General features: G+C 32.7%; 7 protein-coding genes across 13 annotated transcripts; 6 read left to right on the top strand and 1 right to left on the bottom strand.

The window, feature by feature from the left end:
* The first annotated feature begins 4,694 nt into the window (after window positions 1-4,694).
* LOC129883030 (protein XRI1) lies at window positions 4,695-9,047 on the top strand. The gene is made up of 9 exons (XM_055957573.1): window positions 4,695-4,986; window positions 5,886-5,938; window positions 6,026-6,136; window positions 7,228-7,367; window positions 7,754-7,817; window positions 7,904-8,006; window positions 8,099-8,130; window positions 8,247-8,330; window positions 8,467-9,047. The coding sequence occupies exons 1-9, from the start codon at window positions 4,967-4,969 to the stop codon at window positions 8,739-8,741; spliced, it is 882 nt and encodes a 293-aa protein (XP_055813548.1). The 5' UTR covers window positions 4,695-4,966; the 3' UTR covers window positions 8,742-9,047.
* An 8,644-nt stretch (window positions 9,048-17,691) lies between these two features.
* LOC129883029 (serine/threonine-protein kinase STY13-like) lies at window positions 17,692-23,032 on the top strand. 5 transcript variants are annotated; one of them, XM_055957571.1, is made up of 8 exons: window positions 17,692-17,799; window positions 18,236-18,639; window positions 20,348-20,469; window positions 20,649-20,854; window positions 20,929-21,103; window positions 21,329-21,463; window positions 22,246-22,441; window positions 22,695-23,032. In XM_055957571.1, exons 2-8 carry the CDS (start codon window positions 18,306-18,308, stop codon window positions 22,910-22,912), a joined length of 1,386 nt encoding a protein of 461 aa, XP_055813546.1. In that variant the 5' UTR covers window positions 17,692-17,799; window positions 18,236-18,305; the 3' UTR covers window positions 22,913-23,032. The 5 variants fall into 5 exon arrangements, with proteins under 5 accessions (XP_055813546.1, XP_055813544.1, XP_055813543.1 ...); XM_055957569.1 differs by having other exon boundaries at window positions 17,692-17,803; XM_055957568.1 differs by lacking the exon at window positions 17,692-17,799 and adding an exon at window positions 17,874-18,016.
* Window positions 23,033-27,256: 4,224 nt separating this feature from the next.
* LOC129881828 (homocysteine S-methyltransferase 2-like) lies at window positions 27,257-33,522 on the top strand. Of its 2 annotated transcripts, XM_055955934.1 has the most exons (8): window positions 27,257-27,355; window positions 28,322-28,511; window positions 31,500-31,556; window positions 31,846-32,075; window positions 32,166-32,295; window positions 32,406-32,609; window positions 32,736-32,807; window positions 33,135-33,522. In XM_055955934.1, the coding sequence occupies exons 2-8, from the start codon at window positions 28,341-28,343 to the stop codon at window positions 33,285-33,287; spliced, it is 1,017 nt and encodes a 338-aa protein (XP_055811909.1). In that variant the 5' UTR covers window positions 27,257-27,355; window positions 28,322-28,340; the 3' UTR covers window positions 33,288-33,522. The 2 variants fall into 2 exon arrangements, with proteins under 2 accessions (XP_055811909.1, XP_055811910.1); XM_055955935.1 differs by lacking the exon at window positions 27,257-27,355 and having other exon boundaries at window positions 28,172-28,511.
* A 532-nt stretch (window positions 33,523-34,054) lies between these two features.
* On the top strand, window positions 34,055-36,879 carry LOC129883028 (pentatricopeptide repeat-containing protein At3g22690). Its single transcript, XM_055957567.1, has one exon. It carries the CDS (start codon window positions 34,145-34,147, stop codon window positions 36,656-36,658), a length of 2,514 nt encoding a protein of 837 aa, XP_055813542.1. The 5' UTR covers window positions 34,055-34,144; the 3' UTR covers window positions 36,659-36,879.
* A 3,598-nt stretch (window positions 36,880-40,477) lies between these two features.
* On the top strand, window positions 40,478-42,193 carry LOC129883697 (pentatricopeptide repeat-containing protein At1g71490-like). The gene is made up of 5 exons (XM_055958308.1): window positions 40,478-40,656; window positions 40,707-41,063; window positions 41,164-41,212; window positions 41,406-41,468; window positions 42,122-42,193. Exons 1-5 carry the CDS (start codon window positions 40,478-40,480, stop codon window positions 42,191-42,193), a joined length of 720 nt encoding a protein of 239 aa, XP_055814283.1.
* Window positions 42,194-46,212: 4,019 nt separating this feature from the next.
* Window positions 46,213-49,069, top strand: LOC129883026 (pentatricopeptide repeat-containing protein At3g22670, mitochondrial). Its single transcript, XM_055957563.1, has 2 exons — window positions 46,213-46,231; window positions 47,071-49,069. The coding sequence occupies exon 2, from the start codon at window positions 47,081-47,083 to the stop codon at window positions 48,803-48,805; it is 1,725 nt and encodes a 574-aa protein (XP_055813538.1). The 5' UTR covers window positions 46,213-46,231; window positions 47,071-47,080; the 3' UTR covers window positions 48,806-49,069.
* An 80-nt stretch (window positions 49,070-49,149) lies between these two features.
* On the bottom strand, window positions 49,150-65,896 carry LOC129883027 (ATP-dependent RNA helicase SUV3, mitochondrial). 2 transcript variants are annotated; one of them, XM_055957565.1, is made up of 16 exons: window positions 65,630-65,896; window positions 63,968-64,091; window positions 63,671-63,792; window positions 63,371-63,561; window positions 60,824-60,964; window positions 59,169-59,291; window positions 58,340-58,417; window positions 57,790-57,958; window positions 51,952-52,064; window positions 51,705-51,785; window positions 51,375-51,440; window positions 51,150-51,214; window positions 50,932-50,977; window positions 50,734-50,850; window positions 49,626-49,717; window positions 49,150-49,544 (listed from the first exon to the last, which is right to left on the bottom strand). In XM_055957565.1, exons 1-16 carry the CDS (start codon window positions 65,694-65,696, stop codon window positions 49,430-49,432), a joined length of 1,710 nt encoding a protein of 569 aa, XP_055813540.1. In that variant the 5' UTR covers window positions 65,697-65,896; the 3' UTR covers window positions 49,150-49,429. The 2 variants fall into 2 exon arrangements, with proteins under 2 accessions (XP_055813540.1, XP_055813541.1); XM_055957566.1 differs by having other exon boundaries at window positions 65,648-65,896.
* Window positions 65,897-71,307: the final 5,411 nt, after the last annotated feature.

Genomic DNA, 71,307 nt, shown 5'->3' with positions numbered 1-71,307 from the left:
AGTATATATAAAGTTAAAATTTTTATCAGTTGAACCCATAAATTTAAATTTTGGATCCAGCTTCGCACTAGGTGCAGCCTTATTACTAATTGATTACCATCGTGATGCATGTAGTAGAATCTTGGAAAGTTGGATGAATTCAGACGTGTAGTTGTACTTTCTATTAGTATAGTATACAGTATATATTAGTATAGTATATGATATGTTGAGGTCCAATTGTGTATTATTTATTACTGAGCTGTATCTTCATTTCAATGACTTTTTTGGTAAAAGTTCAATTATTAAAATTTTATTAATAGTTGACTAATTGAATAAGAATCTAAACTTTAGGCTTAGATTTGAATATTTGATCCAAGTACAAGTTGCGATAGTCAAATTAATAGGGTAAAGTTTACTAGTAATACAAAAAATAAAGATTAGTTTAGTGCAAGGTTCTAGGGTGTGGTTTACTCCAAAACAAGCAAGGACAATTTATTGACATATTTTTTTTTTGATCCTATTGACAAGGATTGGAAAATGGGTTTTTTTGTCTGGCTTTTGTTCTTCAATGTGAAGTGGGGCTCAGAAACATTTATTTTTGAGAAAGTTTATAATGTCCAAATAGAAGAAGATATCACCACCCAATTTTGTCCAGCATCTAAACTCTTTCATTTGTCTAATAACAAGATTTTATACTTACCTGTTTTTTGTTTGTTTGTTATTGATTACATGCATGATTGTAAACGAATTTACTTAAATCGTTTACTGAAATTGTAATTCAGCTAGAGGGTCTTTAATAAATAACATCGACTATTAGAAAATATGGAATTAGCTAAGGAATTTTTCGATAATCCGTAGTTAAATAACTCTCAGCTAATTTGATTTTCTTATAATCTGATCCTAATCCATAACTTAATGGGATTAACATAATTTTTTTATTGTTTAGCTATGTAATTTTATTTGTCGCTAATTTCTTGTTTTCTAATAATAAGGTATATGTATGCTTTACCCTCTCATATCCCACTTATGAAACTGTACCGTCAAGGATTTGTTTAGTATTTTAATAGGCTAGGTTACTCTCGTACGCGGACTTTTAAATTAGTAATTGTAACGATTATCTAGATAAAGATTTTAAAAAAAAATTGGTTTCATTGTATTTTCTTCATATGGACAATAATCATATTTTATAGCATCCTTATTTTTTTCATGGGAAGAGGTCCAATTATACCCTTTTAACACTTGTGATTTATCTTATTTTTAATTATCTCTTTATTTAGCTTTCGATTCGTGAAAGTTGAATACATTATTATCTTTGGCCTTAAATATGCCTCGTCCATTAATGATCAGGAGCGATTATGAATTTAAACTTAATATATATTAAATCATTTAATCTATATTATATACTTATATAAATTAAAGTTACTACTACTATACTGAACCATTGTAATTTTGACATTATGAATTCATGATTACTCCACAATTATTAATATTCTATATTATATGTATTTTTATGTTCTATATTAAAAATAATTGATTGAATTAATCCTATTGAACCAATGTTCTTGGAAATCCTATCCTCTTGAGTCTTGGATAGGGTTAGCTAGAATTCTTTTTGCTCCTTTGTCCCTCATGATCTCACCTCTCTGGACCCAAACTTCTTTTCCTTTTACAAAAAAGTTTTGGGGTTTTGGCCATTTCTGTCAGATTTGTGCTTATTATAGGTAGAAAAATATTAGTATTAATTGTTCTTTACATGCAATATCACAATTAATTAAGTATAAAGTCTGTGTATAAAATATTATTTCATGAATGCAGTGAGCACTTTAATTTGTTCACAAGAGATCACATTGCTCCAAATCTCATACTTTCATAAAGGAATCATGAGATATTCTGATAGTATCATAATTTCATCCATATAGTAATTATATTTGGTTTTGAAAGCCATTCGTTTATTGTTGTTCCTCCCAAATACATGGCTTACATACCCGACTCAACATTCAGGAAAGGGACAATAGAGGAGGAAGGAAAGAGAAATAAATAAAATCAATGTTATTGAAGACTACATTTACCATAAGGGGTGTAATTTGGATGGGCAAGATTTATTTATCTTTAACTATAGATCTACGGTTTGAATTTTAAGAATGGAGAAATATTTAATTATGAAGTATAAAAATAGACTTTGAACATAATACAACTATTTGTATCCTTACGCCTGACAATTAGAGCGTGTACTAGATAATATGAGAGTGCAAACAGGAATCGAGTGTGTTTGACTTTAATATCATTATTAGCAAATGCATCTTGTACCTAATAAAATTTTAAAAGCTAGATTAAGAAGTGAGTATATTGCCCAAAATCATAAAAGGAGACAGATTGTCAATTCACCCATTGATGTAGGAGTAGGAGTGTAGGACTATTAATATTTCCTTTTTAATGGATCTTACGTGGTGAAAATCTGAATTAATCGGGATAGTAGATATCACGTCGGAGTGATTGTAAAAAAGAATGAAGAAGTAGATGGCATTTAAAGTTGCTTATCTAGCTTGCACCTTGAAGGGTGTAAGGCCCATTTGTGGTTATGTTAGGTAAGGAGCCACTCTATTGTTGTTTTTAGCTTTGCCAAACAATGCCAATTCATAAGCTACACTCTGGAGTTGTTTATAGCACATTAGATTGGATAAATAAAATCATGAAAAATGTGTATGTGGGGTTGGGGGTGTGAAGAAAAACATTGACTAAGGTTCCATCCACTCACTTTAAGTCCACCAAAGATTAAGGGACTGTTGAGAGAGTCAAAATATTTCTTAATAATTAATGGCACAAATTTCTTAAAATTAAATAAAAAAGAAAGACCAAAAAATAATAAGTGTGGGAAATGTTAGGCAACTTACTTCCAACTTTCTTATATAAAGACCACAAAAGTTACAGGTAGGTATATGAATGTGAATCCAATAATTTCTATGGATGATATTTCATTTTAATTTTGGGGTCCCTTTTTTTGTTGAGATATTTCACAATGTGGGGAAGATCAAACTCAATATTCCACCAACAAATACCTACCTTTAGTTTGTTTTGAAATTTAAGCCACACTGATCCTAGTATATAAGTTTTATATAATGTATAGCATGAATTTATAACAATTCATGCATTATTTAAATCTACATATCAATCCTCATATTGTTTATATCCCACATTCCTGCCATATTATTACTTCCTGCAAAAATATTTTTTACATTGCAAATCTCAATATAACTAATCCATCAATTGCTTGATTCCATAAAAATAATCTTTGCATTGCAATCTTAATATAATAAATCCATCAATTGTAGCAACCTTGATAATTTAATTAAGCTTAACGGCAGTAAATACTAAAATTTTTATAGGACTTTACAAGACTTGTTTAATTCCAAGCCTTAAAAAGTGATCATATATGTAATATCAAGGACAAGTTAATGAAATAGGGAAACACGGTTAACAAGTTAGAATGAATAGGATTCCAACGTTAGCAAAGATGATGGACACACTAAATGTCTATCCTTAACGCTATCAAATTGGCAGAGTAAGCCTGAAATCCTTAATCTGGACAGGTCAAAATGAATTGAGTTAAAATAAACGGGATCCGTTCAAAAATTATTTGAGTTGAAATGAATTAAAATACGGGTTAGAACCTAACTCGCCTAATTTTTACTATAAGTGTTGATTGCTTTATTTGTTCTTTTACAATTTTTAGTACCTAATAAACTTGTTTTTCTTTTTATGACTTTAACATATCAAATTAAATATTATTTAAAAAAAAATATTTTGACATCATTTTTTGTGAGTCAGTTTAGAGTACATATTAGTCCATTTTTTATGAACTGAACTAATAAATGAATGAGTCAATGACTTGTCCAATTTTGAATAAATTATATTTTTTCGGGCTCATTTTTCCAACCCAAACCATCATATTTCAATACATAGTATAGTAGGTTAATTTATTTATTTTGAAAGCTGATGCTACATTTGGGAGAATATATTAGTGCTTAAACTACTTAGATCCCTCAGAATAAGAACTAGTATTTGAAACCATTTATTTATTGTAATAATAAAACTAACTATAAGAGGAACTTTTATATGTCCATAGATCAACTTTGCACTAAATCAAAACATGGTAGAATTTTTCTTTCTACCATGTTGTATTGGTTGCATCGATGCACCATCTGTTATTCAATATTTTTTTGCACTTATCTCATTTATTTTAGTCTCAATTCAATAGTTCCCTAGGCGAATAGAAATTTAGTTGGATTTCAATATGTATATTGAATGAGTAATTAAAAAAAAAAACTTGAGATTTTTTATTAATTATTATTATACCTATTATGGTTGGTTCATTTGCACTTTCACCCCTATTTTATTCTGGTTTCTTAACTCTTATAACAAATACTTTTGTTTTGCAAAATATATATTTATATTTTTGTAATGTAATATTTTATTTAACTTATGACTCATTAAGTATAAGTTCAATTATTAAAGAATAAAGCGAGTTTACATCTATGATGTTTTTCTTATGTTTGGGTTATGAAACTGACATATCACAGATGACACAGTGAGAAACTTTTTCAGGCCCATAAACCCGATCCGACCCGACCCGATATCTGTACACCCCACACTCCACCCACTAACATCCGGTTTCTTTTACACGTAGTCATAGCGTTTTTTTTTTCGCTTTTTAATGTTCTGCCAAAACTGCTAGTGTTTTTATTGCTAGTTTCCATGGATAGTGCATAAAGGGAAAAAAAAAAAAAAAGAAGAAGAAGAAAGAAGACAATTTTATTTTATTACAGTATGATCTGTATTTAACGGCTATTCTCTATGGTCTAAAAGTATAAAAAGAAAGAGAGATATGAAGCCAAAGGGCTAGATTTTCGACCAGTCAAACCATTTTCTGCTGCCCCTTTTTCCTTTTTTTTAGTATCAGTTAAAACTAACATACCCCATATCTGAGAAAATGAATTTCAATCCTGAAAGGTGAATTCTTTTTACTTGTTTTCTCATGGGTTGGTTTGTTCTTGGATTGTTTTTGCTGTTTTTTTTGGGCTTTTTTGATGGTTGATTAGGATATTTGGACACCCATTTTGGTAGGGTTTGATTTTTTTGGACAGAAATGGTGAAATGGGAGATGGGTTTTGGTTTTCTTGGTCTAAATGAGAGTGAATCAGTTTGGGGGAATGATTGGAGTTTGTTTCCTTTTGGTCTATATGTTTTTTTGCAATCTGTTTATTTTTTCCTGTTTTGTTACTGTATATGGATGGTATAGATACATTTCTCAGTATTTTGAATGACAGGACATTGATTTTGGGTGCTTAATGTTTATTTTTGAAGTTCTTTACAGTGAAGAACATCATGTTGATCCTGTCCCCAATTATTTGTGTGTAGTTTCTATAGGTGTATGTGATGTTGTTGCTTTTACTGTGTTTCTAGAATTGGCTTTACTTGTTTAGATTGCGATACGGATCAGTAGATCTGATGCTGTAGTGCTACATTTGCTCGATACAATAACAACAATGTACCCAGTATAATCAGACCAGTCACATGAGTGGGGTCTGGGGAGGGTAGAATGTACGTAGATAGATTGTTTCCTATTAGACCCTCGGCTCAAAGTACTGTTGTTCTATATTCTTTGCTGACTATTTACTGTTTCATTTCCTAAATTCATTAAGGTCATTTCTTGGTGACCCTGGTTTGTGCATTTCTGTGCATATCGATAGATGTTGGGTTCTGCTTTGCTCTTATTAACGATTAGCTAATTAATGAGTATAATGTGGCATATCCCTCGTGGACTTTCCAACACTTGTGAGGCTACTTTGGTTTACATTATTTCGTAGAAATAAATGCACTGAATAGATTCCTTGTTTGGTTGTATACAGTGACATGTGGAAATGGCGTGACAGTTACTCTCTTGGAGATGATCCCGATGTTGGTAAGATCCGTTTTCCTTGCTCTGATCAGCAAAGAATAATACCATGTCCAACTTACTGATGACGAATGTGTTTGGCCATGTGAATAGATATATCAGATTGCTTGTTGAGCAAAGGTGAAGACATTTCCTTTATGTTTGATGATGAAAGAACTCCAGTTAAGTCCTGTGGAGAGTTGACTTACCATGGTAGCATCTATGGTAAGATGATAACACATCCTCGCTCTCATAAAGTACTTGCAGCTTCTCTTTTGAAGTTCTATTCAGCATTTTACTACCACTTTCATGAACTATGCTTATTTGATAATTGATTTGGCCAAACTTATATTCTTCAATCCAGAATCATATCAATTAATCTGCATTTGCCTATCTAAAAACCAGGTTATATTAGATGTCTGTGTTAAAGAATCAATGTTGCTTACGGGATAAACATGCACCTACATATAGTTTGTTCCGTATTAGACTTGGTTTTATTTGGGAGTGCATAATATGATGGCTTCTTGGTTAATCTTCATTTCAATTGGGGAGGAAGTGACAAGCTAAGTTGCTCGGACTCTTCACTTTTGGTGTCGCACCCGTGTCGACACGTCATGGTTGTGGGTGTGGGATCCGTACATGATCTGGTCAACCGATTATGGGTACTTTGACCAGAATCGACGAAGAAATTCTGAACAGATTCAATAATTTTTGTAATCAAAACAAGAGCTAAGGTAAATTTGAAGAAAATGGAATACCTTGTTATATATAGAAATTTCTATGTCACTCCTTTTTGTTTTTATGTCCTTCGAGGATTCTCCGCTTGATCAACCCTAAGGTTTCCACATACTATTTCATAATTTAGGTTTTGTAACTCTTTCTTTTTTTAGATATTTGAATTATTTTTAGCCGAATCCCCGCATCCGTATCCATAGCTGGACCTGTATCCCCGAATCTTAAAATTTAGATCATGTAGTGATCTCTAGATCCGCAGCTGTATCGGACACCCACATCCGAGTCCGAGCAACATAGGTGACAAGGCACTTTGTGCCCAAACTCTTAAGCAAACTAAGGCCTATTTATGCCTTAATCAAGAGATTCTAGTGCACTTTTTATGGTGTTGAAAACTGAAATTGAGAGATGATAATGACAAGGAATTTTGATTCGCTTTACATGAATTACATAAAATATTTCTGGCTCGAGGATACTTTAATTCCCTATATATCCAGATCTTGAATTTGGGTGCTTGATGACGTTGTTACTATATCTTTATTTACAGTTATAATATTTTCCGTATCTCACTTTTGTACTTACAGAAAACAATGACAAGGAAACCCAGAGATACAATGAGTCATCCTCACAAGTGAAAAGGCGCAGAATGCTACAGTTTGAATCAGAAGCATCAGATGCACCACTTATCACCGAGGAACTATCATCATCATTTTTAAATTCGCAGGTAGGCTCCCATGTACTGTCACATCTTTGGGTTGCGCCACTTGATATATTCTTATTTGTCTTGATCTCTCGTGTTATAACGTAGACCTATTCTGGTTACAATCCCTTTTGGGGTTCACTCAGCTCATAATCGAGTTTTTATTTCTCACTGTAGGTTTGTCCTATCATGTTAAGAAACAACAGATTTCAGAATTAGTATCCTTGATTGTTTGCTGATTGCTAAATTAATTACAATGTATCTGATTTGTTACTTAAGATTCCTCCAATTTAAAGTCCTTGTAAAATTTGTAAAAACTTTGAACATGTTGATTGATTTGGGACTTTGTCATTCCAAATCCTGCACCTTTTTAACAATTAAATGATCTTTGTACTTGTTCCATGTTTTAGGAGACCGATACTTCTGTTGAAGAATTCATCTCTGAAATGTCACAGTGGGTTTCGGGATTTTCAGGTTTGTTCCCTGTTCATTTTTGCTCTTCAACGGATACCAACCAATTGCATCTATAAGCTCACAGATAATGATTTATTTTTGTTCAGAGAACATGTCTTCGTCTGGTAATGGGGGGCTGGATCAGTCTTCGGAAGGATGGGTTGCTAGTTGTTTGAACGATTCTCAGATGCATGTGAGCCCTGAGGATATGTATGTTATAAGCTTTTGCATAAGAACTTCTATCTTTTTTGGAAAGTAAAAAGAAAAACACTTCAATCTGACAAAATATTTTTTGGAAACAGCTCGGCCTCTGATATTCAGCTTGATATTTCAGGTTCGTGACACATCTTTGCTAGAATTTAGTAGCTTATTTTCCTTATTGATTTGTGCCACGAGGTGCTCATTATCATCATCTCTATTTCTTTCTCAACTTTCTGTTTCTCTATGCAGAGATTTGCAACACCCCGCCTGAATGTGAATCTAATGTGGTTCAAGAGCGCCCTGTACAGACTCGTAAAAATGTTGTTTTCAAAGGTATTTTTCTTCCTGTTTTGTCATGGATGATATTTTATCACAGAATATTGCCTTAGTATTAGATACCACCGTAGAGAACTCTCTGAGCCTTGTCTCATATGTGAGCTAAACTTGTTTCCTTCTTCACCCTCACAAGGTAGGAAATCATATATGCGAGCTCCTACAAAAGCTGCCTCCTCTGTTGTCTATCCATTTGCTTTTGTTAAACCATGTGGTGTCCATGGAGATGTGACTCTGAAAGACATAAACCAGCGGATACGCACCCCAAAATTGAAGACACCACAGAATAGCGAAGATCCTTCAGTTGCATACCCAAAGTCTGCTTTCTCTGGTAAGCCTGTCGTTGGAAAGACCACAATTCCAACAGAAGGAGGAAAAGGCAGCATTACCATAATGAGGACAAAGGGATAATTATTTAAGCAATTAGTGGCTTTTGTTTTGAGGTTTTGCTCCATTTCTTTTGGAGACCGATATCCTCAGTTTTCCAGGGGCCTTGCGGTATACATGCTTTCCGGTTGACATCATCCTTGTAGCTCATACCGTGATGTCACTTATGCATACTCGAGTGCCCCTTGTTGCCGCATACTATGCTTTAGACATGGTACGGTCAACGTAGTAGTTGTAGTATTGTAGTTTATTGGAGATCCTCTTATAATATGACTGTACAAAACCTTCATTACCTTTGCTAGTTTATTAATTTGAAAAAACCTTTTGTTACTGCCATCTTATAAACTATTCAATGAACATTTATCTTGCAGGAGTTCTCTTTAATGTGTGCAAATTGCTACTATGATTTATGTAGCATGATTTTGATATCTAGCACCTAATGGCAACTATTTGGTTCTTTTGAGTGATAATAATGTACAACTCTTCTGATGTTTTTTTTGGGTCTGGTCACATAAATCAGCCAAAACAGCTTTCTTGTTCCTTTACAGAATTTCGAGTTAGTGGTAAAAAGATGCACCTAACTATAATTTTTTCGGGAATTTCATATCTTAACCATCCATTTTTTTCCTTTACCTGCCTAAATTATCACTCCATTTGTATTAAAATACACCTCGATGTTGTGTTGGCCAAATATTTGGTCCCAGTCGACAATAGACACGTGTAGGCAACTCATTATTGATGTGTTTTTTAATACAAAAGGAGTGATAGTTTAAATAGGTTAATGACACAATGAATAAATGAGGTGTGAAATTCGCTAAAATCAGATGTGCTTTTTATTATTAATTCTAGAAGTTTATGCATTGTGGACTTTTTTTTTTTTTGGTGGTGGGGGGTAAGTGCATTGTGGACCTTTGTAACCTTAGAATTTTTATTTTTGGTCCTTTCACCTTCGATATATTGCTTCATTTTTATGCTATTAATACTTCTATGCTAATTGAGACCAAATGCAAGCCAAAAGAGTGTGTGTGTTGTTGGTTGCAATATCGAAGAAGAGATTATAAAGAGGATACTATTTCACCAATCGAGTCACAGGTATCTAACATATTCATACCTAACTATTTTCCACAAAGTGGTGACGAAACTAGCTTACCTCTTCCAGTTCCTTAAGCTTTTGTTGAATAAAGTTATCCCTATTTGTGCAGGTAGAAGATAGTGAGTAGACTATGAAATAGTTGAAAAGCGCGAGAGTTTAAGTAGCTTAGTTGAGGTGTGCAAAAATTAATTTGATGTTACATTCCTTGAAAAAGGGGATAAATATTGTTACTACTTTTCATTTTACAATAAACTACTTTTTGTGTTCTTTTTAACACTACTAATAATCGAATCACTTAGCATACATATTTTATATGAAAAAAAACCATTGTTGCCCTTCCATGTTTCCCTGAAAATCCACAACCTACCTTGCAAATTAAATTTAATATTAGCCCCTCATAACCGTTAGAGACGAGCTCAAATTCCAAAATACTTTGTTGCATTTGTCTCCAACATGCTCTTTTTGTTATTTTAGTTGTCATGTTGTGCTTTTCGAAAATTAATTTAATTAATTTTTAGAGTTAAATTAGATTATATTAATTTAATATTTTAAAATAAAAATTTAGATATTCAAAAACTACATGGAAAATACTATAAATTACAATTTTTTATATTAACATGATGAAAAAATATATCTTAAAATATTAGTCAAAATTTATATTATTTGTTTCTCAAAAAGAAAACTGTGACAACTAAAAAGGAACGAAGTAATATGTTAGTTCATTGTGATTGCCTTTTCATCTATTTATATATTGATGACAACTAATATAAAATCATTAAGTAAATATTAAATAATGAAAAGTAAAAGTTTGTGGAATTTAGATTCTTTCTATTGAACTGATCGGACCTATTTTTGATAACCCTAGATACCCATATTATTTTGTGCCTTTGAGGAATTGATTGGGATTTTTATTTTTGGTTGTTGTTTCAAAGGCAATCCATCTCCATCACAAAGAAATATGAGATTAACCAATATGAGATTTTAACATGCTATTGCCTCACAATTCTCCTAAATTTGTGTCTCTGATTGAGTGAACAAATGAGAAAAAAACAGCCTACTTATGTAAGTCTCAAGCATATGGAAGCATTTATCCATAATGGAGAACTTAATAAGTTACGAGCATTTTTTTAATATAAAATTTGGTATATATGTTACAGTATCACTTTGTAAATTGAATCAAGCTTATTCTACATATCTCTAAAATCTGACATAGAAAAAAAATAAAGTCATATAGATTATAAAATCGTGTTGTTGATTGCCACAAATTACTTCAATAAATTCGATGATGTTGAAGAAACAATGATACGCGTAACATCCATTCCATATTAGAAGGTAACATGATTAAGAATTTATGGTAAATTTTAGAGTTATTTGACAGAAATATTATAAAAGTGGGAGACTGATTATTTCAGACAATGCCTCAATATGCAAAACTTCAAATTGTGGAAAACCAATACTCCATTTTAAATATTCTTAATTTGGGCAATTTCTTGATTGAAAGTTCTTAAGCTTTACAAGTTCAACCACAAGCGTCGTTGCCACATGATTTAATGTTGATAATATTTTAATGATAGAATTGGATAAAAAAGGAGGGATTAAGTTTATTTAGAATCTCGTATAATAACTTTTATCATTTTGGACTAACTTATGGGAATACATGTATTCTTTGATTTTACGCTTTAAGTTTGATAAAGATTTATCACTCCCAATCTTTCCAATATTATCTATCTAATTTATTATTATTTTTACTTCTAATTCACTTACCTAAAGTAATTTTTTTATAAAAGGCATATGTTTTTATTTTTTTCTTTACGTAATTTATAATTTATTGTACAATATACTTATAACCACATAGTCTTTTATTCTACATAATATTATCATTATTATTTATATTAGTAAAAGATAATTCAAGTTAATAAGATACTATCCAGATATTTTTTTTTTGGTAATTAAGTATTGTTTATTAATCACCAAAATAGGGAATTACATATCAATAGCTTGTTACAACTCATCAAGCTATATCTCAAAATAAGAAAATACAATTACGAGCTACCTAAGACTATTTTTACTGGAAATACATAGCTATGAATGACAGACTGCAGTTGGATTGGAGCTCTAATACATACCACATATACAATCTCCTTTGCTATTGCTTCGTGTGTGTGGCTCTTCTTCTCAAATATTCTACTATTCCTTTCCTTACTTCCATATTGCATGTATAACTTCCGGGTATACCATTTTGAACAATTGAGCTTGAGGAGTCTTGCCTTTGGATAGTTTAATAACCCATTGCAAATGATGTTCTCAATTGATCAAATCATATTGCGTTATTTGCATACATTTCAACACTTTATCCCACACAGCTTTAGTGAAAGAGCACTGAACAAACAAATGTTCTCTAGTCTCATTATGTAGTTGACATAGGCTGCACTTTTCATCTATCTCTAGCCCCCATTTCAGGAGCGTGTCAACCGTTAATAGCTTTCCTTGTAATTGTAACCATGTAGTAAATCTTGTCTGTGATTTTGCTTGGTTGGAATACATTAAATCTTTCCATACTACATTCGGGTGATCTTCAAGTAGGTGATAGTATACATCCTTATAGTACCTTTAACTTTTCCAACTTCTTGTACTTGTGTAGCATAAGCTCTTGCTTTTATGATCCTCCTAATCATCCAGCAGGCTTGCTAAGCAACTGCACATTGCTTATTTGCTGATCTTTTATGTAATAAGTGTGTACCCATCTAATCCACATTTTGTCTGCGTTATGTTCCAAGTCCCAATATTGTTTTACTATTGCAGCTTTGTTCCATATGTTATGTTGGTAATATTAAGCCCTCCCATATATTTTGGAGTACATACTTTCTCCCAAGCAATTAATGTTTTCCTTGTAATGGTGTTATTGGCAGACCACAGAAAACTTCTACAATGTGCTTCAATTAGCTTTAGTACTTTGAAGGTAGCATGAATAGTTGTGCCCAATATGCTTGAATCCCAAAGATGACAGGTTGTATGAGTAGCGCCCTTTCTGCATAAGATAGAGTCTTTGTTGTCCATGAAGTAATCTTGTGTGTGATTTTGTCGATGAGTGGTTTCCATTGGGTAAAGGTTATTTTCTGAGTAGATAGAGGAACTCCTAAATATTTGAAAGGAAATTCTCCTAAAGAGTATCCCAGGTGAGTAATAATCTTGTTCTGCATTGCTTGAGACACTCCTCCAAAATAAACTGAACTTTTGCCGAGATTAGCTTGTAGCCCTAAAGCTTTTGAAAATTTGTCAAAAGCCTGCTGTAGACACTTAACAGCTTTCAGCTTATCTGCAGAGAATAATAATAAGTCATCTGCAAAGCACAAATGACTTATATTCAGCTTACTACATCTTGAGTGGTATTGGAAGTCCTTCATGTTTTTCAGCATGTTAAGCTGCCTGCTAAGGTATTCCATAGCTATTGCAAATAGATATGGAGAGATCGGATCTCCTTGTCTCAGTCCTCTAGCAGCTGCAAAATGAGGAAGTGGTTCCCCATTTAGTATCACACTGTAAGTCACTGACTTAACACATTCCATGATCCAGCCAATGAATGTTGTTGGAAAGCCCAACTTAACCAGAACTTGCTCCAGGTATGGCCACTCCAATGAATCATAGGCCTTCTGTATATCAATCTTGATTAGACATCTAGGAGATATAGTCTTTCTTGAGTATCCTTTGATCAATTCATGAGCTAGAATGATGTTGTCCACTATTCTTCTGTCTGGTATAAAACCAGCTTGAGATCCAGATGTTTATAATACTATCTTTTGGATGTTGTATAAAATTTTATTTTACTAATATAAAAACTATAGTAGTTTTATTCAAAAATTTTAAATAGTTGTACTATAAAAGGAACTAATTTTTTTTTTCATAAATATTTTTACTCCCCCCGTACAAATTTCAATATTATCTAAGCAGAACTAAAATAGATTAAAATTTTTAGATTAACTTGACTTCAAAGTTCGATGTTTACCTGAAAAAGATTTGTTTGAAAAAATTATTTGTGAGTTGGAATCATTTGAGTTATTGATTTGAAATATCTAGTGGTTAGCAAATTTAAAATTGCTTCCTCCTAGCGTCTAGCTCTCTTCTTCAATTTTTTTCCTTTTTATTAAAATAATTTTTGCATTACCGTGATTAAATTTTATATTTGAATACCACTATTGTTTTCCTCCATTCAAATAGATTTTTTTTTGGTCCTAACTTTAAAAAATATAAGCCTAAAATCACAAGCAATTTCTTAAAATTTTCTTCATCTTTCAATTTCAAAAGTTATTTATATTAGTTATTTTTCGCTGATATAACATGGGTATAATATACATAAAATCAGTGCATGAAGGATGTCTTTTTTTGCCAATTTTTTTTCTTAAAAAGAAGTCTTTTTCTTTATTCTTTTTTTTTTGCCACCATTTTCTCCATCATCCAATCGACGTTGTCACCCATACCATTAGATGTCGCCACCACCACCGCAATGATCACTATCACCACCATCTCCTCCTCTTTTTTCTTTAAATAATCGAGTGTTAAATGAGCGGATTGAGCTGAATTTGTGCAGTTGGGTGCATTAATTTTGGCTACATATTAGTTTAATTTTTTAATGGGGCTTCTTACGAAATTTATCATCGACCAAAATTATTTTCAGCTAAAATGACCGCATGTATATGTAATATTATTTTACTCGAAACAATTCATGTTGACGGTGTGTCAAATTTTAAATTTTGAACTTCAAAGCTTTTCAATGACGGATTTCAACGGACATTAACTCAATCTTCCTCTAAACAACTCAAATTTTAAATATGAACCCCTCTCAAAATCTCAATTCTTTTAATATTTTTACTCAAAATGATTTACATTTGCGAAAGTTCGAATTTTTAAAATTTAAGCTTTGAAGCTCCACAGTGGCGAATTTCTAATCATTTCATATTTTTCATGAAACTTAATTGATATTCTCCTCAAAATATTTTTGACAGATTTTTTCTGTCACAAATCTAAAACTCAAAAGTTTCATGTCCACAATTAACCAAATAGAATGCAAATATAATAAACGTAGAAAAAAAAATGAGAAGAAGAAATTTCGTTTGAGGGGAAGGCCGAGAGGAAGACCAAATCGATTTAAAAAATGGACATTTAATTTGGATTGATTTGATTTGATTTAAAGTTTTAAAAATTGAGAGTATTTAATTTACTAAAAAAGTAAAAAAAATAAAACCAAAATTTTGTCAAAAAGTGTATAATAGATACATTTTTTTTTAATTATAAATGTTCAAGAGGAATAATTTTTCATAAGACTTGTCAAAGTAAAAAATACATGCAACGTACAAGTTTGGAGGACTGCTTTTGACTTTAGCCAAAATAGATTAAAAAATGATTTGTCCCTTCCCTCCTTCCAAAAACCAAAAAATAAAAAAATAAAAATGAGATATACAAAAGAAAAACTCAAAATCCATTTGACAAATCAATTATGCAAGAAGGATAAAATAATTAACAAATTATATAAAGTGTACATTATTTACGGTCCACTCATTGAAAACAAGTCAATGAGCTTTAATAATTTTTTTATCTTCAAATGATATAATAATTAAATTATATCGAGCATAAATCACACAAAATTTCATCAATACAGAACATTCGATAATGATTCACGTCATCTCCCAATTATAAAAGTTAATAATCTCCTCCATTTTTTCCCTTTCATCTCATGGTATTTTATAGATATAATACAATTAAACCTTTTTGTAGCATTGTTTGTTTAGACTCTACGATAAGGTGATGTTGTATGTGGATATTGACATTTGCCGTTCAAATTTTAATAACTGTTATACAAATTCTTATGTACCAAGAAGAAGAAATATATTTGTTAATCATTTTTACCAAAATAATAGAAAGAGTATGACTATAAAAAAAATTATTTCATTAATTTTTTCTCGTGAAGTTGTGGCCATAACCGATGGATAACATTTAAATCATTTTTTTTTTACTTTTATATATTCGTACATGAATTTTTTACTATTTGCATGACATTAGTGATGATTGTCATAAATATTTTAATATTTTATATTATATATACATAATATATTTTCTTACGAAAATATAATATTATTATATATTATTTGAGTAAGGTTATTATATAAGGATAATTTTATCTAGAGCTTACCACTATAATAAATATCGTTATTGTTATAGGTAGAATACTGTTATAGAGAAGTAAAATATAACATGAAAAATCTGTTATGAAAAAAATCAGATTATTATAATAAAAAATTATTATAACGAATGACCATTATAGAAAGATTTGCCTATATTTCATCCATATATAGAAGGAAGATCTTATCATATCATATAAAGAAAATTAATAATTTTTATTTAATACTCATTGAATATAAAATATAACTTTTTTTGAAACAATTCTAAGGCAATCTTGTTGAATTATTCTTTTTATTATGCTACGTGTATAAGGGGAATCGAATCTATTATGTTATTGACGGGAAGATATATAATATATTACTTCGAATCAATAATTATTAGGAATACGTTTTAATTTAGAAAAAAACCCAAGGATGATCGAAAATATAAAACTATTTTTATTAGATAATTTCCCACTCCAAAAGTTAAAGGAAAAAACAAATGTGTAACCAATTTGGAGTAATTTAATAGAGGGAATCTGATTTTCCAATAGAGAACTATATAACACATCTAGATTAATTTGAAACATAGTCGAGGCAATCCATTCAAAAAATAGAAAAAGACAAATCAAATATAGACGAAGCAACAAAAAACAAAATTGAGAACCACTTATTTTCTCACTCACAATAAAAGAAAAAGTAAAATAATATCACTTTTAAACTTTAAAATATTTTAATTTCAATATCCACATTAATTACATTATCAGTGGTAAAATCAGAATTTTCATAAAGGGGATTCAAAATCTGAAAAAGTAAGCACTCGAACTAGTCGAATTCGACATCTACTATATATATACAAAAATAATAATTTTAATCATATATAAATAGTATAATTTTTCACCGAATTACACTTTGATACATTAAACACATATTTTATTTAAGATAATAAAATTTAAAATTAATTCATATTTTATTTAAGATCATAATATTTAAAATTTACCTTTTACTTTTTAAAATTTTGAGTCCAGTCAATTTTTTTTCCATATTTGATTGCTCAAAATTCTTGAAAACTTTTCTCTATTAAAAAAAAGTTCCTTAGATTGAGGATTTTTTTTATATTAGAAATAGGAAAAATAAATTTCACAAATAACATTTTACATTGATTAAGTGTGGGAAATAAAAATCTTATTACAAGTGGAAAAAAGAAATTCAACCAATTACATTTCGCATTGATTATAGATTATATATAAATATTTTTATAATAATATTTTTTTTTTCACATAACAAAGCAAGTAAAAAATCACTTATTTACCGGCAAAATATTTTTTTTCCTTCCTACCCCACACACCCATTAAAGTAAATTAGAGGGGAGTAAAATATATTTATAAAAATAAATAAATAAATAAATTATATTGCTCCAAAAGATATATACCAACCCTAAAAGAGGTAAAAACCAAGAAGGAAAATTTGGTCAATTCATGATGTTTGTATATAGCTGGAGGAATTTATGTTTTACAGGTAATTTATTTGGAAGGATTTGCACGGAAAATAAGTACAATTATTCTCTTTATTTGGTAGAGAGTATCTTATGCTTTTATGACGAAAAAAATACATTTTTAATGGTAAATAAAAAGAATTGAATCTTTTTTCTAGGCGTATTTTTCTCCTCCCATTAACTTTTTTTCCCCTCTCATAAACCCACAAAATTTCCTTTTTTTCTCTGACTTTTTCTCGAAAAAAAAATCAAAGCAGAAAAAGAGGGTTGGTCAAACTTTGCGTCTCTTGTGTTTTATGGCTACATCTTCTTTTTCTGCATATGGGTTTTTGATTTCAGATTGTGGGTATTCTTCTTTTTCCCTTAAAAATCAGTTCTTGATTTTTAATATTTAATTTTTTTTTCTTGTATTATTCTTTTTGGTCTCTGTCTGGGGAATTAAAGGTCATTTTCTTAGGGTTTACTTTTTTTTTCTTTTTAATTTAATTGGTTGTCATTTATGAATAAATGGAATGGTTGGTGATGAGAAAAAGGTTGCGTCTTTGAAGAGACTCTAAAAGTCAGTTCTTTTTTATTTGCTTTGAATTGTTCTTGCCTCTTTTTAGTAATTTATATTATTTATTTGTCAAATTTGGAAAAAGGAATCACAATTGGAATTGAAATTTGGGTTTTGTGGAGGTGTTTTTCTTTTTTAAGAATTTTATATTTTTTCATGTTCATTGTCTTACCCTTATTTTGTGTTGATCTATTTTCTGATATCAACTTCTTTTTTTTTCAGATCAGAAATTTGCTAAAAGTTTGAAGCTTTGTGGGTATTGTTGGTTGAATTATTGGAGTTTTATTCAAAGATGGATTTGAATAGTAAGGAGAAAGTTGAAGAAGTGTCCAAATTGGAGGGGATAGGTGGAGTTAGTAATAACAATATGGAATCGAAGAGTCTTCGAAGCATTAGTAGCAAAGATATGATATTCAGGGCTGACAAAATTGATCTGAAAAGCTTGGATGTTCAATTGGAAAAGCATTTGAGTCGCGTTTGGTCGAGCAATTTAGAGAAACAAAATCAACAAAGGCCTAAGGAAGTATGGGAGATTGATCCTTTAAAGTTGGAAATAAAGTATCTTGTAGCTAAGGGAACCTATGGTACCGTTTATCGTGGTACCTATGACAATCAAGATGTTGCAGGTAAGATTTGTTTTTATGATCTTGGTTGCTACATGTTATATTGAGAATTTAGGACTCCTTTTCAGTACAGGAGAATCTAGGATTTCTAGAAAATGAATGCACCACTAAGAAAAAGAAGGTAAAAAATGTAATAAACGGGAATTGATCCCTCGTCGTCTAGGTAAATAACTCAACATTCAATCGAGTGCACCATTTAACCTTCTTGTAGCATAGGTCTCAGCAGATGATATTATACCAATTAGAAAATATATACATGAAGTGCATAGTTTTACAGAAAGACCACGGTTCACATGCCCCATATTTTAGCCTATAAATTCGCCCTTGCTTTTTAGTTTTATGTAGATAACTAGATACTGTTGTTTTATATTTGATACCCATTCATTCCCTTTAATACAACAAGTAAAAGAAACTAGAAATAAGATTCATTGTGATCGTCGATGAAATAAGTTTAGCTGGATATCCATTGTAATTGGACTGTAGTGGTAGTGATTCCTGTGAACTTTGACATGGCTATTGATAATAACCATTTTTAATCTTTACGTAACAAATTCGGATGTCTAGAAAACTAAGTCCAAGTCCACTAAACTATTAAATGGCCTTCACAAGTAATACCGTAAAAAAACCATTTTTTTGTGGATAATCTGTTGACTTTTACTTTTGGCTGCCTGATTAACTTCTTGTTTGAAATGAATTTATTGATATTCACTACCAGGATTTGAAGCACTGAACTTGTTGGCATTGCAGTTTGCATTAAATGATTATTGCCTTATATTATAATTACCTAAAACACTATTTTCTGATAAGATATATATGGTTGAAAATGAAAATTCCTTTTATTCTCTTCTCAACAATAAAAGAAAGGTTCTTTTTATTCTCTTTTCTTATGTGGTCGGTTCAGGGTGCTTGGATAAAATTACTGAAAAAAGTAGCGCAACTTGGTGATTTTATGTTCCTTGTTCACATCATGCATAAACATTTAATAGTGGGAAAAAAAAGGCACATATAAGTCGCACCCAAGGGTGTGGCCTAGTGGTCAATAAAGTGGGTTGAGAATATGGGGTCTCATGTTCAAATCCAACGGAGACAAAAAAATTCTAGGTGATTTTTTCCCATCTGTCCTTGTCCTAGCTTTGGTGGACAAAGTTACCTGGTACATGTTGCTGGTGGGAGGTGACAGCCTAACAGGTATCCCGTGGAATTAGTCGAGGTACGAGAAAGTTGGCCCTGACCATACGGTTTTCATAAAAAAAAGACAGAAGTAAAACTCTTATTTCATTCCAGAATGGTCTGCTGAAAGGCCTATACCTCAAGGTCAAATTTCTTCACTAAAGTCCAGGCTGAAAATATACACATAAATAGTGGTTTAATGGAAGGACTGATGTTCCTGCTAAAAGTTTTAAAAATGCATCAATATTCTAGGATTTTGTCAGGGAACATTATTTATCAATTAAGCTATTTAGGCAGTAATATTTTGGGACTGAGGCTTAGTTGTTGTTATTGTAAGCTATTTACATCATTCACTTCAAAGGGTCATGATTAGACTAACTTGAGCCAATGAACTCCACAAAATTTGTAATGGTATGTTGGATAAGTATATATGAAAAAGAAATGCTGCCAATTAATGAAAATAATCAACAGTATTCTTGAAGTTTTCCAGGAATTTTACCAACCACCAGTAAGAGTTTCTTATGGAATGTTATTTGTGTAGTGAAACTGTTGGACTGGGGAGAGGATGGCATGGCCACAGCTGCTGAAACTGCTGCTCTGCGGGCATCATTTCGGCAGGAGGTTGCTGTTTGGCACAAACTTGACAATCCAAATGTTACAAAAGTACTTAATCTTTTTCCTAAATTGGTTCCTCACTTTTCAGCTTTTAATTATGAGTACTTCTATTAAGGTGTTGCCATGCAGCTTAAAGCAAGCTTTGGCCATTTTACATTTCGTATGTAGGATCCAATTAAATAACTCAATGTGCTGAATTTCCATTTGATTATTTTTGTTTCTTTCAGTTCGTTGGTGCTTCTATGGGTACTTCAAATCTTAAGATTCCTTCGAAGAATCCTTCTGAAGATTACACCACCCTTCCTTCTCGGGCTTGTTGTGTTCTTGTGGAATTTCTCCATGGTGGAACATTGAAAAACTACTTGTACAAAAACAGGAAAAAGAAACTTGCCTTTAAGATTGTCCATCAGCTTGCTCTTGATTTGGCCAGAGGGTAAGTCTTTTTCCAACATTGTTTTCTTGATAATTATATCCAATGGTGCTTATTTTCTTCTTGCAATTGTTCAGGCTGAGCTATCTGCACTCAAAAAAAATTGTACATCGTGATGTAAAAGCTGAAAACATGTTGTTAGACACTAGTAGAAATTTAAAAATTGCTGATTTTGGAGTTGCTCGTGTTGAAGCACAAAATCCCAAAGACATGACCGGGGAAACTGGAACCCTTGGGTACATGGCCCCAGAGGTATTCCCACTTTTATGAGAATTGTTGGGTTGGCTTTGCTCTTCTAAGATAATATTATATCAGCATGATATCGTCACTTGTCTACCCTCTCCCGATCTCACTTACAGTGTCTGATATCTTTCAAGAAAATCCTTCTCATTTTTATGTTAAATGTAATTTCTACGTCACTTCAAATCTACTTTTTCGCTATCATGTACAAAGGATTGAATCACATGCATTGTGTAGGTACTTGATGGCAAGCCCTACAACAGAAAATGTGATGTATATAGCTTTGGTATTTGCTTATGGGAAATTTATTGCTGTGATCTCCCATATCCAGATCTTAGCTTTGCTGAAGTTTCTTCTGCCGTTGTTAGACAGGTTTGTCCTCTGAGTTACTAGTAAAAACGTAATCTTCATATATGTTAGATCTGGTCACTTCTTCCCTTTTCTGTGGATATATAATTTTTTTCATAGCATTACAAGAATATCGAGGTAGCTTCTTCTCTTATACATCCATTTACTAAGGATAGAAATCAGGAATAAGTTCCCTTGTACGTACAAGGACGTAGTTTTTCCATACCTACCATCCTTTGCTAGGGACAACTGTGCATATTCTCGCGCTTGTTTTGTACTCCATTAATTTTTCTGACGCTCATTAAAACCAGTTTCTTATTGACTCTGCTTTTTAATAAACGTGTTATTATGTATGCTTGTGAGATAGTATTTAATTTGCTTGTAATCAAGTATGCATTCACTGATTTCACGTGTAAAATAATCTGAGTAGCAAATAGATGTTCCAAAGCCTAGCTCTTTTCTGATGCATATCAATCTTATGGAGTTCTACAGGCAACACTATATCTTATCTTATGTTGCTCGGACTCTCCAACATTGTTGCCCATGTCATTCACCAAAATACCTTTGAGTGCTCATGCACTTCAGTACTAGAGCGCATGCTTACCCTTCTCGATTCATTGCTCATAAGTTATGTTGCTCGGACTTCCAAATTGTTGCCACACCCGTCGACATATTTGAAGAGTCCGAGCAACATAATCATAAGTCATATCATGAGTTAATACTACTCTGTTATCTTCCTGTCTTTTTTTGTGTGTGAATAAGACACTTGATGCTTAGATTATTCACATGTTATAACCATCTTCCAGAATTTGCGACCAGAAGTCCCCAAATGTTGTCCAAGCTCTCTATCACATATCATGAAGAAATGCTGGGATGCAAATCCAGACAAACGACCTGAAATGGATGAGGTAGTGAAATTGTTGGAAGCCATTGACACAAGCAAAGGAGGAGGAATGTTACCCGAAGACCAAGTTATAAAAGGCTGTTTCTGCCTTGTTCGTAGTAAGGGTCCATAGTCTTTGTTCCTTTACTTTTTAATCCTATTTGTCAAGTTGATGATATTGTACTGTTAATTCATTGGGTTGCTTGAACGTTTCTAGCATGAATGCTGGAAAATCTTCTTCAATTGTTGTAAACGAGTATAGCTGGTGAAAAGTTCAAGATTTTTAAGTTTGATCTTTTCACATACATTCATCCTCTTTTTTCTTTTCTACGATTCATATTGATATATCTGTTATATTTCGTTCATGTATAGTCTGCAAGAATCTATTGACAAGAACCTCTCGTTCTCCTCCCTTGATATGGATGTACTGCTCAGGCTTCGCTATTTTTCACCAGATTGCAATTGTTTCTGCCTTTTCATTTCAGGAAAACTCCGATGTTTTTAATCCACTGGCCCGACTAACCCAGATTGTGCCAGACAAACCCACTATGGGGATTCTAGCGCTTTCTATCGAAGAAGATTTCATTTAAGGGCAATTCTACAAGTATTTAGTTGGCTAAAGATTCTGTTATGCTATATGGTAATGGCAAGACTAGACTCTTTTGGTTTACTGTTAAAGTTGAACATGAGATTTCAGTCATTGTTGCTAATACTATGACCATTTTGCCCTTTGATTCTCACAAAAAGAATAGTACAATTCATGGTTCTTCTTGTTTCATATTTGACTATTTGCTCTGAAAAAAGGTCAAGAATCCAATCTAAAGTTCTAAGCTTTTGGCTTTTGTGTCCCATTTGGAGTCATGATAATATGCAAAGATTTTCTTACCATGAGTGGGATTTTCCCAACCTGATCATAAAACATTTGAGTTTTTGTTTTGACTTAGGATCATGGTTAAGTGGATTCCAACACACAAAACCATTGGGAATTTGTCTGAGACAATGACAATTGACTAGCTTCCCAACTTTTCCTTTTTTGTTCTTTTGCTTGGTCTTGTCCTCTTTCCTTTCTAGACATGACACAATTCCTTAATTCCTCAAGATATGATGTGCATGACCACCTCTTCTTCTTTGTGTTTGCTATACATACTTGTCGTTTGTTACGCTTTACGAGAGTCAAGGGTTGCGTACACACCACCCCTAGACTCCACTTCTGCATTACATTTAGTTTGTTGTTGATGATGTGCATGATTCCTCTTGCTCCCACATTTCCCATAGAGGATGGTCTACCCACATCTATACTAGACTAGAAATTGCTTTCAACGTTAGATATCAATATAATTTCACTAGGAAAATTCTCTTTGTTAGTATCAAGGTGAATAACCAGTATTTCATATCGAAAGGGTGTAAAAGACACTCATAAAAGTAAAACAAAAATAATTGCATTCAAAGATACGACTAGGGTTGACAATTGGGCGTGCTGGGTTAAATTTGGACTGGTCATAATGTGTCAAGATCCAATCCGATCTAACTCAAATTTGCTTGGGTCAAAACGGGTTGGGTAATGAGTTATAGAACGGGGGCGAGACCCAGCCCAACCAACCCTATTTTTACTAAGTTTTACTTAGTTTATTTGTTCTTTTGCAATATTTTAGTACCTAATAAAATTATTTTTGTCTTTATTATTTCTCTATATAATATATCAATTTTTTAAAAATATTTTGATAAGATTTCTCTCGAGCCAATTTAAGTTACATATCAACCCAATTTTTAATGAGTTGAACTAATAACTGCGCGGACAAACTTAAACAAGTTTGATGGATTGAATTTGATTTTTTCACTCTTAAATATGATCTACTAATCAATAAAGTGTGATGAAAGTCATGACAAATCAGTTTTGAGTCCCACTTGAAACAATAAAGGAGCGATAAATAATTTCCTTTCATCCGCCTAATTTTCAGCGAAAAAAAGTTAATTGACACGTAATAATGTCGGGCAGTAATAAACATTCCAATTAATTTTTTTTTTATTATTATATTCTGCATAAATGCGAAATGCTTTGTCTACTAGGGTTGGTTGCTTTCCGCTTTCATTTTCTTTGTCATTCTACCCTGTCATACAGAAGGATTATACTATAGGATTCGTGCACGCAATATCTCGTTTTGTTATGCCAAGTATTAATTCCTTTCAAATTTCTAATTAAAAGTAATTAAATTGACCTTTATCTGATAAATCTTAAGATATCAATTCCATTTTTATAGTAGTTGAGGTTTATTCAATTGCAATCGTCCTACTTCAATTTCTAATCCTTAAATTCTGCCTTATTTTTAGGGCGGAGCTAAAATTTTAATGAAGATAAGATTTAATAGCTTTGATAAAGAAAATCTATATTTACATTTACTGAATCTATATAAGTATAAACAATATATCCATAATTCAATGAATTATCTTTCTAAAATTTAGAATTTAGGAATTCAGAATTTTTGATCTATTTCTACTGAGATACGTTTACATTCTGTTATCCTTTGAGGATTGATAATACTATTCTCTTCGTTTAAAAAATAAGTATCATTTTAATAATAATAAAAAAAATGTCTTAAGGTAATTGTCTCTTTAAGACCTGCATTTGGACATGCAATTTCATATTATGATTTGAAATCAATGTTTGGACATGCAATATGAAATTGTGATTTTATATCCTAAATTCTCCACAAAAAAAATAATCAGATTTGAGATTTCAAATCATGATTTCAATTTTTTTTTAAATGTATAATTTGATCCATAAGTTTATATTTTATAAAAAATAGATGCACCATTTAATTTTGCAAAAAAGACACGATCTCAGTGTGAAGAGACTAATATAAATATAGGTAGATATTTGATGAATTTCCTAATACAAATATATTATTTGAACAAAAGTTATTGAGTTCGACAAAAATCATATCTAGATTTCTACTTTCACTCCAGGTAAAAAATGCTTTCCCTTTTTATGGATCTTATACAACCTGATCCACATTAAACGAAATACAAAAACGAATATGAAACAACAGATGAAAAAAATGTTTTTTTTTGGCCATTGTCTTAGGGGAAGGGTAGGTTTTGAAAGTTGTATACAACAAAGGAAAATGTAGCCATGAGCAGTCCATCACCCAAAATTTTTGTTGTGATAAGCATGCAGGGGTGGAGCTCAGTGGGGTTCGAACGAATTCAATACTTTTTTCGTAGATTCTGTATTTGTATTAGAAAATTAAATAAATATATAACTATATTAACTTGTGAATCACCTAACAAAATTGACCGATGACTTAGTGGTTAGGAAGGGGCCATGAAAATGCTTTTCCACACTAGAGTTGTGCGTTTGAACCCACTATCATCAACATATTCTCTTCCTTTTAAAAAGAAAGCATGCTCTGCAATATTTTTCTCTTCTTTAGAACCTCCAAACTCCTAATCTGGATATAGGGTGTGTTTAGACGAAGGAAAATATTTTTTAATTTTTACATGTTTGGTCGATCAATTTTGTGAGTCTTAAAAGATAGATTAGCTTAGGTAATTATATACACACATTGTATAGTTTGTTTGTTAGAATTGTTTAGTCGGTTAGAAGTTTGTTAAAGGTAGTTATAGGATAGATTAGTTGGTTACAACTGGACTCCACTTTACCTGTACATATATATACCTCATATCTGAAATAGAATACATAATTTTTCATTTCCCAAATTGGTTCTCTGAATAATAGAGCCAATTACTCTTTCTCATCTCTCTTAGGAGTGAATCAGCTCATCCATTGAAGCTCATTATCGAGCTTGGTTGAAGTTTGATTGGGAGAACAAGGAATGGCTTTTTTAGTGAAAACAAGAAAAATAAGACATTTCATATTAATTGTGTCCTATTCACCATCCAAAACACCTGATCATGAAAAAACATTTCCTGGGTTCACCCCCACCACCCATAACACAATATTTGTCTTAGATTACCCACACACAAAAAAATTAGGATAATCTTTTTTTTAATCTTTTTTTTAACGTACAAACATAAAAAAATAAGTAAAAAACCGACATATTCCTAAAGAATATTTTCCAAATTTTTTCTTCATGAAAACAATTTTCCCTACATGCAGAACACTCCCACAGAATATGCTTTAATTAAACAGTTGTTAATACCCAAAATATTTGGGTGATTAGATATAAAACGTGGTACTTAAAAAAGAATTTAGAAATAGCGTGAAGCAATTTCCTCCGCAAATTATTATTAAAGCATCTTAATCCAAAGAATTTCTAGTTGTGCTTTTATTTTATTTTTAATGATTTTGTCCACCTATAAGGCCATGATAAGTGGATTTGTTTATGCTACACAACATTAGCGTTTAACTCAAGTTAATTATTTTATTATTTGAAAAGCAAAAATTAAATCACGTCAATTCTTGTTTAAGACGGCGTTGACACTAGCTAATTATGTGCTGGCTTAGAATTAGGTTTTAAATTCCATTAATATACTTCCACTTATTTACGTTTTGTGGGTTAGAAATTTCCTCCTCCCTCATTAATTAGCTAATATTATGTGTATGGAGTGATCTCGAAATTGGATCGTAACTATATGTAAAGGCACTCTCATTCATTGACTGTGCAGCGGTGTTAAATAAAAAACGACACATCATGTGAAATAGGCTCAAAGGCAAAATAATTCAATTTGTCTTTATGTGCACAAGATATATGTAACTAATATATAAATGTCTAACTAAATTTGATTTTGCAAAAAATATTTTTTAATCTATCAAAAAAAATTGTCCAAATACATGCTGGATGAATTGTCTAGATACATTATTAAAAAAATGTCCAAATACATTTTACTTGAATTCAGTAACATGAACAAATCCAGCAGCTTGTCTATAAGGGAGATTAGTTTGTAAAGTTATCCATCTCCCAAAAAATATCTTCTTCCTCATTTCTTATTAAAAGTCAATTTCAAATTTTGTACAGTTTTTAAATTTTCAGGCAGGAGTACTCGTATTTCAAGTAATGATAGCTTTTAAGATAGTAGGTTCCAGTTTTTTATTTTTTATTTTTATTCTGTTTTGAAGTATATTATAATACTTTTATAATAAAGGATATATCTCTTTTTAATATTCATGGAATTAATTTAAAATATATATCCCAATTTTAAGCGGAGAAAATGAAAGATTAATTTAAATATTTTTTAAAAATCTTCTTTATTGCATCAGGAAAGGAGGGATGAAGTTCTAGTATTTGAATGGATAGATCTAAGTGGTAAAAAAAAATTGAGGACATTACAATAATATTCAAACTTCGTGGCTCTTACTTTTTTTGTGTCAAATTATCTATCGTATTTCTCTTTTACATGTTATTTAAGAAAAATATTAACAAGAAGGAGTTTTATCTATTTTATCCTTATTTATGTCTTAAAATATATCTATTCATTAAATATTTATTATAATGAATTATTTGTAGTCTTCAAGAAAATTTTATTATTCTCTCGTTTATATATTACTTGTCCATATTTAATTTGATACACTTTTTAAGAAATAATAAATAAAATGATAATTTTATTATATTAACTCTAATTATTACAAGTGATTATCTAAATACTGAGAAATGAATAATATATTTCTTATTTTTTAAAATTAGACAAGTAAAAATACATATCTATTTTTAGTATAAATACAACTAAAAAATTTATAAGAAAGTATTAAGGATAAAACAGAATTGAAAAAAACATTGTCCTAAACTTTTAAAACAACAACTAATTTGTTACACTAATTTTAAAACTCACAATAAATAATCTGAGACGGGAGAAGTGTACATACTACATACTACATATATATATATGTATGTGTGTGTGTGTTGTAGACACTTCTTGTTAAGTTCATTTTTCCCTTTATAAACTTGTGCCAACTTCTGCAAAGTTTTCAAAATAATATATCTTCACTTTCCTCCTAATTTCTACACGACCCCTCCATTAATTTTTAGTCAATATTTTTGCAGAGATTATAATTTTTAAAAAATGGGATTGAAAAGTGGGTCGACATTTTTGAGTGATTTCCTCCGGCAGTGTGGTGGCTACGCCGTGATAGACGGTGGACTGGCGACGGAGCTGGAAAGGCACGGTGCTGACTTAAATGATCCTCTTTGGAGTGCAAAATGCCTTGTTAGCTCTCCTCATCTAATAAGAAGGGTACTCTTTTTCTCTCTCTCTCTCTCTGTGTTTTTTTTGCATGCCTATATTGAATTTATTTATTTTTAATCTTTTTTGGGGCACTCATTGGACTAGTAAGTAGCCTTATTGATGTAGCATTTGCTTTTAATACGTGTTGTTTATTTATTTTTGTTTTTGAATGTTGTGCACTATTTTTTTTATTAATTGCTCTTTTTAGTTCGTATTAAGTGAGTTATTGTGATTTTTTTATAGTTTAAAATGAGTATATTATTCAAAGTTCTAGAGAGTTAGAAATATTTTTTACTTTTTATTATGAAATGAAAATAATAAAAAAGGTAATTGTGAAAAGTAAATTTTGATTTATATATTTAAATATTTTTTAAAAAAAATATGATATACATCAATAATTTACTTAATATAGACTAGAGGAAATATTATATTTTTTCACTTTCATTTTTTTTAAAAAAAATTAATTTAATTTATTCCACTTAATGGAGGATCCTTTAAAAATAGCTTTTTCAACCTTTACCAGGTAGGATTCATACAATCAGAAAAAAACAAACTAAAGATTTGTGTCGTGTACGTTCAATTTTTTCATATATATAGTCTTGACGTGTTCATCCTCTTAAATATCTTCTTCTTGATTTTCTTAAAAATTCGTAGATTGAAATTTATTAAAAACTAACTAAAGAACTAAAATATGTAAAGCTATTATATCATGGACAAATTATCTGGGTGAACACTTTTAATAAATAATTATTGATTTTAGAGATATTTTATTTATTTATTATCATTTATAGTAATATTATAATATATTTGTCATATATTAAAAGTGAATTATGCATGCAATATAAATATATTATAAGTATTTTAAAATATATTATGCTGATTTGGTAAGAAATTGACTCAATGTATTATAAGTGTATTAAAGTGTGTGATAATATATTATTCGTGAATAAAACTTTATAACTTTTATAAATTATTTTTAATAATATGTATTAAAATTATATTATAAATATATTATAAGTGTCTAATAATAAAAATATTATTACTATAAATAATAAATACCGTTATATTTATGTAAGTTCCCTCATATCATCATGCTAGGACAGCGACAGAGTCATTCTTGTCAGGGGGGTGTTAATTGATCACTCCTTATTGGAAAATTATATCGTAAATGTATATGTATATATTGTTAATTTCTTCATAATATTTAAATTTTTTATGTGGAAGATTCGAGCTTTCCTCTGCTTGCTGTTTTATTTTATTTTATTAATGTTATAATTTTCTGTGGGACATGTGAGGTGTTATGTGGGAGAAATTCATTAGTCTTATGATGTTCGATTGCATTACTTTGACAAGAACCAATGTGGCTGATCTTATCTTTGACACCTCATCATTTTGTTTCAGTTATTATGCTGACACATCCAAGTCTACATATAAATGTGTAACAAATCGGCAACAAGTTATATACATACGTAAAGTTATTAAATTCTATCGGATTCATATCATCAATTCTTACATCCCCTCCTGAATCATGCCTACGTCATAGAAAGTATTGAAATGAACATAGTTTCACCCTCTTTATGTTGAAGTCGAAGGCAGGTGCAACATTTGGTCACGGATTACAAAAGTTTTAATAAAATATTAAATCTTTTATGTGTTGCCCAAATAGCAAAGCATATACTACCATTATGCATTTTTAATTCAAACCTTCCTAATTCCTTTGAATTAAACTAGGAAATGTTAGAAAGAAAAAAGTTGGTAGAGGGTATACTTGGTGTCGATTAGCGATTGGCTTGTCTTTATCCAATTGAATTTGTAGTATTTGAATCGTATTATGCTAGTTTAGGAGACTTATGTCTATCTCGTAGCGGAAGCAAATCTACAACAATTAGGAATTCTCACAAGATCGACAAATTTTTATTTTTACACGGCTTAAATATCTTTTAGGAGTGTAGAACGTGTTTTTCTCTTGTAAACCCTAGCCGTCCAATCTAGCCGTTGATTAATGTGGAAAATCTCTATAATGGTGTACTTATATACTAGGAATAAGGACTAAGGAGGAGGACAAGTTAACGGATCCTAACAAGGTAAGTAGCACCCCTTATTGGTGGAGTCGACCCAATAGATATTCCAACAATATTTGACAGGAATGACAAAAATAAAAAGAAATGTACCATTGTTATAGCTCGTTTGGATGGGCTTAAAAAAGTAACTTTTATGTATGATGTGCTTTTAGAATTTTGAAGTGCTAAAATTATTTTTATAAATAAGCAGTTGAGTGTTTGGATAAAAGTGCTTAAATGAGGAAAATTATGTGAATTTTAGGGTTAAAAGAATAAAAATGGTAGTTTGAGAATTTAATTAAAATATAAGGGATATAAAAGTAATTTCCATGGTCAAAGAAAATGACTTTAAGCACCTAGAAAAAAAAAGTTAGGAATCCTAACTTTTCATTTTTAACTGACTTTAAGAACTTTCTGGCTTAAAGTTAACATTAGACAAATACGTCCAAAAGCTAAAAAGGGGCTTTAAGTTGGTTTTGACCAATTTAAAGCCCATCCAAACGGGCTCTTATTCTATTTTATGTAGGGAAATTTATATAAATGTACAACATTAAGAAAATATTTACTATTTATAGCAATAATATATTTTTTTCACTGAACACCTATAATACAATTATAATACAATTTTAATACATATTTGTGAGAATAATTTATAAAACTCATATAATATAAGTTTTATTCATGGATACTTAATTTATCACATACTTTAATACACTTATAATACATTATGTCAATTTCTTACCAAACAAGTATAATATATTTTAAAACACTTATAATACATTTATATTGCATGCATAATTCACTTTTAATACATAGTAGATATATCATAATATTGTTATATATTGCTATAAATGGTAATAAATAAAAAGTATCGCTAAAATCAGTAATTATTTATTAAAAAGTGGTTTTTCTAGTAATTTTTCCTTTTATGTAACAGGTGCATCTAGATTACCTGGAAGCTGGTGCCAACATTATAATCTCATCATCTTATCAGGTTTGCGATGAACTTATGTATTTTTTTTGAGATTATATCTTAGATTGTCACTCAATTATGAAATTTTTTCTCAGAGCTTTGGTATATTTACTTCTTTGGTTTAGTGACTTTCTGAGAAAAGAGTTCATAGTTGAATGACTTTGGACTTAAAATCAAAGTTGAATGACTTTGAGAAAAAAGACTATAGTTGAGTGATTATCTAAGCTATTATCTCTGTTTTCTTTATTTGCTCTTTGCAATAACTACTAATGCTCACATTAGTTATTTCACTTTCATTTGCATGAGACAGGCAACCCTTCAGGGATTTGAAGCCAGGGGAATTTCAAGGGATGAAAGTGAAGCATTACTCAAAAGAAGCGTGGAGATAGCATGTGAAGCGCGAAACATATATAACGACAGAGCTTCCAAAGGTTCTTGGGATGATTTTGGTGACGGAACCGGTTTGAAACGTAATCCGGTTTTGGTTGCAGCGTCTGTGGGAAGCTACGGAGCTTATTTGGCAGATGGTTCTGAATATAGGTGAGTTAATGTTCAATGTCTTAGCAGAACGGTAGATATGTTCAATTGCAAGTTGTAGAAATTGATTACTCTGCCCTTCGTTGTTTGCAGTGGAATTTATGGTGATGCAATTACTGTGAAAACTCTGAAAGATTTTCATCGAAGGAGAGTTCAGGTTCTTGCGAATTCAGGTGCTGATTTAATTGCATTCGAGACAACTCCAAATAAAATTGAAGCTCAGGTATATACTTTCTTGATCGTTTACGATATCGTATATACTCTGCTCATTTTCCTCAACTCGAAATTATATTTTTTAGTTGTGTGCTGAACTTCCATTTTCGTTTGGTATAGGCTTATGCTGAGCTTCTTGAGGAAGAGGCTGTTAACATTCCTGCCTGGTTTTCCTTCAGTTCTAAAGATGGTGCCAATGTAGTCAGTGGAGATTCCATTGTTGAATGTGCTTCAATTGCTGATTCGTGTAAGCAAGTTGTTGGAATTGGAATCAATTGTACCCCTCCGAGATACATTCAGGGGCTGATTCAATTGATCCGAAAGGTATATTTACTTCTTTGGTTTGTGATATTGATATGTAAAGAGTAACGTCTCGTCATGTACCAAAATTTATCTTAAAAACTCTGAAATGTTAATTGCTTCAGCCTTCAATGGCCAAATGATATACAGGTAACAAGTAAACCAATACTTGTATATCCTAACAGCGGTGAGACTTATGATGGTCAAAAGAAGGAATGGGAGGTAAGTCTTTTCAGTACTGTATATAACCTTTCTTGTTTTTATAACATGTATGGTTATCAAATGAGTGAACAGCCGGGAGCAATTTGCTTACCACACTAGTTGACATTTATAAAAAAAACATTTAATTAATGAATTCTGAGTTCAATCCATCCTGTTTAGCAAAAAGACGGATACTTCTCGCTCAATATCGAACAATCACTTATTTACAAACTTCGCACGGGGAAAAGACAGATACTCCTTAGATAGGCTGCAATCATTATCTTGTTTCTTTTTTGGCTGGAAATTGATGTTGAAGGTTCAAATGAATGATTATATATATCGTTGTAGGCTTCAAGGGGCGTTGCAGCGGACGATTTCGTGCCATACGTGGACAAGTGGTGCGAGGCTGGGGCATCTCTCGTCGGAGGTTGCTGCAGGACCACCCCAAATACCATTAGAGCTATTTCCAAGGTTCTCTCCAGCAGGTCTCACAGGGTTTAAACTGAGTTTTTGGGGCTACTATGTTAAAAGAGTTACGGAACTAAAATGATTTGTGTTATATGTTGTTTCTCAGAACAATGGTGATATAGTGTTATTAGTGTTCCCTTTGTTTTAGAGGTAGGTCTATTTCACATTACTCATTCAGAGAACAAAGGTCTTACAATTTCTCATATACATGTTACTTTTTTTGCGTTTTCAATTTATGTGATCCTGTTTTCTTTTTAGTTCATTCTAAAAAAATAAAAATATTTTTTATACTTAGTATCAACAATTTTTTCTATTTTACTCTTAATGAGTATATGATTTATAGTCGATAAATATATATAGAAGATGTTTAACCATGTTTCATCTGAAAATAGAAAAAGGTACGTTTTTTTTTTACTTTTTTTGGAGTTGGACAATGGAAACAGTTTAACTGTAAAATTTCAAAAAAAATTCTTCACCTTTTTCAAGAACTTTCAGAAATTCCAAAATAAACATTTTCGCTTTTTTCATTTCAGAAATTTCAAAAACAAAAAATTGTTTTTATTTTTCACTCTAAATTACACACAAAAATTGAAAAATAATTCTAATTTATTTTATGGTTAAACATCTAAACATGTTTGATCATAAAATTTTGAAAAAAAATCATCTTCACTTTAAATTACTCACTTCATTTTCAAAGACAATTCTAATTTAGTAAGTTTTGACCATGTTTCATTAAAAATATATATATATATATATTTGAAAATTAGCGGAATTGAACTCTTGGAAAGAAGTGAAAAAACCTTTTTGCGTAGTTCTTGTCAATGGAGTTGGTCAGCAAGAATGGTGTCAGTTGAAAGCTGTGGAAAAGTTAATAAACACCTGAAATAGCAATGGCAACGGTCGTAACTCTGTCTCTTTCCCCTCTTCTCTCCACTACACAAACTCAATCCAATCGAATTTCAACAACAACCAACTTAATAAAATCCTGCAAAAATCTCAACGAAATCAAACAACTTCACGCCCATTTCACAAAACAAGGGTTCAATCAAGACCCGGGGTTTCTCGGTAAACTCATTGCTAAATGCTCCGAACTGGGTTCTTACGATAGCATGGAATATGCACAAATAGCATTTGACAGTTTCTGTAGTAGTAACGAAGAAGGTTATGATAATACATACAAGTTCAATTCATTGATTAAAGGGTATTCTTTAGCGGGTTTGTTTTATGATTCTGTATTGGTTTATGTTAGAATGGTTGTTGAATGCGTGGAGCCTGATGGGTATACTTTTCCTTTGGTTTTGAGTGCTTGTGCGAAGGATGGGAGATTTTCTGAAGGAATTCAAGTCATAAGTTTGGCTTTGAAATGGGGTTTTGGTGATGATGTGTTTGTTTTGAATTCATTGATACATTTGTATGGTGAATGTGGGGAGGTGGGTAAAGCAAGGAGAGTGTTTGATAAAATGTCTGAGAGAAATTTAGTGTCTTGGACTTGTTTGATTTCCGGGTATGCGAGGAGCGAGAAGGTTGAAGAGGCGGTTGCTTTGTTTTTCGAAATGATACAGCATGGTGGTATGCCGAATTCTGTGACAATGGTGTGTGTGATTTCGGCTTGTGCAAAGTTGGGGGATTTGGGATTGGCGGAAAGAGTGTGTGGTTATATTGGGGAGGCAGGATTGAAGGTTAATACTGTTATGGTAAATGCTCTTGTAGATATGTATATGAAATGTGGATCTATGGGTAAGGCAAAAAGGCTTTTTGAGGAATGTGTTGATCGTAATTTGGTACTTTACAACACAATTTTATCAAACTATGTACGGAATGGGATGGTAAGGGAAGCACTTGAGGTCTTGGGTGAAATGCTATCCTGTGGAGGACCTTGTCCGGATAGAGTAACTTTGTTGTCTTCTATATCAGCCTCTACAGAGATGGCTGATGTTTTCTTAGGAAAGCAGTGTCACGCATATGTTTTGAGGAACAGGTTAGAGAATTGGGATTCCATTGGTAATGCCATCATTGATATGTACATGAAGTGTGGGAGTCAAGAATGGGCTTGCAGAGTTTTTGATCAGATGTCAAACAAGACAGTAGTCTCATGGAATTCACTTATTGCTGGCTTTCTGAGAAATGGTGATGTGGAAGCAGCTTGCAGAACTTTCAATGAGATGCCTGAGAGTGATCTCGTGTCGTGGAACACCATGATTGGTGGTTTGGTACAGCAGAGCATGTTTGAGGATGCAATTCATCTATTTCGTGTAATGCAGAATGAGGGGATTAAAGCAGATAGAGTGACAATGGTCAGTGTTGCATCTGCATGTGGATACTTAGGTGCGAATGATCTTGCTAAGTGGATATATAATTACATTGAGAAGTACGAAATTCATCTAGATATGCAGCTAAGTACCGTGATTGTTGACATGTTTGCTAGGTGTGGCGATCCTGCAAGTGCGATGAAAGTGTTCAACAAAATGAAAGAGAGGGATGTCTCTGCCTGGACTGCAGCAATCGGGGCCATGGCTATGGAAGGAAATGGTAGGCGGGCAGTCGAACTATTCTATGAGATGCTTCGGGAAGGGGTGAAACCTGATCAAGTTGTGTTTGTGACTGTACTGACAGCATGTAGCCATGGGGGCTTAGTAGGAGAAGGAATGGAAATTTTTAAGAGCATGAAAGAGATCCATAGCGTCTCACCACAGATAGTGCATTATGGGTGCATTGTTGATATGCTTGGTCGCGCTGGCTTATTGAAAGAAGCTGTTGATATAATAAAAAACATGCCAATGAAGCCCAATGATGCAGTTTGGGGGGCTTTTCTTGCTGCTTGTAAAATGCATAAAAACAACGAGATGGCAACTTATGCAGTTGATATGATCTCTGAATCATCCCCAGATAAAGCTGGGATCCATGTGCTTCTTTCAAATATTTATGCTCTGGGAGGGAAGTGGGCTGATGTTGCCAAGGTAAGGATGTCCATGAAGGAAAGAGGGATAAAGAAGAACCCCGGTTCAAGCTCAGTCGAGGTGAATGGGAACATTCATGAGTTTACTTCAGGTGATGAGTTTCACCCAGAACACACACACATTTGCCTAATGCTAGACGAAATGAACTGCAGGGTTAGAGAGGCAGGTCATGTACCTGATCTAACAAATGTTCTGATGGATGTTGATGAACAAGAGAAAGAATTCTTGCTTAATCGACACAGCGAGAAAATAGCCATGGCATATGGACTCATCTCTACATCTCAGGGACATCCCATTCGTATAGTGAAAAACCTTCGCATGTGCTCAGATTGTCATTCATTTGCAAAGTTTGTTTCAAAAGTATATGACCGGCATATTGTTGTCCGAGATAACAACCGTTTCCATTTTTTCCAAGGAGGGTTGTGTTCTTGTGGTGATTATTGGTAGCTAAGCTGCATGTTGTATATGTTTGTATGATACATACATTGTATTGGTACTTTCTCAAGTTTACTTCATCAAATGCAATTGGAGTTGATGACAGATCAATTCCCTTTACCCAATTCCTTAATTGTGATCTAAAGAGGAAAGATAGGAGAAAAAGAACTACACTGTTTAAGCTAAGAAAGCTTTTGAGTTTTTACCCATTGTCATAGAAACTAGAGAGAATCTACCAACTCAAGACATTTCTGATTTGTTATCTTGCATTTCTTTAAGTCCATTACCACAAAGAACATTAGCAAATTTGATCAACATTTTCAGCATATGAAATACGAAGGTAAAATGCTATCTCTCAACACGAGATAAACTCAAAGCCAACCAAAAGATACACATTTTTCAAAACGTACATAGTTTTGTCTTGGGGAATTAAGGTGATGCTGCTAGGGGATTACATTTAAAAAGAAACTAGAAATTCAGGATTCTAGCCAATGATTAAGTACATGTGGAATATCAGATTCAACAAAGTCCATGCACACCAAGATTTAATCCATTGTACTCATTAAGGGGGAGTGAACAATTACTTCATTGAAAATACAAGATAAACCAAGAATACTATGGTCTATGTGCAACACAACAACTACACCTCAGTCTGAAATAAATTAAAGTCGACTATATGAATTCTCATTGACCATGTTTTTCCATTTAAAGTCATTTGAGGTAAGAAATCCAATCTCTTCTTCCCTCTTTTTTGTTTGTCCCAAGAATGAGGACACATTTTCATATTTAAAAATAATTTTAATTTTAAATTCCCATTTTAGGCGCAAATGTTTGTGTAATTGAAGAGTACTATGTAATTCAAGTTTTTTTTTTTTCTAATTTCAATGTATTTTGAAGAATCTGCATGAAATACAAACATACTTCTAGTATATGTCAAGACAAATTAAGGACCATGCAATATAGGATTAACACTAACCAATGATAATTCAAAAATGAATTTCATCCTAACTGAAAAATCCCAATTTCATACAAATATTTCATCTTTTTTGAGGAATGCTTCATTTTTCTTTGTCAAATTAACTTTTTATTTTTCTTAAAACTAATGTTTAGAGAATTGAAAGGGAAAATGCTCAAAGGTAACAACAAATTATCACAAAATTGGAACTTTTTAGCATGGGAATAAGTGGGGGAGGGAAATTTTAATATTTCTTTATGCAACTTGCGCAGATACATAGCTATCATGCAACTGATTTTCTTAATATAAGAGGGTTTTTCATGGGGATTCAAAAGAGAATTGTGACTCAATTTCGCCGGAAAGGCATTCACTGTAGAGATGATCGGAAAGGAATTCATGGCGCCAGAGGAGATAGAGGCATACAAAAGGTTAGTCATAAACATGACACTAATCATAAAGATAATGGAGAAGGTTATGGAGGTACAAGGTTACAAGAATAATGATCATAAAGGTGGAGGTTATATTCATAATGGAGAAAAGTAATGGAGATAATTAGTAAGAGTAACCTCTTGGTGTAGTGAACATCCACACTATAATATTTCATAACATTAGTCAAATATTTTGAGGGAACTCAAGAATTAAGGATTATTATGGGTATCTTTTTAATTCTACTAACGTCTAATTGTTGTCTTTTTTTAGGGCCGAAATGACCTCAAAGACCCTTGTACTTGGCTCCGTTTGTCAGTTGAACCTAGGGGTATGCATCAGTCGGTTTGGTTCGATTTTAAGTATTATCGATTTTCGATTTTTAAATACGCTAAATCAATAACCAAACCAATAAAATATTTATTATCGATTTTCAGTTTATCGGTTTTTCATCTTTAATGGTTCAATTTTTAATTTAGCCAATAAAAAAATGCTTTCAAAATAAATATACGACTTCTCCAACAATTTAACGCGATACAGGCATTCAGGAAACAAGCAAATCAAATGTTCTTGTTGTGAATACTCACAATTCACGACCCTAGCCATTGTCTAACCCTTGTCATTATCATTGTAAACCGTAGTCGCCGCCTTTTTAGTTCTTTAATTAGATTTTGACATTGTGAACCTAAAGTAATACTAAAGTTTAAAGGGCAAATACATTGTAAACTGTGAAATAGTGTGAAATGTGAATTGTGTAGGGTACTAATAGTCTGCTATAGTGATTATATTAATATATTTTGTTTGATAATTTGATATTTAATTTATGTATGAGTAAAAGCTAAAATAGTAAATTATTATAATATTAATTGATTATCGGTTTACCCAATAAATCAATATTAAAAAATTAATACCGAACTAATAACCCAATAAATTTTTTTATAAAATCGTTAAATAACTATTAACCCAATAACCTAATAGCAATAAATCAATAACGCTTTTTCGGTTCGGTTTTTCGGTCGGTTAGATTTTTGCACACTCCTAGTTGAACTCTCCTACTTATTAATTTGTCAATTGAACCTTTAAACCCATTAAAACATAACATTTCAAATCCTTTTTTCATCCTATCATTGTGCATGTAATACACTCGATTACATGTGGCATTCCACGTCATTTTTTTAATGACTCATAAGAAATTATATTTTAAAAAATAAAAAAATCAAATAGGCCACTTTTGCAATTTCTGAAAATTTTTAAATAGCCATGTTCTTCATATTACTCACAAATTGAACACCAAATTCATGCCAAACAGGTGAAATTTTTTCCATTTAACTTGAAAATTCAACTACAAGTTCACCAACACAAACCCAACAAGCATCAATCACATTCTAAAATTAATTTCACAAATTTACCAAACTCATTTATTGTTCTTTAAGCTTTCTCAAATTCATCCATGGAGTTTTAAATTTTTCAATACCCATCATCACCCTTCATGTTAATCCATACGCACACCTCTTCTTTGAAGCTAACTAACACATACAACGGTATCAATACTTTTAAAATCTAGAAAACTAAATATTATAGAGGTAAGGGTGTGGGGCAGAATGAAGGGGCTAGGGCTAGGATGCTGATTTGTAGTAAAAGAGTTGAGGAAGAAGAAGAAGACGGGGAAGAGAATGAGTGTGATGGGTGAATTCGAAGAAGAGAAGGGTTGAAGGAGAAGAATTTTGGGGATTGGGGCACGGAAGAGGCTGGGTTGGAGAAGAAGAAAGTTGGGTGTAGGGTGGGAGTGGTTGAAGAAGATAGGTTTTTTTAAAAAAAAAAATTAAAAATTAATTATTATTTTTAAAAATATTTTTAATGTAAAATTATGTTATGTACTCGCATTTAAATGTGTGCTTTCACGCGTTTATCCAATTCAGCGCCACATAAGTCGGTCAATGGTCAAAGGAGTTTGAAATGTTGTGTTCTAATGGGTTTAAGAGTTCAGTTGGCAAACTGATAAACATGAGGGTTCAACTAACAAACGGAGCCAAGTACAAAGATCTCTCATGTTATTCCGACTCTTTTAGGAGTGAACATCTAATGTAATGTGAGATTCGTTCTTTTGATGATTGGTGAGGTCCTAATATATGTACTTTTTGCCTATTTCTTGTTCATAATATATCTTGCATCTTCATACAATATATTACTCCATTTCATGGTGTTAATGCCTCAAAAATTCGTCATCTATTTCACAATTAGGTGTGCATTCATCATTGGCTCATACTTCACCCTTAAAGGTTGAAATGATCAATTTACACACACGTCTATTTAACAAATTATAATATGATATTGCATTCTTTTGCCTCTCTAACTCTTTGCTCGTGTAGAATCTATTAAATATTGTTTTTAATCAAAAATAATTTAACATCTATTAGCTTTAAAGGACTAAAAAACCAGACCATGTGACCATGGTTGCTGCTTTGTCAGCCTGTAGTCATTCAGGCCTTGTGATACAGGGCCAGAAACTATTTGAACAGATGCAAAGTACTTATGGTATAAGTCCTCATTTGCAGCACTTCTCTTGCATGGTTGACCTCTTTGGTAGGGCTGGTCTACTTAAAAAGGCAGAGGAAATCATCATAAAGATGTCTTATGAGCCAACACCTGAAATGTGGCAACTCTCTTTGGAGCATGTAGGATTCATAGGAAGACTGAGATAGGAGAGTGGGCAGCTGAGAAACTGCTGGAGCTGATGCCTGATAAGCCTGGCTATTATGTGTTGATTGCTAATATGTATGCAGATGCTGGGCGTTGGAACAAACTGGCAAAAGTGAGGACCTTCAGGCAGGATTTTGGTGTAAGAAAGTCTCCAGGATGTGCATGGGTCGATACGGGTTCTGGCTTTTCTCCCTTTTTGGTTGCAGATACCTCCAGTGGCCAAACAAATGAAATTTATTGTCTACTGGGAGGACTGAATAGGCTAATGAAAGACACTGGTCATTTGACTACAGAGGATTCGTCGTCCGAAGAAGAACTTTGTGAAGGACTTCGTTTGTAGTAAAGGAAAGGCGAGACTATGTCCAGTCCTTTGACTATTTCCATAAGAACTTTGCTCATGTTTCCTGTTGCGAGGTATTTCTCATTGCTCATGCAGAATATGTGCCAGTTTGATCAAACATTCTGCTTTTTCTGCCACGGTTGAGGTAAATAACTCTGGCATTAAATGTCTTGTTTTATGCATACCAGCACTTTCTTTTAACCATCTCAGAGAAAAGTTAGCTAATACTTTGGCTTGTGATTCTTGCAATGCACTGTGTGTCTTTTCACTCCCCCTTGTCTGAAGCTCGGATGGTTTTCTTGATATTTTTGATCGGTGATGATTTTTTCTCTTTACAGGTTGCAGCCTCGCAGGTTTTGGAAAGTAAGGGAACACTTACAGAATCTATATCAGTCTTCAAGGTAGACAAAGACTTTTTAAACAGAATACTGATGAAATAAGTTGTTCAAGTGTCAAGTGTATTTTCTCATTCGTTTTGTAGGCTTATGATCTCAGTTAGAATACCCAGGGTTCTTTCCCTGCAGCATATGTTTCATTTTATACCGATGCACTTTTCTTGATTTACTCTCTCAAATTCCTTGCTGCAGACTTACTCTATTCCAAATATCTTCTTTTCATGTGTTCCGTGAAGTATTTATATCAATACTGCCTTTAATAGATCTTGAGAGGAGAACTTGTCACTTTTGTTTTAAGATGAATTTCAACATTAAGTTATAAAAGTACTACCACCTTTCGTTGGGTCGAGCTGTTTAATTTTTGTTTTGAAGTTGGAACATCAAGTTTCGTAACTGTTCTGATGAAAAATGCATACTATAGAGCGTACTTAAATTATATCATGGTGTTCTATAAATACAAAAAAAAATAATAGCATTTTAGTGAATGCCTGATTGTTACATCAGCTTGCATGTGCTACTGCTACAGAAATACAAACAAAACACTGCAGTGCCAATTCATTTTTGAACTGATAATCCTTTCTGTTTTAATTTGTGAATTGCTGCATTATTGCTGAAACTGAAATAATTGATTTGATTTTCATTCTTTACCAAAAATGCAGAAGCAAACAATGGATGAAAGTCTGGCGTTTGATATCTGGGGTCATTGTTTGTTAGATGGTTCTTCAAGCTGACCTCGTTTCGCACCTATGAATATAAGGTAGCTATGGAGAGATGGTTCGAAGTCCTCCACGAAGAGATAGAAGGTTGGATTTGCATTACTAAACTGAACCTTGAATCCTGGACACACCAACGTTAACCTGAAAACCTCTTTCTAGAAAAGAAAAACTTGTAAAACGAACATTTGCATTTTGATTATCATACTATTTTGTTGTTACTACTGTTTTCTCTCTTATGATTTCTCCATTGTTTTCTTCTTCTTTTTACTAGGTTTGATACACTTGAGCCGAGGGTCTTTCGGAAACAACCTCTCTACCTCCACCGTCCGCGTGCACTCTACCCTCCCCAAACCCCACTTTATGGAATTTCATTGGGTATGTTGTTCAGGGGCGGACCCAAGGCAAGTTCAGGGGGTTCATCCGAACCCCCTTCGTTAAAAAATTACACTGTATATATAAGATAAAATTTTTAATTTATGTATATATATTTAACATTGAACCCCCTGAGCATAAGCCAAAGGACTAGCTCAGTGGCAAATGAGGTTCAATATTTCGCTTTAACTTGTCTCAGATTGCGAGTTCGAATCCGAATAAGCACATTTTTTTTTTATTAGCGTGTTTAATTTTTTTTGAACCCCCTTCATAAAATTCCTGGGTCCGCCACTGATGTTGTCGTATATGTGTTCCACACCGTTGAAGGTGCAGTTACCAATGTTTTTAAGAGGCAAAGTCAGGTATTCATTTGTGAATTTGTTCAGTTTGATGTTGCCCTTAAATGTACCAAAGGGTGATTTCTTTTCATTTGGTCCATTTTTAACACCCGAAAAATTATAAGGATAAATTTGTAGAATGCTCGCTCATAAACTTTACTTACCATCTGTTAGATCCAACCTTTCTCTTCTTCTTTTTCGTCCTTCCTCCTCCTCCTTTGATTTGTTGCTTCCCTTTTACTTTAAAATTCGACGTACTAAATGCCAATAGAAGTCATTAGTAAATAAACACCAAATATATACTTCTTTTTCAAACATGAAAAAACATAAGTTTGATTAAATTTATCCCTTTTGTGTCTTAAGTTGATTATATTTTACATGTTTGATTTTGGTTCTTTTGATTAAATTTCATCATGTTATGGGTAACCCAGGAAGCTTTATGCCAAACCATATGCAAATTCAGTCTTAGATGGCAATTCCAAACAATAACCCGAATACCCACTTCTCCCCTGGGCAGCTTTTGGCATACCAAATGAACCAGATGAATAATGCTAATTCTCAACATAAAGGTCAATTCTTGACCCAAAATATTGTCAACCCACCACAATTCTTGAATCAGAATGATGGTTTTGGTGGTATGCCCAATCCAATGCAAAATATAAAATCAGGTTTTGCAAATGCAAATGGCAAGTTATGCTCAGGCTGTTTCTGGGAGTGTTTCTTTGTATCCAAACCAGGTGTCTCAGGGTATGGGAATTCAAAATTCGAACATTGTTGCCATGAATAATGCACATTATTATTCTTTGTTGAATACTTTAGTGTCATCATTCATATTATATTTTGTGTTATTTTTTTAAGAACACATTATATAATTATATTTGATAGGACTAAAAAAACATTTGAAGTTCAAGTTAATTATATGTTTGTACGGATACTTTATCGGAAGAATCTGAAAAAATTCAAGGTTGAAAAAAATCGAATTTTATTAGTTTGGTTTATAGATTTAAAAATCCCACACAAATAATTCGATTTGGTAATTGAAAAACCCAAATCAATCCGATCCATGTACACCTCTACTAACATTATAGAAATATTCAAAAAAAGGTACAAATAATCCTCTTTGTTAATCAATTTTATAAAAAATAAAATAAAATTCAGTCGAGGTAGAATTGTCGAAATTTCAACGATGAAAATCAGTACACTGGGTATGTTGAAAGTTAAGAGTTTGAAACTATTTTTGTTCTTTTTCTGGTGATTGAAAGCCAAACTTGATCTTTTTATTGCTGGATTGCTCTCATGAATACATGAAAGTGAACAGCGGTGGCTCAATTGCCATATATTTTTAGAATTTATGAGAATAATAGTATGTATATAATATATTATTCTCATAAATTCTATAAATATATGGTAATTGATTATAATTTAATAATAATTAATTTTCTCTTTCAATTGACAATATAACATTTTTTGTAATATTTTATAAGACAAGAATAAACATATATAAATTATTATACATTCTATAACAATACAAATGTTTAAATCTCTCTTATTGATTGTACTTTTGAAAACTTTTTCAATAGAGACAATTGTTATATAACTATCAAAATTATTCTAAAAATATTTTAAAATATAAAATTAAGACTTCACTTCATTGAATATCCAATTGGAGTATTATTTTTTTTAACTTATATAATATTTTGTAATATTTTTAATTACAAAAAATCAATATTATCGTGATTGTTATCTTTAGAAAGCATTCAAATGTGTCATCGATGGCTCCTAAAAGTTGTCCGCATATTTTACTTAGACACTTCAACTAACACTAATACCTATTGAACACCTAAATTATTCAAATATATACTTATTAAACACAAAATATTGATTTGACAAAAAATATATTTTGCACTCTCGCTGAGCCCGCGAAGAAATCTGAAACAATATTTTTTAAAAGAAAAAATTACACTTTCTCTTCTTTAATTGACACTTGCCACTACAAAGAATTTTCTAATATTTTTTAAAATGATAATTTCTTAAACCAAAAAAGAAAAGCACCCACCCCCTTAGCATTCGTCTTCTACACCTTAGTTAATTTTCAAAGCTCTGAGCTTTCTCCATTTTAGCTTCAGCATTTTTTTAAAATTGTTTTTTTCAATTTTTATTGACAAATTAAATTATGACATTCATTTGGATTCAAAAAATTATTAAAAAATATATTATAACTGCTACCTACCCCTCCCTTTTATTCCGATTTTCATCAACACCGTAGCTGTCATTTTTTGATCTCATTCTCTTCCTCAAACATCAATTAAGATTTGTTGACGTTTTCTGTGTTGTGAGTTCTTTAGGATTTGAATTCTTTCACAATTTTAAAGAAAATAAATTTTGATTTATATTAGTCTCGCTGGAAAAATGGATGTTCGGCGATTTTTTGACCCAATTTAATTATTTTTTAAAATTAAATTTCTTCTACAGCTTTAACTCTTTTGAATGTTTCAGTTAGAATTTTTCTACAATTTATAAAGTTAGAATTTTTCAGATATGCATCAGTCAACTCTCTTTTAATTTTTACTGTTTTGACTGCCATTTGTATAATGGGTACTTTTTCAGCTAAAATAACGATCACGATATATCGCAGAATAATAGTAGAAAGGAAAAATAAGAAGAATATGGAAAAGGGGTGTAGCAAGGGGTATTTTTGGCCCTTTTCCATTTTTAATATTTTTGACTATTAGAGATAAGGGTAAAACAGACCTCAAAGGTTGACGTCAGGGGCATTTTAGGCTTGATAGATAGATGACGGATATTTTTATACCAATTCGCATAGTTAAGGTGTATTTTAGGCCTTTTTTCGTTTTTTCAATAATGTTGGGGGCCAGTGCCATGTGTCATTTTTTAATTAATCATTTTGCCATGTCACAGCAAGTGTATCACACATTCTTCGTATTTTTTGTTGATCATAAAAAAATGTCCAATAGGAACAGTTTTTGAATAGTTATAAGTGTTCAATAGGTACTAATTTTAGTTGGAGTGTCTAAGTGAAATATGCTGACAACTTTAAAACTTAAGTCATTATTTAATAATGTAATTAGTTTAAGATTGAAATATTTTATTAAACATTTCAAAGAATTAAATACAATCTTACAAAGGAAATATTAATACATAATTGATTTAAATTGAAGTGAATTAGACAAATTCAAAAATAAAAAGTAATTATAAATTTAATTACCTATAATTTTTAATTATAATTACATCAATAATAAAATATCAAAAATATGTGCCTGCTTCTCACTATTAATACTAACATTTTACATTGGCCTTATCATATCTGGTTGTCTCTTTTTAGGTATGTATCTCCTTCATCTGCTCTTGGTTCTTCGTTTAATCTTGCCTCTTAGTCGAATTTATTTCATTTTTGTGCGTGAATATATATATATATATATATATATATATATATATATATATATATGTTTTCGTATTTGAGCGAACTGAATTTGGGGTTCTTTGGAGGATTTGTAATTTTGATGGCTTTAGGGTTGAGCTGCCCTTGGAAGTGAGTGTTAGAGTGTTTGGCCGTTAAAGTCTACACATATCCTTAAAGATGAGTTGTGGCTAAGATGGATGTACGGTCATACAAGATTAAAAATGACGGCAGTAGCATACAATGAGATGTCTTTGTTCAAGGGTATTTTTAGTGTGTTCTTATCTAGGTATTTGCTAATTCATGTATTGTTATTTCACATTCGATCCAACATAAATAATAGATTTATACAATGTATTATTTATGTGGGACGAAAACGGTAATCAAACAGTTCTATCGAGAAAATTAGGATTTTTGGTGTAAACAGAATATGTGGGGAAGTAGGAGGGTTAGTATAATGAATTGGCAATGTATAATTATATAGGGTTCTGGGCAGGGGTTTAAGCACCCTTTCGATGCTTGTAAAGTTTCCAACTTAGCACCTTTTCCTAGGATGGCTAAGTTTTTATTGAATAGAACTGTTACTTGTCTCAAAAAAAAAAAACATGGTAACCAAACGCTATATTAGTGATATCAAGTATTGTATTAATTAGGTAGAGTTTTATGCATTGTTATCTTTTCTATGCCAGAAACCGAACAGCCCGTCATTGTCTATCTTAAAGAGATGTTTCACTGCTGGTTCTGTCTGACTTTTGTCATTCCAGGTTAGTTGAAATGATATCCAACTTGAAGCGTTTCCCACATTTCTGGTGTTTGGGACCTCAAAGGCGTCTGTATGTGTGGAGGAGTTCTGTTTACTATGTTTCTGAGAATTTGTTGTGCGATAGATTTTGTACTATGACTGAGACAATTAACATTAATCAGCAGCCAAAGGTGACCGAGTCACCAGAACTTCCAGATTGGGTTAGAATTGTAAAGAAGGAGGAAGCAGCGGTTGAACTGGAAGATGATGACTTCTTACTTCCCTCATTCTCAGAATGGGTTAAAAATGAGAAGCTTCGTGCAAGAGAAGTTGATGTGACAAGTTTGGCAAGTGATTTAACGGAAAACGATGTTGATAAGATCAGCAAAGTACTGAGATTTCATTTCAAATCACCCGATGCTGTTGTGGATGCATTGAATAAAAGCAGATTTGTTTTTTCAGAGTGTTTGGTTGAGCAAATTTTGAAAAGGTTCAGTTTCGAGTGGATACCTTGTTACGGTTTTTTTAAATGGGCAAAAGTGCAAAAGGGTGTCACTCTTTCCTCCGACTTGTATAATCTAATGGTTGACAACTTAGGAAAATCAAAGAAGTTTGGTCTTATGAGGGACTTATTGGACGAAATGAGTCACTTACAAGGATATGTTTCATTGAATACTATGAGTAAAATCATAAAAAGGTTTGCCAAGTCTGGTAAATATGAGGATGCCATAGAGGCATTTGAAAGAATGGAGGAATTTGGCTTACAGAAGGATACAAGTGCGATGAATCTATTAATCGATGCATTGGTGAAGGGAGGAAGTGTGGAGCATGCTCATAAGGTTTACCTAGATTTGAAGAATCATATAGCTCCATCAGTTCGAACATATAATATCTTAGTGCATGGTTGGTGCAGAGGAGCTAGAAAAATTGATGAAGCAAATAAAACAGTTAAAGATATGGAAGAACATGGTTTTAGCCCTGATGTGGTTACTTATACTTGCTTCATTGAAGCCTATTGTCGTGAAAAAGACTTCCGCAAAGTTGATGCTATTTTCAAAGAGATGCAAATGAAGGGGTGCTCACCAAGTGTGGTGACATATACTATAACTATGAAAGCTTTAGGACAAGCAAAGGAATTGAACAAAGCCTTGGATGTGTATGAAAAGATGAAACAAAATGGTTGTGCCCCTGATAATTCGTTTTACAGCAGCTTGATCCTTATGTTAGGAACAAGTGGGAGACTAAAGGATTGTTACGATATATTTGAAGATATGCCAAATCAAGGAGTCTCACCTGATACATTCACACATAACACCATGATTACAATTGCTGCACACAACTCTAAAGAAGAGGATGCTTTAAAATTTCTCCAGAAAATGGAGGAGAGTCAATGCAAACCCGATATTTCTACTTACGCACCATTATTTAAAATGTGCTGCAGAATGAGAAGACTGAAGGTTCTATCCTTCTTATTGAACCACATGTTCAAAAATGACGTGAGCATGGATCTTGGAACATATGCTCTTCTGGTTCGTGGTCTTTGTAGGAATAGGAATCCTGAGCGTGCTTGTGCTGTTTTTGAACTAGCAGTTCTACGAGGGTTCCTCCCTACAGATACCATGTATGATAATCTCGTCAAAGAACTTGAGAAAAGGGGTTTAAAGGAACAAAAGAAATATGTAGAAGAACTGATGTCACAAGCTAAGCAGCAAGCACCAGACATTTCACCAAAGAGGCCTATAAATATTGAAGAATAGATCTTCTCTTTTTTGTAGGAAAATGTTGTACAATTCTTTTCCTTCTTCTAGTGACATTTATGGAGCTAGTTAATCAGAGGCATATTTTTGAGCCCATAAGATACATTCAGGAAGCTTTAGTGAAGTAAAGCAAGATTTGGTTGACAACATCATGATTTTTGTAAAATAACCTTATGTAATAGTTGATCCCAAATTTTAGAATTCTTTCCTTTTTATTTGTAGAATAATTATTCTACTGGGTTGAGGACTCTTTTCTAGTTTGAAGACATTCTAGCAGTTTCTATTTATTTTTCTGTTCATGTTATTGAAGTTCTAAATCAAAAGGCTCTTTGCTTGAGAGAAGATTGGACAAAATGAAAGATGTATCTCATTGTACTCTTAAGGAAAATAAATACTACAAAAGAATACTGTTGTAATCTGTTGGAGAATATATCTTTGAGCATAATGTACAGTGAACACATCCAATTGCTTCGACCTAAGAAAGAAAACTACAAATGCATTCCCTGGAAACCAGCCAAACTTCTTGACCAGAATCAGTGTTAAACATGGGGTGTGTATTTCGTGATTCAGAAGCTTCCTTCTAGAGCCACCTTGTTTGACATATTTGAATAGTAACACGAAGAGTTAAAACTTCTGTCTCGTTTCTTGGGAGATCAGTGAAATCAATCTACTATTTTGAGTTAATCTCTTTGTCCTAGGCCTTTGCCATCCGAATCTTTCCAGGAACTCCTCTATTAACCTGAAAATGAACGATTTAAGAGCATCAGATATCAGAGTAAGGACTTAATTAAAACAGAAAGGGGCTACTAATTATACTCACATGCTGCAAACAGCCTTCTGTGAGGAAGCCAGCTCTCGATCTGGAAAGCTCTCCTCCAAGCGATAACTCAACCAAACATACAGATCCAAAACCTTCCAATTATGAGAAACAGTGAATTTCATATAATAATAAAAATAGCTAATAAGGGTATATTCTATTTGACATGTTATCCAGGGAACACCCAAACAGAAAACATCAGTAGATAACAATGCACACATTTAGCAACCATCTTGATAGGCATTGTCGTCACCAAGTAACAGTTACAGCAGTCTAAATGCACACATTGGAAAAACAAGTTTGGACCAAGATAATATCTATGTTAGATAAGTAACAGGAGGCAAATGATTTTTTAAATTAACAGGCAGACTGCCATACTCCCAGCTTCTGTTCCAACTACCAAGTGTTATGACTTTGTTTAAACATTGAATAGAATAGAGCAATAAATGGTACATATGAGCAGAAAATCTGGTCAAATTCCATCTAACAGAAGATATAAGAAGCTTTTCTACATGATGTTCTCAAGGAGTTACGGAAGAAAATGAAATTTTGACATACCTCAACAGAGTTACCAACATACTCTGAAAATAATTAATAATCAGAGTGAATCTCTTCCCCCTCTCCCCCCCCCCCCCCCCTCCCCCCAGATAATTAATAAACATACTCCAAGAATTTCCACACCACCCTTGCACAAAAGGGCTCTTTTACAGTTGAGCACCAATAAATATGAGTCACCATCAACTTAACCTCAATCCTCCATATACATTCCACTTTATCGAGCCCCATTTAATCCAATACTTGTAAGCAATTTGTCTTTTGAAGCAAATTAAGGTTTCGCTAAGATCATTATAAGTGCAATTATCGTGATCACTAAGGTACACAACCAAAATGCTTTCATATACATAAAACTTCATATGTTACAGAGGATATGAATTCAGAAATCATTCTAAACACTTGTACCCAATTACTCTTAGGGTTTGGAAATTAAGAGATCCAGCTATGGTTTTTATAAAAAGGACTGCTCCCTCGACTATAGGTTCCTCACTTTCCCCTGGTGAACTTCTTAACAGGTGTGGACAAAGTGTGATATAACAAAATACGACATGCTAACCTTGTGAATGGATTCAAGCTCCTTAAGTGCAGTATGAGATTTTGGCACCTTAAGCGTCCCAGGAGTAAATATTTCTCGCAGTTGTACCAGGCCATTGTTAGAATAATTTGTCGCGAACTGATGCATCAAAGCAGTGATCATTAAAGTAGTCATTCAAAACAGCCATCCTTGAAATGCCTAAGGAAAAAATCATCTTACTTGAGTGAGGCCTTGAGATGAAATGTCATCATCCATGTCAACCGGACTACATATGACAAACAGAAATGAGTCAATGCTAGAAACCCCCTTTTTTCCCCCTAAATTATGGATTTGAGTACGTGCCTAGAATGTTCCCTGTTACTATTGCCAAGCTACAGAAAACTACAATAAATGTCAAAGCTTTCACTTACCTTCTCCGTAAGAGCCAAAGATGTTACCTTATACAAAAAAGATATTTATCGCGCAAACTGAGGGGTAGTGTATCAATAAGAGCAGCAACTTTCTATTCCCGCAGGTACAGTAGAATCAACCAAAAAAAAAAATATTAATAATCCAACATGGAAAAAATAAAAATGAAAAACTGCAAGGACGGAATATAATGTAGAAATTAGACAGTCTGCTACAAGGAGGAAAGAAAACAAATTTGAACAAGAATACCATACCAACAATTCGTCACAATTAGCAATGAAATAATGTTCTGATAACTTGGCATTGTCCATAAAATGCTCCTATAAGGAAAAAAGTAGAATAGACATGAGCACTCTATCTGCAATCTCGCAGAAAGCAAAAAGGGAGCAAACCACTGTGTAACAGTTTTGGTGGCAAAATCCATTGTATTAGAACACATCTATTAACATTTTATATTTTCCTTCCCAATTTTCTAATAACGACATATACGGAAGACAGAAACACACATGATAGAGGTCCTTTGCAAGTCATAAGTAGATGATTATTGTAAAACTAGACTCTGAGAATCTGAGCTAGTAACTCACCAGTATCTCATGTATTCCATGCTTTGGATGTAGACGAGAATACATGTATAAAAGGTCAAAGTTTGGAAAGAGGCCAGCTCGCTGCATTGTAAATTTATTGCTCTTGATTAAAACATCCCATTAAAATTGAAAGCATTCTAAGGAATTGATCTTGTAGGGGAGACTGCCTCTACAATAAAACGGCAACAAATGTAACGATAACATTCCAGAATTGAGGATGGCACTAATTCAGCCGTAAGTCAATCACCTCAAGTACAGGAGATGGATAATCCAGTGAGGAATGAAGTAATGGCAGATCATCTGCTTCCAAACAAGTTACTTCACCAATAGGAAAATTGGATTTGTACCTGCCAGCTCGTCCTACAAGAGAGTTTAATCGCCAAAATGATCATTTCACAGAATATTAATAGATGTGCATAAGTTCTGGATGACGTTCACGTAGCTCCTGAAAATACGTCGAAGTGTCCAAATTTAGATTTGAAGCTCACTTGGTTCAGAAGTTGGGCATTTAGTAAAGCTGCTAAAACCTATTCAAAAAGTCCAGAATCCAAGACACCAAGGAACAATTTTTTGGGAACTCTTTCTGAACAGATATTTCCATCAGTAATCGGATGTTTGGAATGAAGTGAATCTGAAAAAACAAAATTAAGAAAATTTCCATTTGGATGATATATTTCTCATGACACTATTTTTCTGTTCCAAAACTGAAGTGTATAGAGAGTGGTTAGCTCTTGTTAACCCAGTACAACAAAGTAAGGGTGGCTGATGGCTTCGGATCCCATGAGAATACTTCTCTGAAGCCTCGGGTATCAGCCAAAGCTCATACTCATTCAGTAATTCTACCCTTCTTCATTCTTAAACTTTTCAAGTGAGTAGGTTTTGAGGAAAGATTACTACTCAATACATGAGTAGTTAGTGTTCCTTTTTCGGAATGCTTTGTCATGCCTTTACAATATTTTGCCTTGGTTTCTTCACTCCTGTTATTTTCTTAGGCCGAGGGTCTACCAGAAACAACCTCTCTACCTCCCAAGTTAAGAGTAAGGTATGTGTACACACTACACAGTACACACTAACCCTCCCCTGACTTCACTTGTGGGATTACACTGGGTATGTTGTTGTAATTTGACCTAAGTTGCGCAGACTCTTCAATTTTGATGCCGCACCTGTGTCGGATTCTCCAAAAATATACTACTTTTGGAGAATCCGACACGCACCCGTTGAAATTTTTGAAGAGTCCGAGCAACATAGAATTTGACCAAAGAATATGTAAAAAACTGGCAATGGAGTTCTTGTAATAGACTTCCATAGAACACTCTACCAAATGTCATTGTTAGAATAGGAATAGGTGTACACAATCCTACTTAGAATAGGAATAGAAATAGGAATAGGTTATAGTATCCTACTTAGAATAGGAATAGAAATATGAATAGTTTATAGTATTCTACTTGAAAAATGATTGTTTTATAGTGTCTATACATAGGGTCTTTGTGTAATAATATAAAGACACAATTCAATAATATTCTTTTCCAATATTTCTCACATAGTATCAGAGTCTCTACGATCTTGGTAAAGAATTAAAGAACTTCCGCTGACGGCAGGTGGCTATTACTCATATATGCCGCCCGTCTGGCCAATGATTATGTTAGCAAAAGTCTGGGTCATTGTATATCTTTTCATCTCATATCTAATTTGCATAGCACCTTGCATACCGTGCATTTTTTCGGACTACTTTCTCATAACTATTTCTGTAGCACCGTGCATCATTCCGGTGACTACTTTCTCATATTCGATTTGCGTAGCACCGTGCCATCTTTCCGGTGACTATTTTTTCATATCTGATTTGCGTAGCAATGTGCCATCTTTCCGATGACTACTCTCTTATTTGTGTAGGGTCGTGCCATCATTCCGACCCTACCCATATCATTCTCTTTCTCAATAGGGTCAGGTCATCATTCTGACCCTACTCATATAGTTTTTTTTCTTAGATTGTGATCATTTTCAGCCATCAAATTTAATAATCTAGGGCATGAGCATGTTCCGGTCAGTTTTACGGTGACTTTCTTATTTAATATCTCCTCATCTCTTGGCAATTTTCAGCCATCAAATCTAATAATCTAGGGCATGAGCATGTTCCGGCCAGTTTTACGGTGACTTTCTTGTTTAAGATCTACTTATCTCTTAATTTTGAGACATTTCATATATTTTATACCAGATTTCGAGCATTTTTCAGCGGCCATTGCATTGTTTCTGAGAGATCTGAGTTTTCCTGCAGTGTTTTCTTTCTGTTTCAGATTTACTTTCGCCAAAAAAAAAAAAAAAGAAGGCATACTCAGATATTTGAACTAGATTACAGTGATTTTTCTCTCTCATGGCTAAAATAGCATATGTCGCCTTTTTCTATCTATTGTTGTCGTTCTCCATTGGCCTTTTAATCAGTTGGACATTAAGAATGTTTTTCTCCACGGTGATCTCTAGAAAGAAGTCTATATGGAGCAACCATCTGATTTTGTTGCTTAGGGGGGAGTCTGGTAGCCTTTGTATGTCGATTGTGTAAGTCACTCTATGGTCTGAAACAGTCATCTCAAGTCAATCTATGATCTGAAACAGTCTTCTCAAGCTTGGTTTGGGAAGTTCAACATTGCAATTCAGAAATTTATCACTCTGTGTTTTATCGACATATCGCATCAAATTCAGTGTTTCATGAGAGGACTAAGCACATTGAGATTGATTGTCACTTTGTCAGAGAAAAGATACTCTTGGGAGATATTGTTACAAAATTTGTGAAGTCAAGTGATTAACTTGCAGATATCTTCACCAAGTCCCTCACCGGTCCTCATATTAATTATATGTGTAACAAGTTAGGTACATATGATTTGTATGCACCAGCTTGAGGGGGAGTGTTAGAATAGGAATAGGTGTACACAATCCTACTTAGAATAGGAATAGAAATAGGAATAGATTATAGTATCCTACTTAGAATAGGAATAGAAATATGAATAGTTTATAGTATTCTACTTGGAAAATGATTGTTTTATAGTGTCTATAAATAGGGTCTTTGTGTAATAACGTAAAGACACAATTTAATAATATTCTTTTCCAATATTTCTCACATGGTATCACCCTATGCATAGTCTTCGGAAGGGAGGGAAGTGTAACACCCCCTAAAAACATTGTATATGATATTCCAATTCTCGACGAAAATGATACTGCTTCTGTATTTTGGACATAACTTTTTATACGATGGTCTAAATTAGGTGATTCAAATTTCTAAATAACCCCAATATCATTACCTACAACTTTTGTGGGACCATAGCTTAAGATTCGGAAGCTAAGTAGGTCAAATAAATTAATCTTTGCAATACCTGGTGCTATGAAGAAATAGAGTATTTGTAGAAGAAAAATCACATCTCACTGTAGGATGCTCCAAATCAGTTGATTCTTGAACGACATGAAAGAAGACTTCTAGAGAAACAATTCATACGAAGACATCAATTCCTAATTAGAAAGTTATCTTATTCAAACATAGCTCCGAAAAAGGGTATTCCATAAAAAGAAGATTCATCTCATCAATCATATAAGATCTAGATCCATTTGACATCACCCATGACATCACAATCCTCTATTAAATTTTTAGATTTTTCTTTATAATTATTTTAATTATTGTTAAGTACCTCTTTCACACCTATAAATACCCACCTTATTTCATCATTTTGTTCATCAAGCTCTCTCAAGCAACTCTTCTATCTATACACTTCTTTACTCATTCTCAAAATATAATTTTAGTTCTTAGTAGTGTAGAAATACTATTCTGGTGATTCATATACTCCGGGTAGTACAAAAAACGCTTCGGCGAGGAGAAAAGACTAGGATTCAAGAGTGTTCATTAAGTCCTTCGATTCTGAGTAAAGCTTCAAATTCCAGGTATGTAAGACTTCAATGAGAATATTCCTTCCACTCTCATGCCTAAAATATTTTGATTATATGATAAATTATTTTTATTTTCTTTAAACTTTACTCTAAGGTATGTGGTATTTATCCATGGGTTCTTCCACCCATGGAGTCCAAAACTCTTTCAACTAAATCTCTTAATTTCAAATAAGATTTTTTTTATGGGTAATTTTTATTTCTACTTAATAGCATAAATCATGGTTAAACTAATGATTATTGGTCTATTTTAAAGCAAAATGATTTCATATGTATGAATTGATGGTTTGCAAGTAATTTCTCTATTTATTTCTTTAAAGGTTCTTGAAATTCATGGTGGATTGTTCAAAGCATGATTTTTAATTAATGGATTTCAAAGTATTTATGCATAATTTCATTTACATACACGTTTGAAAGTTGAAGTGATTTAAACCCACCTAGTTTTATTATATTTTCAATGAAGTTTGACTTGAAAGTTTTGATTCCAAATAAATGTTTATGAAAGCAATGTCTATGATAAAAAGGGAGTCTTATAAAATAAAAGAATGATGGAATGCTATGAATGATGGATTCTTTATGCTATAAGGCCAATTCTTGCATATTTGAATCACTAAAGGTTTTAATGAGCTATTCCGCCGAATGTGATGTTTTGAATTCTCAAGCTATATGCTATGACTATTTTGAAGTATTAAACTATTCTGTGGGATTGACTTAGCACCGAATGGGGAATTGAGGTGGGATTCGATAAGGAAATCCTAGTAGCAATCCCTTGTCTCATTAACTATGTGCCAACATAGAAGCCTTGTAGGCTTAGGCTAATGGATCCATGAAAGCCCTTAAAGTTAAAGTTAAAGAATGAATGTAAAGTTGACGGAGTTCTACCCTAGGCAAGTAGACTCCCCGGCCAACGTAGGGTGTTATGTTGGATTCCATGTAATAGCTCACATGGTCTTAATGTCGGTTATAGTCAACTTCTCACAAATGAACGTTTCAAATGCTATTTACATAATTACTCATGCATGTATATATCCACATATGTATGATTTAAATGATATCTACTTGATTACTCATGCATGCACTCATTTATGTACTTTACCTTATAAATGTCCTAAATGTTTTACTTTGTAATGCATGCCAACAAACTTAGTACATTCAAAGTACTAACGCATACTCTTTTGCCTACATGATATCACCATGTATGGACTGGTGCTCCTCCTTGTTCTCCTCCACGTGGCCAGTTGAGATTTCGTTTGAAGGCTACTTTTGGTGAGTTCCCATGTTCCGGGAACAATACTCCTTTATCTTTCTAGCTTATGATATGTTGAGATCTTTAGACACTTACTATGATATTTCTTTCTATTATGATTGAGGGTGAGGTAGGGACTTGTATAGCCCCGTTAAATCTAAAAGTTAAATGTATTGTTGGACATATGTAAGTTGAAGATTTACTATTATGATTTTCGCTTATTTATTTATTGTCATTACCTATGAAAGGCTAAAAAAAATGCTAAGAGGCTTGTTTGAGGTATTTTCGGGTTCCTCATTCGCCATGTCACATCTAGGTCCTAGGCTTGGGTCGTGACAGGAAGTAAAGAGGAGAAAAAAGAGATCTTCATATAACAAAAAACTGTACAGGAAAAGGAACACAGATGAAATAAAATCTCTGAATACTTTGTCCAGGGGTCTCTATAATGCTTCAATATATAGCATTTTACTATACAATGACTAAGAAGCTTCAGATGGAAAATGAGCCTCCCCACCCAACATCCATCCTCTTTGTTTTTCGTTTATGTAATTGTTCTTTATTTTATTCAGTAAATGGTCATTCTTATAAATTATCTCCTATAGTATACACATTTCAAGGAAGGAAGTTAAGATGCGTCTAATTACAACATTAAGTGTTGATTTAAAAAAATATCTCCGATAATTATTATAAAGGAGGTTAATTGTGTCTAATCACATTATTAAGCTCCTTAAACTTCACGTATAACAGAGTCGCTGCTTTTGTATTTTAAGAAGAAAGAGCATATCGAATACTACTAAACCATTTTCAACCACCTACAATATTAAAAGGAAAGTTATGATGCTGAATTCCTGAAAGATAAGTACTCAATCAGATCTGACCATCTGTACCAAGTTGCTCTCCAGTAAAATAACATACCTGCTATCTGCTTTATCTCTGGTACAGTTAGGTCCCGTACTTCAACACCATCAAATTTCTGTAACGTTGAAAATATAATTCTAGAAATGTTAAGGTTGAGACCCATCCCAATAGCATCACTCGCGACAAGAACATCAGAGTTGCTGCTTGCATCATTGAACATAACAGCCTGCAATTTTAAAGAAAGTACTTACTAGCTAATTTGCCAGCATGATAATAGACATTAAACGTAGATTGTAATTTATTCAAGTCATCACATGGAATGCCATAAAAGCTGTAATATAAACTAGGACTGATCATAGCACACTGAAGGACAAAAATAAAAAATAAAAAAGAGGAAGATAGCTCATATGCAAGAAGAGTAGGTCTGGGCAGATGACAGGAAGGTCATACGGCCATAGTAAATAGTTGATGATTAAAGAGAGACTCTACTACGATGATAATGTTCATAAAATGAGTTATCCTCAGCCTGAACAAAAATGGATCACAACTAACCAAGAATTAAGAAACAAACGCAGGCAGCATCAACAAAGAAGGATCAGAAGTAAACCTGTCTAGTTCGAGTCTCTGGCGGCAATGAACCATAAACAACAGAACAACAATGCATTCCTCCAGCTTCAATTTGCTTCTGTTAACATTAACAATAATAGTATGAATCAGGATAAGCAGAACTTTAAAATCTAAAATTTCAATGATCCTTTGAGCATATCAGGACAAGAAGTTCAATGGCTATAACAAAATCTTGGGATTATTCGAAGCAGAACTAAATTTAACTCGTATTAAAACTTCATCAATTTAGTGCCAATTGATTTCAACTTGCTGTCAGGATACATTGTACATGCCAATTTACTGCATCCCCTACCCAGTTGTGCTGGGATTATGATTTGCCCAGCCAATTACTCCAGTAATTTAAATCCACTTGCTCTAACTTCTCCTATCAGTTTAAACCTGCTATCCAACAAGTTGCACTAAGGCATAATACATAAATATGCCATTTAACTTGGCCTCATTTCACATTTATGCCCTCCAACTTTGGGTGTGCACAAGTAGGCCTTTAAACTTGTATAAAATTGAACAAGTAGACACACATGTTCTACGTGGCACAATACACGTAGGAAGCCACGTAGGATACAAAATTGCCATGTAGGACGAATGTGTCTATTTGTTCAAGTTTTGGATAGTTAAAGTGCCTACTTGTGCATTAGTAAAGTTAGAGGTCATAGTTGCCAGTTGAAGCCAAGTTAAGGGTCATATTTATGTATTATGCCTTACACTAAAGCAGCATCAGCTTATGACTCATCAATATGTCACTCTTTCTTCCTTTCTATCCTACTGCGACAGGGGTGGCCATGACATTAATGTGTAAGGTTGTTCCTCACCTTCATCCTGTATATTTCCGTACGCGAGAAGGTGACAACGCAATCACCAGTCCGTATATTGGAGAACGATCCCAAAGGAACCTTTGATGGGACAAGAGGCGAGAGCCTCTCATAGTACTGAACCTGGCATCAAAGGGGAACAAAGAAAGTCACATTATTTGTAGCAAGCCTTAAAAAAAATGAACATAAAGTTACTAGCACAAATAAACTAGGAGGCAATGGAAAAAATAGCTTGGAGTATCGGACTGATATTAAAAAAGTCCATCCACTAAAAAAAAGAAGATATGCACTCTCCAATCACGAGAATGACAATAGAAACATAATCCAATATTGTTCCTTGCATGAAAATGGCAATGGTCACAAAACAACCAAAAGATCTTATCGGTAGGATTTGATCTCAGCTGTAAGATTTCAAATCATGACTTAGAGGACTTTTTGATGTATAAAGCCAATTGAAGGAAGCAAGACAAGGTCAACGGCATGTAGCACTAAAAGACAAGACCCCTGACCCATCCAATCTAGTTATACTCTACCCTAAGCAGTACATCTCGCGATTACGTTTGGTCGGGTAAAAAGCAGTGGAAGTACAAGACAGGAAGTAAAAGAGAAAGGGTAAAGGGCTATGTTAAAGGTAAAAGCAGGAGGTAGTAATCAGCAACTCCCTCACCCCCTTCCTTGCCCACATCTGAACGCTCATAGAGTAAAATACAAGATAGGCTATCTGCTATCTATACATCCTAGGCATAATTACTGTACAAGTACTTCAAGTTAGATGTGATGCTTTTTAATCAACTAAACTTCAAGTATCCCACGCATGCAGGATGACCTAATAAAACTTTTTCTATCCTTTGGCACTGAACTAAGTTATGCCCCATGCAAACAAGCCCATTAAACTTAAGGCATTAGACGTACACATCAAGTTCAATGAGTATAATATTAGACTATCAAATAAAAGAGGAAATTTGGCTTCAGCCTCGTCTATGTTGAAAAGATATTTTTTTATGGGAGATATGTTGTCAAGATAATTCTTTTTTAATGAAGTAATTGGTTTCACTTCTGGCATCAAGGAGATATAAAATACCTTGTATTGTCCAAGATATTTATTCACCCTAGTGGCCTATAGATGAGTATCTTCTTTAAAATCATCAAGGGCTACTGCAAGGACTCAAGGAATTGACTATGCAGGAACTTAGCCCCAGCTTTCCTTATCCCTGAACAAATTTTGAAGAACGTATCTTCAATTAATTCTAATAAGCGACAAGCATGTCAGATATTTCTAGACAAAATATTGAAATAATCAGATTGCGCATTTTGTAAACTTTTTCAGATTTATTTTTCCCACCTACTATGGAGGTAGTAACTTTTGGGAAACAAATCTTCTAGAGGAGGGTCATGCATAGACAACTAATACAGGAAGATCTCACATCATAAAATTAAATACAACATCCAAGAGTTCACAACTGTAATAAATTCATTACAATAGAAAGATGCGGAAAACTGAGCTTAGGACTAAAAAAAAATTAACATGTTTTGACAAAAACTCAACCAACAGAGTTTGCAAAAACTCACAAAATTAGTTTGCAAACTAGTGTTTTTGAAAGTTTTCAAATGCACACCATCTTTAGTTTAAACACCAGAGAAGAAAAGCTCAGTACCTTGATGGTGTCTCCAGTCACTTTGAGGATTTCCTGAACAAGAGGAACAACTGCTGCATCTCCACACAGATGCAACTCGTTAGCAGCTAGTCCCAATAACGCACGTGTAAATGAAAAACCCCTTGACCTACACCCTATCATCTGAACAAAGTTGATCGCATACACAGTCAATTATCCTAGGATAGAAGAAACAGTAACAAACAGAACTGGGTAACTCTGTGATCCTTTAATAGGCATTAGCAAAAAGAACACATTTGGTTCAGAACAAGTGATGAGGCTTAAAGAAAAGTCTGACACTAAAGTCCCACTCTCTCTCTCTCTCTCTCTCTCTCTTAAAATTACAAGAATGAAGACCGATATCAAGTCAATTTTTTATTGTTTTCCCTTGCAACCAAATTTGAATGTTCTGAAGAAACTAGAAAGGCTTCATAGCATGATCGAAATCTAGGAAAAGAGGAGAAACGAAGGGGAGTCTCTTCCTGATTTCACTTCATAATATTCTCATGAACCATCATCAATTTGTGGAGTATATATACCCCCAAGCCCTCTTTTAGTACCATTTTTCCTTTCTAACAGGGGGCTTGGAACCCACATGGAGCAAATATCCTGTTCACTTTTACTTGTCCACTAAGCTAAAAATTCCACCTTACCATACCAATCGAAAAACACATAGTTTTTCATGTTTTTTCCTTTAACATTAATTAGTTATTACCGAAATCATTTCCTAAAACTTAAGACTACAACATAATACCCGGTGGATCTCACAAATGGGGTTTGGGGAGGGCAGACTGCATGCAGACCTTACCTCTACCTTTGTAGGGTAGAGAGGTTATTTTCGATAGACCTTCGGCTCAAAAGAAATATTTTTGAAGCAGAATTGCAAGAAAAATATGACAACAAAATAGTAATATACAAAACCAAATGAAGCAACATATAGTAATGCACTTTGAAAAATAAGGGACTACGTGACTACAAAGTAATACTACTAATAAGGAGAAGACGAGAGGAGGAGGCTAGCTCCCTATCTCTCCCACAAAAAGTGCGACAACACTTGGTTACCTACTAACCTTCTACCTTGATCCTCAACCTCCAAACCTTTATATCTAGGGTCATGTCCTCAGTAAGTTGTTGTATCGTGTCATGTCTAATCATCTCCCCCTGTTTTTTTCCGGCCGACCTCAATCTCAATTTCACTTTTCTTATCTTGTCTACCACAGAGGTCATTCTCACCTAGCCTTGTATAACTTCATTTCTAATCATATCTCTCCTAATATGCCTAAACGTCCATCTGAGCATCCTCATCTCCGCCACCTCCATCATCTAAACGTGGCGTTCTTGACGACATATTCTTATCACACAACACTCAGGAGTCAAGCCTCCATTTCACCCACCCTGCTCCAATACAATGTATAACACCATCGTCAATATCCCCGTCTCCTTGGATTATTGTCCCAAGATACTTGAAACTTCCTCTCGTGGGTATAACTTGCGCATCAATCCTCACTTCCACCTCCAACTCATGCGTTAGCCACTTAACTTGCACTCCATGAACTTTGTGGGTTAAAATATATATACATTTCATTTATTATTTCTTAAAGGGAGTGCAAAGTTTGTTGTGGACAAGTAAAAGTGAACAGATGGAGTAGATTGCATAACCTTATCATTGTACGTGAAGTATCACAAGAAGACACTATTATCTAAAATGGTTAGGAGGTAAGCCTGCCTCACAAAGCTCTACTTCTTAGAAGTTTCTGGCCTCATGAAAACCACTCAAGGTGCATTCATGTAGTGATTCTAGGGCCCAATTAGCCACTTTGGTAACAGAAATTTTATTGCCTTAGTAATTGGAGCAGAACATAAGGTTGACAGAGATTCTAAAGCTAATAGGAGTTCTAGCGGTTGAATCTCAAAAGATATCCCACCAAAGCATATGATGAATTGATGACCATATGTTCTCTGTCAATGTTTCATCTTTTCTTACCAAAAAATGAAAAACCCAAAAGGACCCCCCACCCGCCCCAGTCACCCAAAAAAGGGAAGTTCAACTAAAACAGTCAGGAAAGTCAATTAGCTTCCCTTCAAAATGATTTATACAGAGATAACCAATTCCTAAAGATACCCAGTTGGGGTGCTACTAGAAAGAAAGTTCCTCAGACAAAGGATCAACTCTTAAGGTACCAACTCTACCAAGAAACGTTCTATAAAGTAACCCTTTATGCGTCTACCAGATCCAGAAGTGCTAAGTCAGTGTAGATCAATTGGAAATGGCAACATTGAATCCCTAAAAAGCTACACTCTGGTCAAACAGTTCATCCAGGAAATAGCTCCACTAGACCAAGCAGCTAGAGAAAATACTGTAGATTCCTAGAAAAAAAAAGCAGATTAGTTTCTCAAACAGAAAGGCCACCTATCAGTCTATGAGATGACTTGGCTTTGAGACATGAAATATAGGAGAGATGGTTCTCTTACTCATATTTTGTGTGTAAATACACACACACACAACCAAAAAAAACACAAAAATGATTGACATATAAGTTACAGGCACACCTGAATTTCATCAATAATCGCACAGTCGTAGTCAGATGAAACATCAGCCATCTCTACTGTAACAGACTTATGTCTTGCACCCTCAACTTCCTCCCTTTCTTGTCCAGTAATAAGATCACAAGGAACATTTGACTTGTTCAATCTTTTTGCAATCTCCCATGCTAACAGCCTCAGAGGGCCACAATAAACACCTGAATTATAGATTCTAACTAATTAATTTATGTGCTTAAGGCAATTCCATTAATTGGAAGCAGAGAAATTAACTCAGAAAATTTCATAGTATTGACATTTACAGTTTACCAGAAGAACTTGATTCGAGCTGTTTTAGGGCCTGATATGTTTTGCCGCTGTTTGTTGGGCCCACATGTAAAAAGACATTCCTGCTTTTCTTTCGAGCATATGGATACCATGTATGTGGATGACTGAAATTTGAAATGAATTACGATGGAAAAATCACAGTACACATTTTTTCTTCTTTGATCAGGTATTATAAATATGTACAAAACAAAAAGGTTTCTATATAAAATCAAGGAACCAACAAAAATAGTGGATGATCTTCTTTCATGCAATAAATAAGAAACAAGATACATTTCTTACGTAAGGTCTGTAAAATCAACTTTTCTAGCAGCAGTAGAACTGCTGAATTGCCTTAAGCAATTACAAATACCAAAAGAAGCTTCTGTTGTCATATTCCACGGGAGCAAATAAAACTCCCCACCACCTGTCCAACAAAAAAGTGCTTGAGTCGTTAATAATCGGTTGGCTGCAAGCCTGCCACAGTTTTGCAACTACAACTTCATAGTTTTAGAAATGACCAAATAGCAAAGGACATATTATACTCCGCAAGTAGAATCAGTAAAAGCACCAAAACATAAACTTGGCATGATGTCAATCTATGCGTGCACACACAGATACAACATAAAAAGAGCAAGAACTATTGAAACACCCTACATAAACTGAGCAGAAATCATTCTCACTGTTTTCTCAATTAAAAAAATGAATTTTTTGCAAGAGTTATCATACTAGTTCTCCACAAGACAGCATGAACTTGTCAAAAACATAACGACTGAAGTAGATCTAGGAACTAAGCAGGTCTTGCGGTCTCAATCAACATCGATAATAGTCTAATAGACAATATCCCTCCTACCATGTTACGATGAAATTCACATTCCTTAAGATGTGACATTGACATCACATGTGCTAATTCATGAAAGAAGTCTAGATAGGCTAATATCACCTCAGGCATCAAATTATAAAGGACAAATATGTATTACCATCACCAGAGAAGAACTCTTTATATTTTTCTGTAGACTACTTGATGAAGAAACTCAAGAATCAAAAGATGCAAATATGATATAAATAACAAGAAGATCTGCACAGAAAGAAACCAACTCTTCCTAGCAAGCAGAGTCAATTCTCTTGCATTTATGTACAATATAAAAGACAGCATCACTGTGCTTAAACACCAAAGAAATTGGCGTCAACTATGTGAATCATTTCTTCTTTATTTTGGCCTGATTCACTTGTTTGTACAATATAAAAGATAGCATCACTGTGCTTAAATACCAAAGAAAATTGGCGTCGATTATGTGAATCTTTTCTGCTTTAATTTGGCCTGATTCACTTGTTTGTACAATATATAAAAGACAGCATCTCTGTGCTTAAATACCAAAGAAAATGCCGTCGACTGTGTGAATCTTTTCTGCTTTATTTTGGCCTGATTCGCTTGTGAACAAAAATAAATAACTGAATCTCAATCTCAATCATACATAAATACAAAATTCTCATCCTACAAGGAACTCTACATCAAATTTTTCGACTACATGAAAGTCAAAGTGCAAAAATCACAGCTTTCTATCCAACATCCCTTCAAAATAGTAAATCAACTTTAGAATCCAAAGTATTCCACATTTAGCAATCAACTGAAACTGTACATAATCATTAAATATCTGCATACAGATAAACAGTTTCTCCATCTATTTTGACAACTCAAATATGATTCAAAATTAAAGTTTAAACAAATGAATATACTAGCATTCTCTAAAATGCTGACAAAAAACCAAAAATCTCCCAGCAAAAATCCAACTTTTCACCTCCATATTTTTCATCCTCCACTATTCTATTCAATAAAGAAAATAACTTTACAAGAACTTAACCAATAAAAAAAACATTTTTTTCTTCATTATTTTATTTTCCGATAAAACAATGAGAACTACAGAGTATAAAGAAAAGGGTATAAAATAAAACTTGAAAATTTACCATGTGATAGAATCTTACGCGAAATACTCGCCGGCGATAGTCTCCGGCGAAAGAGCAAAGACACCATTTTCCTTTTTCTTTTTTTTTTTCTAGTTTTTAAAAATTATTCCTTAATTTTTTTTCTTGGGAATATTGCTAAAGATGGGTGTTTTTCAGTTTCTTATTTCAAATTGAGAAGAAATAATCGTCGGAGGAGAAAGGTGCTGAGAAAATTGTTGCGTCTACTCCGACCGCCGACTTAGGTTCTCAACAGTAATTATTTACGTATTAATTTTTCATAAAAACTATTATTTCGACATAAAAAAAATAATTAAAAAAATAATTTAAAAAAAAATTAAAAAAAAAATAAAAAATATATATATATACTATTTAAATTTTTTAGTGATAAAAGTGAAAAAAAAAAAGGAAAATAATTAATTGTTTTTATTTTGAGGAAGCACACATAAAGAAAATTCTTGTTTATTCATTGCTTTCAAGATTTAAAAAGGAAGTGGTGAAAAGAAAAAAAGAAGATTAAAGAAATGTTTAAAAGTTTACAATTGGAAAATAACATACATAAATAAAATATTTAAAAAATATGTGAGGAATTTTAATAGATTAGTTGATTGATTATCTAAATTTTCTTTCTCGTTCCTTTTTACTTAGCCTCGATTTTCTTTTTAAAAAAAGACAAGAAGATACGTAGCAAAAGCATTTATCCATCCAAAAGAGAGCAAAAATAGCGAAAGCATTTATCCAAATGGTAGAATTTTTTCAACTTTTTTTTTTAAAATATTGCTCTAACTAATATAGTAATGTTTGTTGTCCATATTTATTTATCCGTGTATCCTAAAACAGGAATATAGTTATTAAAACTCGTTAGTTAAACATCTTTTATGTTCATATATATTTACATTTAAAAAATGTATGTTAAACTTGAATCTTGTATCACTTAAGTGTTGGAAATTACAAGCATAAAGTTAAATCATCAATGTAAAATAAAGTAAAGACTTTTTTATAGCGAAAAAATTAAAGAAGTTCAAGAAAATGTCCCAAGTCTCACTCTTGTTTCACTAGGAAACAAGGCTTTATTTCACAAATTAAACATGTCATTTTAAAATATATAGTTAACAAAAAGATGGAACTCTAATTGAAATTCGTGATGCTATGATTCGAATTAGAACGTCTTCAACTATTGAGCCAGCTAAAAGAGACATTTTTAGGATTTTATGAGAAATTTATATTATCATGAGTGGTTTATTTTATCATGTTGTATCTCTATGTCACATTCTTGTAATCATCCTATCTTTGCAATGATAATTGAACATCTTAAATTGCACCAAAGTTAATATTTGAGCAACATTTACGGAGATGAGTTGGGCCTGGGCAAGACAGACCTCTGCTCTTACATTGACCCATTGATGAACAACGTACATCCATGGGCCTTGGGGTCTGGTTATTTCGTCAAGCCCACAATACCAGAGGATTATCAACATGAAAATGTGTAGCTACACTATTAAATCTAAATTTTGTTGGCATATTTTTTTGAGAAATTTTCATAACTGACTAATATTTAGGGATAATTAGAAATCTATAGCTATAGTTTTGATATTTATCATTCATAGTAAAAGGAGGGAGGCGAGGCGAGGAGATTAGGAGAGAGAGAGATACATGCCAGGAGATTGGGAGAGAGAGAGAGAGAGAGAGCTACAGACGAGTGAAATTTGGGAGAGAGAAGAGAGATGCTAAATACATATTGTATTCGACGAATACAGTCTAATGTATACATACTGATACATGTTGTATTCTATACATACATGTTGTATCACTTGTATTTATTTGTTCTTGTATCGCTTGTATGCATTTGGAAAATAGAAATACAGGTTATATTAGACACATGCATGTTGTAACACTTATATTAATTCGTTCTTGCATTGTTTGTATTCATTTGCAATACAAAAATACATGTTGATACATGTTGTATTCTATACATACTGATACATACATGTTGATACAATTTTGTCGTTTGTATTCATTTACTCTTATATTGATTTTACCATTCATGATACAGAAATACATGTTGGTGCATAGAGGTTATAAGAAAGTATGTTGATACAACCATTAGAGCGATACAATTGATACAAGTGTCTTTTTTTTTTCTATGTATTCATTCTCTATATTTGGCAAAATACAATTGATACAATATAATTGTATGAATAGTATGTCTCTGTTATGAATTATTATATAGTAAAATACATAATATATGAATTATCATATAGTAATACATAATATATGAATTATCATAGAGTGAAATACCTAATATATGAATTATCATATAGCAAAATACATAATACAAATAGAGGGGTGAGAGAGAGGCGCGAGAGTAGAGAGGCAACGAGAGAACGAGAGAGAGGAGGGAGATAGAGGAGAGAGGTGAGCGATATTGGGAGAGAGAGGAGAAAGGCGAGCAAAATTGGGAGAAAGATGCTAGAAAAAACCGAGCATAATTATAGAATGTAATTTATTAAAGTATAATTATGATTATTAAATACGCATGTTTGCTATATCATGTAAAAATCTCCATTTTCTTCCCTAGGCAGGGAGTAATATTTTTTAGGAAAAGTTACATATATATACCCTTCAGCCAACTAATTTATCGATATGAACAAGTATACACAACATATACAATTATACACAGATCACATTGACTGCGTGTGGTTCGATAATTAATGATAAATATAAAACAAAATCTATTTTTTTCCTTGAGAGTTCTTTAGTACTTTTTCTTTTCCAGATTCTCTTCTAATTTTCACACCACTACAGTAATATCCGTGATCATGGGAAAAAAGCACCTCACTTAATGTTTTTCTTAATTGTTTCAAAAATATGTCTTTTAATTAGTCTGACAAAACAAGATCAAAGAAAACCTTCATATATAGTACATTCAATTTCCATGTGTCAAGATTATAATTTCTTTGCTTAATTTGTATTTCAGGACAAAGTCTGTTCTGAGTGCATCAAGCCTTACCTGATACAACAGATAATAAAGGGCAGTCCAGTGCACTAAAGCTCCTGCTATGCGCAGGGTTCGGGGAAGGGCCCGAACATAAGGATCTATTGTACGCAGCCTTAGCTTGCATTTCTACCAGAGGCTATTTCCAAGGTTTGAACCCGTGGCCTCCTGGTCACATGACAACAACTTTACCAGTTATTCCAACGTTCCTCTTCTGATACAACAGATAATATGACCAGATAATATAAAATTTTCTTAAACTATATATGCGTATGTAAGTTAAGTTAGGCCATTACTTACAAGTTTTAGACAATGAAAGGATTGATGTTACATATGGGCTTTGATTGGACATGCAACCCAACAAAAGGTGGTGAATAGGCAAAGACAAACCAAGACTACCACAAGTACAAAGTCTAACATAATAGTGATACTGGAAATTAATTAGATCATATATCATATATAAAAAAGTTTGATATATATATATATATGTCACATTATAAGAAGTAGGTTAAAACAATTTAATGTGAAATCCATGGATACTGAACTTTGATTGCAACCCCTATAAGTTGCATGTTAATTTAATGTGAAATCTATATATGCCATCCAATGAATTCTGATTGCAACCTATCCATGTTATGCCCTCCATATATGGTCAAATAATTATGTTGATGAGGACTTGGAAAAGCATATATACCTCATCACTTGCGATCTATGTTACGTTGCTCAAACTCTTCAAAATTGATGTTGCGGGCACTGGTGTCAAATCTTTAAAAAAATGCACTACTTTTGAAGATCCGTCACACACTACTTATCTATACATGTTTTTTAAGAACTTTACCTATTTCCTATGGTAGTTTAATTAATGCAGCTTCAGAGTGAACCAAAAAGATATACCAAACACACACTCCTTAATAATTTTGTCCAGAAGTGAAGAACATTGATTAGTGTTAGGTGATTGCCTAATTATTACAACCTTTTTTTGGCCAAAATCTTGCAATGGAGTTTTATGTGAGATCATAACTTGTGGATTTGGTTTATCTCAAGTTCCAAGTTGTGGCTAAGGTTCTCCATGTTTACTCAAAATTTACTATTGTTTTAACTTTTAACCAAAAAAAGTGAAAATTTTAGATAAGCCTACACTACTTTCAAGTTTCAATGATTTGTCTCCATCACCTGCATGCATAACATTGTATGTGCTGGTTTATAGCCTGTAGGGTTAATTTCACAGTCGACAAGAGTTATATATAGGTAAATTAATTATTGCATTTATCATAGAGATATCGTGTGTTGAAATAATTGAGATTTTTACTTTTAATTAGAAGTTTCGCTTTCAAGACTTACAAATCATGAAGAATATTCCAGTAGAGAGAAGTGACGCTATTGAAATTTTCACTAAAAAAAATCAAAATATAAAGAAGTAAATACAAAAAAAAAAAAAAACTAACTAAGGGGATTCAATAGTAACATTTTTACTATCTTACTAGACTTATTTAACAAGCATTCAAATTGATAAAGTCAATTGTTGCAATTCGTACGATACCATATTTAGATGTAGCGTTTAAATCATAAAAAACATTTTTTATTTTATTTTTTGGCTTCCATGCATCTATTTATGTTCTTTGCCTCTACCTACCCAACAACCCCGCCTAGAAAATGGAGAGAGAAATAAATATAATACTCCATCCATTTTTTTACTTTGTCAAATTTTGATTTAACACACTTATTAAGAAAATAATTATTGGTATAGCGAATTAACCATTTTACTCTTATTAATTGATAGAGTTTTAAACATATTTACTTACTATATTTTTTCAAAGACATAAATTAACTCAGTATTAATAAATTGAGGGTATAATAAGAAAAAAAATTATCCTTTCTTAATTTGTCAAAATTAATAAGTAAAAAAAATAATCAAATTATAAGATATTTGACAAGCAAATAAAAACGGAGAGAGTATCTCATATAATATATATATATATATATATATATATATATATATATATATATATATAAAAATTAATGTTGCTACTATATAGAAAAAGGCGTGTGAAGTAGAAAACTCGGAGAAATTTTAATCATTTCATATGAAAGAAAGACGATGGATTCTTTCGTGAAACACTTTGAATCAAAAAAGTTTGATCAATTTTTTTTAAAAAATTGAATTGTGAACCTGCTCGATTTCAAAATTAGAAAAAGGAATTAATTAATACTACAAACAGATGAATCATGCATATAATAAATAATAAACAAATAAAGAGGAGTTAATTGTACTTTTGGTTCAATTATTGAAATTTTTTCATATCGATCTTTCTAATACAGAAAATATGTAACACTTAGATTCATTTATAAAGTTATATTACTCTCAAATATGAAATAATGGAATAAAAAATATTATATTGATAATTGAATAGTTTAACACTTGATGATTCGTTAAATTTGTAAAAAATCACAACAAGAAGGATCAAAATTGCACAAATTAAGTAATTGAAGATTAAATATTACTTACTCAAAAATCACAAGGATCTCCATAAAAATATATTTATTTATTGGTTTCTCATCCGATTTTCAAAATCTGTATTGGAGTCCTGATTAAATCTGGATCGCGCACTTCAGAATTCATTTAGTGGTGACGCTTCCAACAGAATTTTCTCAATAGCCATGACTCGAACTCGAGACATTTAATTAA

This window comes from Solanum dulcamara, chromosome 3 (assembly GCF_947179165.1).
Source record: "Solanum dulcamara chromosome 3, daSolDulc1.2, whole genome shotgun sequence".
NCBI lineage: Eukaryota > Viridiplantae > Streptophyta > Magnoliopsida > Solanales > Solanaceae > Solanum > Solanum dulcamara.
This window is presented reverse-complemented; position numbering and strand designations above follow the sequence as displayed.

Coding starts and splice junctions, on each gene's coding strand:
- LOC129883030 (XM_055957573.1), top strand. CDS start 4,967: ATGAATTTCAATCCTGAAAG. Junction 5,939..6,025: donor TGGAGATGATCCCGATGTTG/GTAAGATCCGTT, acceptor CCATGTGAATAG/ATATATCAGATTGCTTGTTG. Junction 8,007..8,098: donor CATGTGAGCCCTGAGGATAT/GTATGTTATAAG, acceptor TTTTGGAAACAG/CTCGGCCTCTGATATTCAGC.
- LOC129883029 (XM_055957571.1), top strand. CDS start 18,306: ATGGATTTGAATAGTAAGGAGAAAGTTGAAGAAGTGTCCAAATTGGAG. Junction 21,104..21,328: donor TTGGGTACATGGCCCCAGAG/GTATTCCCACTT, acceptor TGCATTGTGTAG/GTACTTGATGGCAAGCCCTA. Junction 22,442..22,694: donor CTGTTTCTGCCTTGTTCGTA/GTAAGGGTCCAT, acceptor GTTCATGTATAG/TCTGCAAGAATCTATTGACA.
- LOC129881828 (XM_055955934.1), top strand. CDS start 28,341: ATGGGATTGAAAAGTGGGTCGACATTTTTGAGTGATTTCCTCCGGCAG. Junction 32,610..32,735: donor TGATTCAATTGATCCGAAAG/GTATATTTACTT, acceptor AATGATATACAG/GTAACAAGTAAACCAATACT. Junction 32,808..33,134: donor GTCAAAAGAAGGAATGGGAG/GTAAGTCTTTTC, acceptor ATATCGTTGTAG/GCTTCAAGGGGCGTTGCAGC.
- LOC129883028 (XM_055957567.1), top strand. CDS start 34,145: ATGGCAACGGTCGTAACTCTGTCTCTTTCCCCTCTTCTCTCCACTACA.
- LOC129883697 (XM_055958308.1), top strand. CDS start 40,478: ATGGTTGCTGCTTTGTCAGCCTGTAGTCATTCAGGCCTTGTGATACAG. Junction 40,657..40,706: donor GAGGAAATCATCATAAAGAT/GTCTTATGAGCC, acceptor TGGAGCATGTAG/GATTCATAGGAAGACTGAGA. Junction 41,064..41,163: donor CTTTGTGAAGGACTTCGTTT/GTAGTAAAGGAA, acceptor TTGCTCATGCAG/AATATGTGCCAGTTTGATCA.
- LOC129883026 (XM_055957563.1), top strand. CDS start 47,081: ATGATATCCAACTTGAAGCGTTTCCCACATTTCTGGTGTTTGGGACCT.
- LOC129883027 (XM_055957565.1), bottom strand. CDS start 65,696: ATGGTGTCTTTGCTCTTTCGCCGGAGACTATCGCCGGCGAGTATTTCG. Junction 60,965..63,370: donor CGATTATTGATGAAATTCAG/GTGTGCCTGTAA, acceptor AACTTTGTTCAG/ATGATAGGGTGTAGGTCAAG. Junction 50,851..50,931: donor CATCTCAAGGCCTCACTCAA/GTAAGATGATTT, acceptor TTGATGCATCAG/TTCGCGACAAATTATTCTAA.